Consider the following 72089-nt stretch of genomic DNA (forward strand, 5'->3'; position numbering starts at 1 on the left):
GTGTCACATTTTTTTTTATATTTGTCACTTGGTATCAGTAGTTTAAAAAAAAAAAAAAAAGAACAATTAAAATAATAAAATAACGATTGTGAGACCTATAGAAAACACATGATTGAAATAATTTAAAATGTTGATTTATGCATTAAACATATATTGTAAATATATGTTTTTGGCTTTCTGTTAATCTATTTCTAGCTTTAAACTCTAAATTTAACAATCAGTGGATAATTTTATGATTTTTTTTGTTAGACATTTAGAGCTTTTAAGTTTAAATTAACATTTCGTAATTGGTTAAATATCTAAATCATCATTTATTGTAAGTTAATCTAATAATTTCAGCAGAGACCAACATAACTAGACAGGTCTGACTGTAATAATAAAAATAATGATAATAATATAAACAAGTGTTTAGTTTGCTATGCATTAAAATAAGATAAGTTCAATTAATACCTGGTAAAATGCTCAACTGTCATAAACATTTCAATCAAAAATAAATATGCACTAAACAAACCACATAATATACAGAATGAAATCAATATTTCACAGTATTTTAGTTTTACTGGAAGTTTATTTTAGTGGAAGTCAGTAGATATTATCAGCTAATCAGAGCATTCATACAGTGCATATCAGTAGTTAACACATTAAGGCACAATCTAATGCAATTAGAGACAAAAAATAAATGGCTAGCTTTATAAAAGCCTTTTTTCTTGTTCATAATGTAATGTGGACAACAGCAAGGTGGAACTGCAAGAAAAGTGCCTGAACAAAACGTAAATAAACAGCAATCTCCAGTGGTCTTTTATCTAAACAGTTAGAGCATGTTTGTGTAAATTAAAAATAAAACCAGAAACCAATAAAGAATTGAAATAAATTCATTGAAATATAAAAACATGTGGTTTGTTGATTTTTTGTTTTAAAATGCACAATATTAAATTACAAAAAAAAAAAGTTTTTCTTTTTGCGTTCAAAAATCAATGAGAACTTTTTTATGGTATTTTTGCCATATTAAAAATAATAGAAACACCAGTCACTATTTTCATTCGGCCCTTTCAATTATTTTCAACTGTGTTTTTATGTTGAAAAATAGGACGTCTTTAAAGGGTTAGTTCTGGTTTTTTATAAAGATAGAGCAGACGGATGATCCGATGGACTCATAGAACCAGCAGGCTCAAACAACACAGTGTCACATAGAAACATAGAGGTTGTTCTGCTAAATAAAGGAGCACCAAATGCAACATGTCTGTTGTGAAATTGTAGACTGTTAACATCTGGTAACCTAGTGTTATATCCCACTGATATTAACATTTTCATGCTAAAATCAGCTAAAATGCCAGTGTAGCCCTTCTTAGCTGGATGGTTTATTTAATTTCCAAAAAGCCCCAGTAATTAATGAATTTCTGAAAAATTATTTGACATCTTTCTCCTACACGTTAGGGAAATATTACTGATAATTTCACACAGCCTCACTTCAAAAAACATGAACTACCCTTCAAGGAGCACAGAAAGGGTTGCAGAGGCTTTTGTTTAGGAATATAAACGTTTTACTACAAAACTGTACAGGTACATAAGAACCTATAAAATAAAACCTTTAAATATTTTGATCAGCTTAAAGAACAAGCACATTTTTGAAAGATTTCTTTCTCATTTTGTTAATGAAACTAAAATGAGTCAAACCAAAATTTAAATTTCTCAATTTTTCCTCATGCATTTTGAATCACAGAAAAAAAGGCTCCAGAATTGCAGAGTTTCTGCTGAATCAGCAACAACATCCTAAAAAGCCATTATTTAAATACAAACGTCACATTACTGACCTTCAATATGTGATACATTTTCTTCCTCTTAATCACTAAGTACTAAAATGTGTGTTTTAAAAAAAAAAAAAGGGTAGTTGCTGTCAAAACTTTATTATTTTTGTAAAAAATATGTAGAAAACACAAAAGTAACAATGTGTTAAAACCAAATGAAGCACCTTTTTTAATTACAAAACATCAACACAATCAGGTAAGTACTTGTAAATACTCAGGAGGTGATTGTCTAACGTCTATAAGAACTGTTGTGTCTCAAGCTTTGATACAATTTAACTCAAGTTTAGCTGCCTTATCAATATGACCCCTTGTTGCTGGGTTACTGTTGGTAATAAAACAAACAGGTTGAAATGAGGTGTCCCTGTTGTCATAGTGATGAAACAGATTCACTGTTTTGTCTCGGTCTTTCTGAGGTTCGTAGTCTGACCTCTTTGTTGTCTGACACCGCTGAGCTGTCTGGCCTTAAAAATCAAAACAATAAGTTATTAAGAAACTAATAATAAACAGGGAAACTGATATGCTTTATAAAGTGCAGGAAATATACTGTATATATACCATAAGCAGGGATGTATAAGAGGAAATAAATCTATATCTGTGTAATGAATAAATAAAATACTTACTTCTGGTTGCCTGTGGCATCCTGGGAATGTTTGTTATTCCTGTAAATGATTTCAGAACAATTAAATCAAACAGTTAGAAAAGAAATGTTTCTGAGACATTAATGAGGTAAAAGTCAACAACAATAACTCAGTTTCATAGAAGTACCTCCTCTGAAGTCCTTTTCTGAGCAGGAAGATAAAAATGACACCCATCAGCATCATCATCATCATTATGAATGAAATAATTAAAGGCCATCCTAAAGGAAGAAGATGAAAGGTGTCTCAACAACAGAACAAAGTGAAAAATGTTCATGTGAGAATCTGAACATAAACTTACTGGAGCGTCTGTCAGATGATCCAGTCTGTTTATCCAACCCTGATAAATGGGATTCAAGCATTTAAAATCAGGAAGGTCTCATCAGTTCCTACAGTGTTTAAAAGTAATCACACCCCTTGAACGTCTTCCACATTTTGTTGCACTACAACCTCAAACGTTAGTGTGTTTAAGTGTGACTTTATGTGAGCACAATATTGAGCATAATTGTGAAGTGGAAGAAAAATTAAACGTTGTTTTTTACAAATAAAATCTGAAAAGTGAAATTTACTGCATAAATATATTTACAATTATACAAAAACTTGCTTTTGCTGTGAAGGAGATGCTCATTTAAGCACAGATTCATATTATGATTTCCTGGAGCACTCTTATAAGAGATGTGTTAAAAAAATAACAGAATATGTGTTATTACATTTAAAGCACATTATGCGTTAATTTTAACACACAATGTGTTAAAATGGCATCAAAAGTATAACACACTGTATGTGTTGTATATTTCAACACATATTTGTGTTGGTTTGTGTTCTCGTTGGAGGAAGATTTTCCCGCCTTATGGGCTAAATTAACAAAGGAGACAAAGATGGAGGCTGCGTCATCTGTAACAGCCACTTCAGTAAGTACGTTTTATTTGTTTTAACGCAGTGGTAACAAGTTAGTCTTATTGGAATTTGCCGAATAAATAGTTGAAAATGTGTTATGGTATTTTTTGGTGCTACGACGGGGTAGCACTCTGAAAAGTTATGCTGGGTTTCATGTCAAATTTAGCTAGTTCATTCTCGTTGCAGGGCTTCTAAAATATCATTTCATCGGTATGGTTTGCTATAGTTGTCATTTTTTGGCCAAAGTTAATTGAAGAGGTAAGATGTTAAAATTATTTAATGTAAAAAGGAGATGGTTGAAGTTTTATATGAAACTTAAATTTTTTTTATAGATGTCTATGGCGCCTGGGAACTGACATGAGGAAATATATATGTATATATATATATAGCGTGCGCACGAAATACTAATCCGTTTTCTCGAAATACTAATTTGTTACCACGAAGTAGGCACGGTCAGGTAACAGAAGCAGGAAGGGTTAACATTATTCTTAAGATGGCTGCAGTTCAACAAATTTAGTTTGTCTTGTGTGCAATTTTTGATCATGATGGTGTTGAATTCAAAAGCTAACAAACGTAAGCATTTTTTCATGTCTGTAATCTAGACGAAAATGTTCTAATTGTATTATTTTGTTTATTCCCTTTTTCAGTTCTCATTTGACAATCTGGAGTCTGTCAAAGTCCTTGTTGCAACTTTTCAAAATGGAAAAGAGACTTCTAAAAAAATTCTTCATGTTTCAAGTATCAATAATCTCATTGAACAAAATCTTGCCCAGCAATCTGGATGTTCTTTGGACAGGATATTAAAGTATAACTCTGACTTCTTGGAGTACACTGATGTTGACACCAATGTGGAAATTAAGGACTTTGAGAGATTCCATGTGTTCCTGTCAACTAGACGGCCCCTAGTGGAAGCTTCTCTTGAGGAGATATTTATAGTTCTTAGATTCAAGATTATTGTGATGATATTAAACATACTGCAGCAATAACTATTATTTATCCTCCACAGCCCCATATTAATAGGGGAGAGGAGAGTCAGCCCTTACAGTCACTACTCATGAAGAAAGCTCCACAGATTCTTCAGGAGTACGAAACCACAGGCTTCCTGTCAATGCAGTCAAGAAAGCTTCTTGTGAAGACGTGTATTGGAGATCTAGTTGAGAGGTGTGGCTTGTAAGTATTGTTCTTTGTTGACACTTCAGAGTTGTTTTTTCACTTTACAAATCTCTTTGTGAACTGATGTAGAAAAATCTGATCATCTGTCGTATGAGTAAATTGAGTAAATGACTAAGAATAAGTGGTCTTTTCCCCCCAGTTATCCTCTTAATGGAGACAAGCTGGCCTTAGCAAAGAGCATCATTGCCACCTTCCCATGCCTGAGTGTCCAGGTGGCTGGACAAGGGGAGGGATTGGTAAGTCAACAAGTGAAACAACATATCATTTGTCTTTTGGGGCCAAAAAATAAAAGATTTAGTTGTCTTTCCTTGTATATTTCTTTTGAATTTCTGAAAAATGTTCAGCTACCGGTAATTGAAAAAACAAATTCTTCACTAGGAGCATTTCTATAATCCAGCATCTCACAGTGGGTTCCTAGAGATTAAACTGCGCAACCTTCGACGTAATCTGTCACAAGAAGACAGGCGCTACAGGAAACAAAAAGTGACCAGCGACCAAGGGGAAACACACACATTCAATGCTACTGAGACTGAAAATGACAACACCACAAATGAGTGGGTCACTTTGATCAAAAGGTTGCGGGCCTCTTCCGAAAACCTTTCAGCAATTAAGTCAGAAATGGAGAAAACATTCACCCAGCGCAGAGCCTGGATTACGAGGGAGTCACCCACGCTCGCAGAAGTATTGAGTGAATATCCACGGTTTCTGGACATGCCAAGTCTGGTAGGTTTGCTTCTTTTCCAAGTTTAGTTTTCTAAGTTTATTACTGAAACAACAATGTTCTACTTTTAGTTTTCCAAAACCGTATTTTGTTTTTCCTTGTTTTAGCTGGACTCAGAATTTGGAAGGATCACAGGTGAAAAGGCAGACCTATTCCTTCGTAAATGGGAGGCCAACATCATACCAAAACTCAAAGCCGTGGCTGCTATGGAACCAAGACTGCAGTCTTTTGAAAGAGATTGAAGACATGACCGAAGGTATTTATGTGAAACCAGGAATTAGGGAACTTTGTAAATAATTCAGGTCGTAATATTTAAAAAGAAAAAAGTTTACAAAAGCACTTTTGTTGAAAAACTTCTTAAAAGAGAATTCTTTTGAAATGCCAAGTTTTTTATGTATAATGCCAGCCATTGGCAGGAGGGTATAATGATAATTATAGAAAATGGTGGATGATGTGTATTTACAGTGGCACACAGCATAAAGTACACATTTGAGTTTTGCTTTTTTTTTCCACTTTCGGATGAGGCTTGTTACACAATGCTTGTGTTGTTAACACATCTACTACCCCCTGTTGGTGTCAGTTGTTGTAGCGCCAAGACAACAATAACGTACCTTCTTGATTTTGTGCCGGCAAGTTTTTAATTTGGTAAAAGTTCTGTTAAATATAAGATTTGTCAGAGACCCTGATCATTTCACTAACAAATTTGTTTAATTTGTGATCTTTTGTCTCTAAGCCTGGAACAAGAATAGCATCGCTGTGCAGTGATTCCTCTGCTTCATCAACGACTCATCAGCCCCAGCTGATCTGCATCGGTGACCTCCGGTCATTGAAGCAGTATGTCATTGTTGCTAAGAATGACAAAGTCACCATCCCTCTAGATGATGGTCTCACGTGTGCTGTGGACAAGCTTTTCAAACTCTACTGGGTCTGTAACTTGTCTTATCCTCCACAACTCTGCCCTGTCTTTACATTCTTTGAGTACATCTACGATCTACCGTTCTCCACACAAAGAAAGGCAAAAGTTCTGGAACTGATTGCACAACTGAAAGCTTGCAAGGAAAATGTACAGTGGTCCAAAATGTGGAGGGACTGCTTTCAAAGAGGTAAAAAACGTCATATGGCACCTCCGTGAAATACATTGCCTGTCAGATGGACAAAACATAAAAATTATATGTGGTCAAGACAGTTGTCCAAGGACATACTATAACTTAAATTAATTTTCTAAGCATTTACATAGAGCACATTTTGAGACGCGTACAAAAAATATCACTGTTGTCCAACCTGTGTACCCCGTGTGGAAGGAGTGAGCGACAGGCGCTGTATTTTTGAAAGAGTTCCTCACCATCTTCAGACGTCTCTGTGAGTCCAGGAACGGTGACCAGCAGCTCTCTGGGAGCAGCAGAGAGAACTGACACTGAACATCCAACCTCTGTGCTGCTGAAAGCTGACAGCAGAGCTGTGGTGGTGATGGTGACCGTACCGTTGCTGTTGGTAACACTGGTGGAGTTGTACTGGGAGAAGCTGATGTTATGGTGGAGAACAGTCAGTGTTACAGAGGGAGCAGGTTGACCTGTGGCTGAACAGGACACAACTGACTCTGCAGAAGAGTTTGATTTTCTGACATCAAGGATGGGTTCATGCAGCTCTGTGCAGAAAACAGATGAACATCTACTTAACATCTATATAGTGAGTTCTTGTCCATGAAAGCTAACAAACTTAGGAATGATCAACCGAAAGGCAAATGTTACACGAATAATCACTAGATGCACCATGGGTTTGTGGTTTATGCAGTATTTCCGTAGTCGTTTTATTCCAAGTCGACGAGCAAACAATACGATACATGTCACAGGCCTGCATGACTGCTTGACAGCCTGATAAAAACCATAGGACCACCCACCTACTGGTCCTTCTCAAAATATTAGCATATTGTGATAAAGTTCATTATTTTCCATAATGTCATGATGAAAATTTAACATTCATATATTTTAGATTCATTGCACACTAACTGAAATATTTCAGGTCTTTTATTGTCTTAATACAGATGATTTTGGCATACAGCTCATGAAAACCCAAAATTCCTATCTCACAAAATTAGCATATCATTAAAAGGGTCTCTAAACGAGCTATGAACCTAATCATCTGAATCAACGAGTTAACTCTAAACACCTGCAAAAGATTCCTGAGGCCTTTAAAACTCCCAGCCTGGTTCATCACTCAAAACCCCAATCATGGGTAAGACTGCCGACCTGACTGCTGTCCAGAAGGCCACTATTGACACCCTCAAGCAAGAGGGTAAGACACAGAAAGACATTTCTGAATGAATAGGCTGTTCCCAGAGTGCTGTATCAAGGCACCTCAGTGGGAAGTCTGTGGGAAGGAAAAGGTGTGGCAGAAAACGCTGCACAACGAGAAGAGGTGACCGGACCCTGAGGAAGATTGTGGAGAAGGGCCGATTCCAGACCTTGGGGGACCTGCGGAAGCAGTGGACTGAGTCTGGAGTAAAAACATTCAGAGCCACCGTGCACAGGCGTGTGCAGGAAATGGGCTACAGGTGCCGCATTCCCCAGACCTGGGCTACAGAGAAGCAGCACTGGACTGTTGCTCAGTGGTCCAAAGTACTTTTTTCGGATGAAAGCAAATTCTGCATGTCATTCGGAAATCAAGGTGCCAGAGTCTGGAGGAAGACTGGGGAGAAGGAAATGCCAAAATGCCAGAAGTCCAGTGTCAAGTACCCACAGTCAGTGATGGTCTGGGGTGCCGTGTCAGCTGCTGGTGTTGGTCCACTGTGTTTTATCAAGGGCAGGGTCAATGCAGCTAGCTATCAGGAGATTTTGGAGCACTTCATGCTTCCATCTGCTGAAAAGCTTTATGGAGATGAAGATTTCATTTGTCAGCACGACCTGGCACCTGCTCACAGTGCCAAAACCACTGGTAAATGGTTTACTGACCATGGTATCACTGTGCTCAATTGGCCTGCCAACTCTCCTGACCTGAACCCCATAGAGAATCTGTGGGATATTGTGAAGAGAACGTTGAGAGACTCAAGACCCAACACTCTGGATGAGCTAAAGGCCGCTATCGAAGCATCCTGGGCCTCCATAAGACCTCAGCAGTGCCACAGGCTGATTGCCTCCATGCTACGCCGCATTGAAGCAGTCATTTCTGCAAAAGGATTCCCGACCAAGTATTGAGTGCATAACTGTACATGATTATTTGAAGGTTGACGTTTTTTGTATTAAAAACACTTTTCTTTTATTGGTCGGATGAAATATGCTAATTTTGTGAGATAGGAATTTTGGGTTTTCATGAGCTGTATGCCAAAATCATCCGTATTAAAACAATAAAAGACCTGAAATATTTCAGTTAGTGTGCAATGAATCTAAAATATATGAATGTTAAATTTTCATCATGACATTATGGAAAATAATGAACTTTATCACAATATGCTAATATTTTGAGAAGGACCTGTACATGCTGATCTTGCCAAAGCCTACATATTTATACCCCAAATAGATTTATTCTAAGCAACTATAATTACACAAAACTCTAATTAAAAATCAATTAGAAAATAAACGAATTAGTAAACTAATAAACTGAGGCTAAACTTAACAAAAATAGACAAATAGCATCTACAATCTAGTTCTAAAATTAACCTGGTAATCCAGCTGGATTCTTACCATAAATCTTCAAACAGGTTGTCCCTGTCAGAGCTCCATCAGGGTAGATGGTGAACAAACAGAGATAACATCCTTCATCCTGCTCTGTAACACTCTTAATAACTATGGAGGACTTCTGCAGCCCAGCTTCTGTAAACTGAACCTTTTCTTTAAAGTCAGGATCCACAGTTTCACCAAAAAACTCGCTGTAGGTGCAGATGTTCCTCTCTGTTTTCTCCAAGACCTTCTGCCAGGTGACCTGTTGGACATCTTTAGTTTCCAGGAGCTGACAGCTGAGAGGAGCATCTTCTCCCTCTGCTGCTAACACAGACTTCTCTGTTTTTATTGGTTCTGCTAAACCTGCGGGAAAAAATAAAAGAATAAATGGATCTGGGTAACTTTATTTATATCATGTACCGTTCTGAGAGGGTTTTTATTTTCTCTGTGTTCTTTAGCAGGAACATCACATTCATTGAGAAACAGTCATGCTTGGCACAATTGTTTCCTTGAAAGGAAGAAGAATTTGGTTCACTTCTATTTTTGTTCCCTTCTCAAAATAAAAGCCCTCCCCTCCCTCTAATAAGGCTTTATTATAGTCTCAGTGGGACAGTTAGCTATTCAAAGTCAACATGTAGGGATTTCATAAAAACAGCTGCCAGCAAATAGAGTTATAAAAACAACCTATCAGGACATGATGAAAGTGATCTGCTCTTTATCAGGTTGTAAAACGCCACAGATTCCAAACTATCTTTTATTAAACAGGGATGGAAACGTTATATGCTGAAAACAAAGTAAACTATTGCTGCTGCCATTGGATTTTAGTGTGGTAGCAGCAGCTAGATGTTGCTGATGAAATGCATTGATAAACTGATCAACATGAAGAGAGACCACTTTTATAAAAGCAAGAGTTTGGACTGGTTTTGTCTGCAGCAGTACCAGCAAAACTCCACCTCACAAACTACCTGGAATGCTTTACTGGAAACCTGAGAGAAACAAGCCTGAACAAGGCTGGAAATCTCAATGAACTGAAACCTTTTTAAAAAGAAGCATCAGCTAATATTCCTCCACTATCATATAACCCTGATAAAGTCATTTAGGAAATTAGTAGTTAACATTTTTGCAGATTAACGTGGTTCAAGACGCTAAAAAATACATGGTGAATCTGGTGTATTTTTCTGCAGTTAAAGTTGGATTTAAATACAATTTTTACCTAATAATAATTAATAAAGACCAGATAATATTACAGACTCATGTACGATCCCAAAGCTAAAGAGGGTGTAGTATATAAAGTACACCTTGGCAGTCCTGGGTTAAAACCCATTTTTCCTTCAGAACCAAACTATTTCTTCATGACAGATTCAACAAGGTGTCAGAAACATTCCTCAGAGATTCTGGTCCATATTAACATGACAGCATCACACAGTTGCTGCAGATTTGTTGGCTGCACATCATTGATGAGAATCTCTCGTTCCACCTTATGCCCAGTAGTGCAGAGTTTGGACTGGTTTTGTCTGCAGGTGTCACGATGGGGTTTTGGGGTGGACCAGAGCGCAGACAAGAACTTGGCAGCAGCATTATGAATCGGTCTTCAGCTTTATTCAGAGATGCACTGAACTTAATCAGAGGTTGTGATCGGGAGGAACCAACAAAACACAATGACACAAAACCAACTAATATACTGAGGGATAACAAAAGGGCAGGTAATCAAAGAAACAGGGAACAGGTGAGACATGGAAGCGGGGAGGCAGAGGGAGCAGGTGAACCTAATAAAACTAAAGCATGAGGAAAGGGACTAATTAACACGACAGTGAGCAAACCTAAACGAAACTATAGACCAAGATAAATAAAGCATCAAGAATGAATCAAGAATAAACATGAACTAAAGGAAACTGAGAAAACTGAGGGAACACAACAACCTAAGAACTAGCAAAACCATAAAGAAACCCTGACTACAAAAGTAAACAAACCTAAAACCACACTGACTGAATAGACTGGAAGGGAAGCAGAGAACATGAGGACTAGAATGTAAACAAACAAAATGTAAACAATAAGTAAACACAACCTAACCAGAGGTGCTGGAGAATAAAGCTAAACTAGAGGAACTAAACAAGAAAGGACTACAAGTAGAAAGGAAACTAACACAGAGGAAATAAGACTAGTAAACAAGTAGAATATAAAAGAGAAAAAATACCAAACCATAAATAAAACACAGAGATTCTTTATACTTTAGTTGTATACATTTGTTATTTGAGCTTTCACTGCCTTCCAATCATCTTGAACCAGTCTGTATCTCCTCTGGGGCCTCATGTACTAAAGAGTGTGCAGGAGAAATTCTGACTTGCGGTCCATAAACAAAATTCAGATGTAACAAACTGTGCGTAGATATGTCAACTCCCACTTGGCCTTCATACATCCCAGTTTGCAGTAAACTGGGCGCAGCTGCACATGGTGGTTGAACCGTCTGGTTCCCGCCCGTAGTTACATATGTAAAGTAGTATAAATACACCAACCATGTGTCCAAATTACCATGGCAAAGATGCTGTGAGAGTTAAAGAACAGAACTGGTTCCTTTCAGTGGAAAAACACTAGAGAGACTATTTCTGCACACCATGACATTGCATTAGTGAGAGACATTTGCACATCACCAATAGGTTACACATATATTGAATGAAAATGCTTTCTATTCATAAAAGCATATTCACTTACAGATGGGGCCCTTGTCGCAGTTTCAGTGTGGTCCATAGCTCTGATTACAGAAATCGGCTCATTGCTGCAAATGAGAGCCACAGTTTAGGGGAACTTTCTATATCTGAGCAACAGGATGATCCGTACCTTATGGCTGGCGTGGCCCGTCTCAGGGATGACTGTTAAATACCCGACCTGTCAGTCAGCTCCCTCTGAAAAGCTTTGGTTGAAAGGGCCGCAGCATAGTGAGAACTTGAACTGGCACCAGCGAACCACGGTTCCTCCTGGTTTCTCTCGGTACCAGTGAGGCCAGCTCCATGCAGACCTCCAAGATGATTGCCCCGGGCAATCTCAACCAGCTGATAAGCCATGCATCATCATGTTCCAGCAGATCATTACGATCTCTGAAAGAAACGCTCCCCAATGACTTCTTCCATTGGTGATGTCCTCCAGCTGAGCCAAAGCTGCCATCGTTCCACAATAACACACAACTTTATGTAGCAATTTATGGACATGTGTGATTGTCTCCAGCTTGTCCACTGCAGGAATCATCAAACCTGACTTGTTAGGAATGAATCTGCTGATCTGACACAGGTTTATTTTTCAGTGAGAATAAAAGTGCCCCTGAGATGGTTCACATACATTTTATGCTCGATGCACTGATGGATTTCCACATTATTGTATATGCCGAGTTGTGCGTCAAACATTGTGCTGCAAGGTTTTTGTGCGTACATGAATCCCCTGATCTGTAACATCAACATAGGATTGTGGTCCACATGACTGCTGCTAACTGGATTTTTTCTCTTATTTGGACTCAGATTGTTGTGCCTGAAGATCCCAGTAGATTCCTTAGTTTCTGAAACCTTTAAACCAATTTATCTGGCAAACACAACTGTATCCAACCAAGCCCTTTTCACAACATCTAGATGGATACACTGGTTATCCACCATGTGATTGGCTGAGCTATCTTTTGTGTTAACAAGTTACTCAACAGAAACATCTGGACCTAATAAAGTGGTGGATGCATATCTAGGCTGTACCTTGGTGCTTAGATCCAACAACAAAACTACTTGATTGAAAAACCTTAATTATAGACCTCAGTCATCTTGTGTTCCACAACATCAGCTGCTCAGTCAGCTTTCAGTGTCTCCTTGACTCTCCTAAAGTCTCTTTGTTCAAACACCTGCTCAGTGAGCTGCAAGATATACAAATACAACAGCAATAACAGGAACTTTACCCCATGTAGTTATTGCTGGAAGCAGCTACAACAATAGTAGTATTGTGTCAACACACCAGAGAGGCAGGCTGTTATGATAGATAACAGACGTTAGTTTAAATTAATGTAGTATAAATCATTACAATGTTGTCCTTCGTTTTCTCACAGTAAATCTGGGTGAAGTTAAGTTATGTCTGACTTTATGATCAAATTTCAACTTACCTTTGTGTGTTTTTCCATCATGAAGCAATTCTGTTACTCGGCAACTCTGCCAACTGTCCAGGCTTAATGCAACATCACCCCTGGAATGTTAACTAGTAATTTTGCAAGTCAAGTCAAGTCAAGTCAAGTCTCTAAAGACAGAAAATAAGGTTCTTTTGTCAGATTAGCACCAAGTAGTCTTCCTGTAACACTTCTTTATATGGCACTGATCGTGTTCTGTGGCTATAGTGCTGCACTAATGCACCACATTAAAACTGAAAACATACTAATTTCAGTCTATTGCAATAAACATTTACATTGATTACATGAGATAACAAATGTTCTCAAGACTTGAGTCACAAACCCCAGGTATGAGTCCAAAAAGTAAGTTGCAGCTTTTATCTGGGCCCTGGTGTTTAGTTAGCTGGTACTGCAGGGCAACCAGACCCAGATCTTATTGTAACTAAAACTAGTCTTTCAGGATCAGATTCCCACCCCTGTTCCTCCAGTTTGCTTTGAAAGTTAACGAACTTCCCACTATTCTTTCTCTACGTCTTTTAATGTGAAATTATTGTGTAATCCTGTACAATAAATGTGAGTAAAACAACATCTTCCTGTGTGTCTCTTCATCTTAACATTACTTTATTAAAGTGCAAAAATAACCTTTGTCTTTATTTTCTTTTCTTATTCAGTCTTTGGACTTTCACATATTTTGTCATATTAGAACTAGGACCACCTGTCACATTTCTACTACATAATACAGGTTTGTACATCACCAAAAGTCCTATAATTTAATCAGATTTTCTTGTTTTGACCTTTATGTAGGTGTATAGATAGATTAAGATGAATCAAGGGCAGACCTGCAAGGTCATTTCATTTATATTTCAAAAGGAGCCTGGTCCAAGTATTGCATGCATATACAGAACATCACAAGGACAACATTTCTCTAAATGTCCCTTTATATAATTTTCCTCATAATTAATATTCAGTTTGCAGGGTTTTTATTAACTGAAGCTAGAATTATCAAAAAAAACAACATAAATAGTGCGTAGAAATAAGAGGTGGGTAGAGAAGCTAAATATTGTTCTCAAATACTTAAAAAATGCATTCAAAAAATTACTTTAGTAAAAAAGTATTTGATGAAAAGACAACTCAAGCACTGAGTAGCCGTAATATTGTAATTTAAGATTTATTAGAAATTATGTAGTCTGAGAGAAATATAAACTAATATTCACATTGAAGTACTTTTAAATAGCCAAATCAAACCACTATCTACAAGTAGGTATGAGTGAAACCTGCTCCAGTCTGCAGATGTACTTTAAAACTACTACAGGTCCTTCTCAAAATATTAGCATATTATGATAAAGTTAATTATTTTCCATAATGTCATGATGAAAATTTAACATTCATATATTTTAGATTCATTCCACACTAACTGAAATATTTCAGGTCTTTTATTGTCTTAATACGGATGATTTTGGCATACAGCTCATGAAAACCCAAAATTCCTATCTCACAAAATTAGCATATTTCATCCGACCAATAAAAGAAAAGTGTTTTTAATACAAAAAACGTCAACCTTCAAATAATCATGTACAGTTATGCACTCAATACTTGGTCGGGAATCCTTTAGCAGAAATGACTGCTTCAATGCGGCGTGGCATGGAGGCAATCAGCCTGTGGCACTGCTGAGGTCTTATGGAGGCCCAGGATGCTTCGATAGCGGCCTTTAGCTCATCCAGAGTGTTGGGTCTTGAGTCTCTCAACGTTCTCTTCACAATATCCCACAGATTCTCTATGGGGTTCAGGTCAGGAGAGTTGGCAGGCCAATTGAGCACAGTGATACCATGGTCAGTAAACCATTTACCAGTGGTTTTGGCACTGTGAGCAGGTGCCAGGTCGTGCTGAAAAATGAAATCTTCATCTCCATAAAGCTTTTCAGCAGATGGAAGCATGAAGTGCTCCAAAATCTCCTGATAGCTAGCTGCATTGACCCTGCCCTTGATAAAACACAGTGGACCAACACCAGCAGCTGACACGGCACCCCAGACCATCACTGACTGTGGGTACTTGACACTGGACTTCTGGCATTTTGGCATTTCCTTCTCCCCAGTCTTCCTCCAGACTCTGGCACCTTGATTTCCGAATGACATGCAGAATTTGCTTTCATCCGAAAAAAGTACTTTGGACCACTGAGCAACAGTCCAGTGCTGCTTCTCTGTAGCCCAGGTCAGGCGCTTCTGCCGCTGTTTCTGGTTCAAAAGTGGCTTGACCTGGGGAATGCGGCACCTGCTTCCGCAGGTCCCCCAAGGTCTGGAATCGGCCCTTCTCCACAATCTTCCTCAGGGTTCGGTCACCTCTTTTCGTTGTGCAGCGTTTTCTGCCACACTTTTTCCTTCCCACAGACTTCCCACTGAGGTGCCTTGATACAGCACTCTGGGAACAGCCTATTCGTTCAGAAATTTCTTTCTGTGTCTTACTCTCTTGCTTGAGGGTGTCAATAGTGGCCTTCTGGACAGCAGTCAAGTCGGCAGTCTTACCCATGATTGGGGTTTTGAGTGATGAACCAGGCTGGGAGTTTTAAAGGCCTCAGGAATCTTTTGCAGGTGTTTAGAGTTAACTCGTTGATTCAGATGATTAAGTTCATAGCTCGTTTAGAGACCCTTTTAATAATATGCTAATTTTGTGAAATAGGAATTTTGGGTTTTCATGAGCTGTATGCCAAAATCATCCGTATTAAGACAATAAAAGACCTGAAATATTTCAGTTAGTGTGCAATGAATCTAAAATATATGAATGTTAAATTTTCATCATGACATTATGGAAAATAATGAACTTTATCACAATATGCTAATATTTTGAGAAGGACCTGTATATATTAAGTGGTCCTCCACGTGTTAGACTCAGCAGATAGAAAATAGCAATAAAACGAGGCAGCTGTGGAGCCAAAAACTGCTCTCAGATGAATACTTCAAATATTATTCAAGTAGAAGTAAAAAGTATGATGAACAACTACTATTAGAAGTACATTTATTTGAAACATAATCTCCCCCCTACGAGCCCAGTCTAACTGCCAGTTTAAAGGATGGCACTGTGCCAGCTTTGTCTAGACTGAACAGAACCGCTTCATGAATTAAACTCAGAATGGTTCTGTTCAAAATCCAAAACACAGTCCTAAATGACTCCATTCAGATCGGAGCAGAGAATAAATAAATTAATTGATTCAATAAAAGACATGCTTTCAGCGTCGGGAACAATCAGAAAAGAAATCCCACTTTCCGTATAAAAAAAGCATAAACAGAGTTTATTCTCACCTTTCTGAAAGGATCCTCCACAGGTTAAAAGAAAGAAAATTAAGACTAGATTTCCTCCATGTTGCATCGTAACGTGGTTCTTCAGTCATAGCTGAAACCGGGTTTCCTTATGACTAAAACCCGCCCACTGCAATAAAAGCCGTCTTGAAACTCATAATGAATAATGCGGCGCCATGTTCTTTAAAACGATGAAGTTACGCTCGGATTTCTGTTTTATTCATTTATTTATTTCTGTAGTTAGAGCTTAAAGGGTTAAAAATAAAAGGCTTCAGGCCAAGGCACCTGCGTTGCTTAGTTTAACTCTTAACCCCATTAGGGTTGTCTACAATTGTCATTAACCAATATAATTGACAGGGACACTTAATGAACAAAGATCATCACTGATAGATGATGTCAAGTTCGACAGATTCTCCACATTTAAAAAAAATGAACTAATTATATAAGTGCAAGGACACATTTTCCAGACAATTGTTCCTTTGTACTGTTCTGGCACACAATGGCAACTATGTTAATAGAATTTTCCTATAAATACTTGTAGAATAAATGATAAATAAAGACCACCAAATGTTGTGAAAAGCAACCCAAATTTTAGCAACCTGTCTTGTTTTTTTTTAGAAAAACAAAGCTGATTAATAAAATCTGATTTTTGACAGCACACGTAAAATAATGTGCACAAAACGACATTTTGAGCAACACTCCATACCAATAGGTGGCAGTAATGCGCACCTTATGTTTCTTGCCAACTGCCAAAGAAAAGAAAACCCACGAAGAAGAACATTAGCTGCGGCAGTGTTGTCAGGTGTATGATAATTATCGTATTTGTACGACAATTTTGCTCTCTGTACGATCAATATTCCTAAAAAAAGGCCAAATGTACGATAATTTGACCATTCCGTGAATGTGTGGTTGTAATCAGTCGTCATCAGCCAATCGCCAAAGTCTGTCGGAGTTTTTTTGTGAACCCTGAAGGCATCTGTGTCCGGATTCGGAAACAGATCCTGGAAATTCCAGCCAGTCGTGCTTTTCTAAATGTGACCTACGTGTGACGTGATGCGTTGGCCTCAGAACAACGGCCATGATTGGCTGAATAGTCCATTATGCTGTGGAGGTAAATTTGTCTCAATATTATTCAATCAAACAAAAAACTAATATCAATAAAAAAATATTAAGTTGTGATCAAAAATTTCAGAGTTGTAACAACTTTTTTTTTTTTTTTTTTAAATGGAATATTTTATTTTGGGGAGAAAACATTTTTTTTGAAAAAACCTTTTTTGATTAAAATGACTCATTTTTTCTCACGAAGAGAAAAAAGTTATTTGCAAAACAAACTTTTATTTGCGCATGTCAAAAATCTTTGGTTACGACTCTCGCTCTTTTGGTTTTGACGCTCTCTGTTTTTGGTTGAACTCAACAAATTTTGAGTCCTGGAAACATGAACATCCTGGGCGGGGCCTAAAGACGAACGATGTAAGACTTTTCCCTATTGGTTAGCGCTGACTAAAGCGGCCGCTCAAACTGCAGGGCTTGCCGCGTCGCTTCAGTGAGGAGACATCAACTCTACAGAAGAAAACTGCGGTCAAAGGAGCCGACAGTCAGAAATACGCGGTTCCGCCAGCCGACACCAGCTCTCTCTTAAAGATTAGCATCGCGCATACAAGGCGCAGGGTCATCTATATTATAACCAGAATTAATATTTCATAATTTTACTGTAAAGGTTTGGAGAAATTCACAACTACCCCAAGTGTAGTATAAAACAGAATCCATGTTGGGCAGACGGCATCCCATAATCCTGTGTGCTGTCCTCACCACCCATGATACTTCCTTCCTCTGCTGTGCAGTTCCCACACCACACTGTCCTGCTGAGACACAGAGTGCTTTCCACCGTGGCCCTGCAGACATCTGTAAGCAGCTGAGGAGAGAGAACAGTCTGTTTTCATGTCCTGATGAAGAAGAACTGTTGTTGTACCTTCTTCAACAGGCGAGGGGCGTTTCCAGTCCAGGAGAGGTCAGAGGAGATCTGGATGCTCTTGCACTTTAAGTTGTCCAGACCACTTCCCACAGGACCACATCGACCTCACCAAAAAGAAGCGTTTGTGGTACTTTGTTGGGGTAGTTGTGTATTTCTCCAGAAACCTACCGTGAAATTATGAAATACTAATTCTGGTTATAATATAGATGACCCTCTAATATAATCTGAAGAGATTGTGTTGTCACCTCTCTTGGTTTTGGAGAAATAAATTCCTGAAAGTGGGACAAATGCATATAATGGTTGAGCATTTTGAGGTATTTTGACAAGATATTTCTCCAAAACTGTACAGTAAAATGTAAAATATTTATTCTTTTACATAAAACATGAATGTGAAAGTTGTAAAAATGTAATTAATATAAATTTTCTGTAGGTTACTTTTCTATTTTCCTTTTATTTTCTCAACCGTTGCCAGGATCGGGATCCTTTCTGTTCCATTACCGTAATGCACCTTGTATGCCCGACGCTAATCTTTAAGAGAGAGCTGGTGTCGGCTGGCGGGACCACGTATTTCTGACTTTCGGCTCACTTGACCACAGTTTTCTTCTGTACAGGTGATGTCTCCTCACTGAAGCGACGCGGCAAGCCCTGCAGTTTGAGCGGCCGCTTTAGTCAGCGCTAACCAATTGGGAAACGTCTTACATCGTTCGTCTTTAGGCCCCGCCCAGGATGTTCATGTTCCCAGCACTCAAAATTCGTTGAGTTCAACCAAAAACAGAGAGCGTCAAAACCAAAAGAGCGAGAGTCGTAACCAAAGATTTTTGACATGCGCAAATAAAAGTTTGTTTTGCAAATAACTTTTTTCTCTTCGTGAGAAAAAATGAGTCATTTTAATCAAAAAACGTTTTTTCAAACATTTCTTTTTCTCCCCAAAATAAAATATTCCATTTAAAAAAAAAAATCGTTACAACTCTGAAAGTTTTGATCACAACTTAATATTTTTTGAATGAGATTATTTTTTTGTTTGATTGAATAATATTGAGACAAATTTACCTCCATACTATGCCCGCCCATGATTGAGGAAATGAGGAAAAGAAAAGAAGAAGAAGCAGAGCTCGGCACTGTGGGGCTGCAGATGTTGATAAATCTATTCCGTTCTGACGCCACAAAGCTGCGAGTTCCTATTAGACGTTATTCAACACATCAACAGACTTGTTATTTTGGTTATGACGAGTGTACGATAATTTCCCTCAAAATACGATAATTTTACGTATCTAGTACGATAATCCTACATTTCTCACCTGGTAACACTGAGCTGCGGTTACTTGTGATTGTTTGCATCGAGCTTCAACAATATAAAATCTACTGAACCAGAGAGACAGAGGACGGATGAAGACCATCATAAACAACATCACGATCAATTTAAACAGCACGTCATTTATTGTAATTTGCTTTAAACTTAAAATAAACTACATGCCCTCAGAAAATGCTTCATCTGTGAGCTGTTTGCTTATTTTCATTTTAACATGAGCAAAATATACAAGTTAAAACCGTTTTTAATAACAAAACTCTCCATAGCTGCTAAACCTGAGCATAGAAATAAGACAGACAAATGTTCTAATCTTACCTTTAAAAAAGATTTCCAACAAGAAAAAGAAAAACGGGACAACAGAGTCTGACATCATAGCACCACAAATCCGCCTCGATTTGAAATGAACCGCCGTTGTAGTACGTACGCATGCGCATCTGAGCTACTTTCACTTTCTCTAATTCAAATCATTTGAAGTGTGTTCCTGCTCGTTTTTACGATGGTTGATTGTTTGCGTGGAGCTTCAACAATATAAAAACTACTGAACCAGAGAGACAGTGGGAGGATAAAGACCATCATAAACAACATGACGATCAATTTAAACAGCACGTCATTTATTGTAATTTGCTTTAAACTTACAGCTGCAACTAGGGTTGCCAACTCCTTGATAAATAAATAAGGGACACTTCCTGGTAGGGCCATCCAACCCCACTGTCTTCACCTCTACCGGCATGGTGATATTTTTTTCACCCTTTTTCTGTGTGTGAAATGACTTTGGAAACATTGGACTCGAACCCAAGTTTAATTCGATGCATGTTTTGACTGATACAAATATCCATGGAAAAACAATTATTCAGCAATTTATAAAATAATTTAATCTTTTTGCAAAATAAAATTACTAGACAAAAACAAATATCCTTCTAAAATAAATAAACCACTCTTGAAAAGACCTCCATCCTGCTTAACTTAAAACAATATAAAAAAGCATAACAGTATAATGCAAAACATTTTCATAATAGTGCATTTAGTGCAAACAAAAGGTCTGTAGAAAAGTTGTAAACATAAACACTTGTGCCTTAAAAGACCATGACTGTACAGTTGTAGTGAAAAAAATATTGAACTAGTGAAATAAAACGTGCAGTGCTTAATCATGTGGAAACAACCTATTTTTTCCATTTATATTTCATTTGAGCTCTTGCTGCTGCAAGGAGTTGTTTGTTTTTCAGGACTACAGAGTAAAACTCTGAGCAGGACATTTCATTAATTAGACTGACAATTAGCTCACTTCTCATTAATTCTGTAGAACATTTGTTCCTCACATCAGTCCACTTATTTTTCATGATGGAGAAAATATTTTCAACAAACCCACTAGAAGAAGGGATGCTGAGGACAAAGGATACAATAGCCTGGATGTTGGGGATGTCAGCTGCCTGAAGAACTTGCATCCACCTCTCTGCTCTATCTATCTATCTATCTCTGATGAGAGCACAGTTGCAAAAAAGTGGGGCACAGCTTCGTCAAAACATGTTGTTTGAGCTTTCACGGTGTCCGTAGATTTCCTGCGGCGGAAGCACGGCGGCCTGGTTACGTGCGCTAAACAAGCACGGGCCTTTTTTGTCGCGTAAGCGGCGAGGAGACGCTGGTGGTGCGTTCACACCAAACGCAATTTCTGCGAATTTTTCGCCTCATTTTTACCATGTATGAAGGGACAATTTGTATTATTTGGTTTTAATTCTTCATAAGCCTCCATTAAAATATGTTGCTCACTGGGAGTGAAGTACGGTGCTCTCACTTTATCCATTGCAGCAGTGAATCTGTGCTCGATCTCATGGCCTGTTGATGAAAGCTGCAGACGCGCATTTAGCTGGATTACTTACACCTGGCTTGACATAGCCACAACTGTTGAGCCTGGCTTGGCCTTTGAGAAACGGATAAAGCCAGGGTGCACTGATCACGCTGGATGAAGCCGGGTTTAATCTCTTTTCTTGAAATTCTTACTTCTGTTTTTTTTGTGAAACAGCCCTCTGAGACACAGAGGATGGATAAAGACCATAATAAACAACATGACGACCAATAAAAACAGCAGGTCATTTATTGTAGTTTGCTTTAAACATACAGCTGTCCCAGTAGTAGAAAAAACAAACACCTGAACATGTCATTTTATTAACCTGATATAAAAAGTCCTGGTTTACAAGTTTAGTGCAAAATACTTAGTATGATCAGAAGTAAGCAGCGACCTCCAGTGGTTATTTAATGGAAACTGTCAAAGGCATGTTTGAGTAATTTAAAAATAAAACCAGAACCCAATAAAGAATTGAAATAAATTAATAGAAATATAAAAACATGTGGTTTGTTGATTTTTGTTTTAAAATGCACAGTATTACATAACAATAAAACTTTTTCTTTTTCTGTTCAAAAATTGATGAGAACATTAAATGTGACAGAATCTTTGCCATATTTAAATTAATAGAAACACAAAATCACCAGACGCTATTTTCAATCGGCCCTTTCAATTATTTTCAACTGTGTTTTTATGTTGAAAAATAGGACGTCTTTAAAGGGTTAGTTCAGGTATTTTATCAAGATAGAGCAGACGGATGATCCGATGGGCTCAGAACCAGCAGACATTTTCCTATTGGTTAGTGCTGACTATTGTTTCCATCATTTCCCATGATTCATTGCAGGTCGAAGCGGATTGGTCAAGCCGGGGCAGCCATTGTGGACCACAGTGGCAAAAGTTGTGATTAAATTGTGAAAAAGTACACTTTCTGTGACACAAATGAACTTCTACAGAACTTCAACCAAAACCAAAAGGGCGAGAGTTGTAACCAAAGATTTTTGACATGCACAAATACAAGTTTGTTTTGCAAATAACTTTTTTCTTTTGATGAGAAATTTTTTTTAATTTTAATAAAAAAAAAGTTTTTCCAAACAATTTTTTTTTCTCCCCACAAATAAAATATTCCATTAAAAAAAATGTTTGTTACAACTCTGAAAGTTTTGATCACGACTTGATTGAGATTAGTTATTTTTTATTGAGATTAGGTTTTGGTTTGATTGAATAATATAGAGACAAATCAACCTCCATATTAAACACTAAGTACCAAGATGTTTTATTTAAAAAGGGTAGCTGCTGTCAAACTTAATTATTTTTGTAAAAAAAAAAATATGTAGAAAACACAAAAGTAACAATGTGTTAAAACCAAATGAAGCACCTTTTTTAATTACAAAACATCAACACAATCAGGTAAGTACTTGTAAATACTCAGGAGGTGATTGTCTAACGTCTATAAGAACTGTTGTGTCTCAAGCTTTGATACAATTTAACTCAAGTTTAGCTGCCTTATCAATATGACCCCTTGTTGCTGGGTTACTGTTGGTAATAAAACAAACAGGTTGAAATGAGGTGTCCCTGTTGTCATAGTGATGAAACAGATTCAATGTTTTGTCTCGGTCTTTCTGAGGTTCGTAGTCTGACCTCTTTGTTGTCTGACACCGCTGAGCTGTCTGGCCTTAAAAATCAAAACAATAAGTTATTAAGAAACTAATAATAAACAGGGAAACTGATATGCTTTATAAAGTGCAGGAAATATACTGTATATATCACATTAGCAGGGATGTAAAAGAGGAAATAAATCTATATCTGTGTAATGAATACATAAAATACTTACTTCTGGTTGCTTGTGGCATCCTGGGAATGTTTGTTATTCCTGTAAATGATTTAAGAACAATTAAATCAAACAGTTAGAAAAGAAATGTTTCTGAGACATTAATGAGGTAAAAGTCAACAACAATAACTCAGTTTCATAGAAGTACCTCCTCTGAAGTCCTTTTCTGAGCAGGAAGATAAAAATGACACCCATCATCATCATCATCATCATCATCATCAGGAATGGAATAATTAAAGGCCATCCTAAAGGAAGAAGATGAAATGTGTCTCAACAACAGAACAAAGTGAAAAATGTTCATGTGAGAATCTGAACATAAACTTACTGGAGCGTCTGTCAGATGATCCAGTCTGTTTATCCAACCCTGATAAATGGGATTCAAGCATTTAAAATCAGGAAGGTCTCATCAGTTCCTACAGTGTTTAAAAGTAATCACACCCCTTGAACGTCTTTCACATTTTGTTGCACTACAACCTCAAACGTTAGTGTGTTTAAGTGTGACTTTATGTGAGCACAATATTGAGCATAATTGTGAAGTGGAAGAAAAATTAAACGTTGTTTTTTACAAATAAAATCTGAAAAGTGAAATTTAACCACTTACTGCATAAATGTATTTACAATTATACAAAAACCTGTCAAAAAATTTAGAAAGGCGCGAGCGTCAGGCGCTGTATGTTTGAAAGAGTTCCTCACCATCTTCAGACGTCTCTGTGAGTCCAGGAACGGTGACCAGCAGCTCTCTGGGAGCAGCAGAGAGAACTGACACTGAACATCCAACCTCTGTGCTGCTGAAAGCTGACAGCAGAGCTGTGGTGGTGATGGTGACCGTACCGTTGCTGTTGGTAACACTGGTGGAGGTGTACTGGGAGAAGCTGAGGTTCTGGTGGAGAACAGTCAGTGTTACAGAGGGAGCAGGTCGACCTGTGGCTGAACAGGACACAACTGACTCTGCAGAAGAGTTTGACCTTCTGGCATCAAGGATGGGTTCATGCAGCTCTGAGCAGAAAACAGATATCGTGATGAACATTTAGTTATAAAGTTTAATTACTTTAAACTTTAAACCTTTAATACAGCTGGATTCTTACCATAAATCTTCAAACAGGTTCTCCCTGTCAGAGCTCCATCAGGGTAGATGTTGAACAAACAGAGATAACATCCTTCATCCTGCTCTGTAACACTCTTAATAACTATGGAGGACTTCTGTAGTCCAGCTTCTGTAAACTGAACCTTTTCTTTAAAGTCAGGATCCACAGTTTCACCAAAAAACTCGCTGTAGGTGCAGATGTTCTTCTCTGTGTCCTCCAAGACCTTCTGCCAGGTGACCTGTTGGACATCTTTAGTTTCCAGGAGCTGACAGCTGAGAGGAGCATCTTCTCCCTCTGCTGCTAACACAGACTTCTCTGTTTTTATTGGTTCTGCTAAACCTGCAGGATAAAATAAAAGAATAAATGGATCTGGGTAACTTTATTTATATCATGTACCGTTCTATGAGAGGGTTTTTATTTTCTCTCTGTGTTCTTTAGCAGGAACATCACATTTATTGAGAAACAGTCATGCTTGGCACAATTGTTTCCTTGAAAGGAAGAAGAATTTGGTTCACTTCTATTTTTGTTCCCTTTTCAAAATAAAAGCTCTCCCCTCCCTCTAATAAGGCTTTATTATAGTCTCAGTGGGACAGTTAGCTATTCAAAGTCAACATGTAGGGATTTCATAAAAACAGCTGCCAGCAAATAGAGTTATAAAAACAACCTATCAGGACATGATAGTCCCTCCAGCATGTCCTGGGCCGTCCCCTGGGCCTCCTCCCGGTGGGACGTGCCTGGAACACCTCCCGAGGAAGGCGTCCAGGAGGCATCCGGTATAGATGCCCGAGCCACCTCAACTGGCTCCTCTCAATGTGGAGGAGCAGCGGCTCTACTCCGAGCTCCTCCCGGATGGCCGAGCTCCTCACCCTATTTCTAAGGGAGTGCCACCCTACGGAGGAAGCTCATTTCAGCCGCTTGTATCCGGGATCCCGTTCTTTCGGTCATGAACCAAAGTTCATGGCCATAGGAGAGGGTAGGAACGTAGACCGACCAGTAAATTGAGAGCTTTGCTTTTCGGCTCAGCTCTCTCTTCACCACAATGGACCAGCACAGCGCCCCCATTACTGTGGCAGCTGCACCGATCCGTCTGTCGATCTCCCGCTCCATTCTTCCCTCACTCGTGAACAAGACCCTGAGATACTTAAACTCCTCCACTTGAGGCAGGAACTCCCCTCCAACCTGAAGAGGACAAGCCACCCTTTTCCGGTCGAGTACCATGGCCTCGGACTTGGAGGAGCTGATCCTCATCCCAGCCGCTTCACACTCGGCTGCGAACTGCCACAGCGCATGCTGTAGGTCTTGGATAGAGGGGGCCAGCAGGACCACGTCATCCGCAAAAAGAAGAGACGAAATCCACTGGTCCCCAAACCAGACCCCCTCCGGCCCTTGGCTGCGTCTAGAAATCCTGTCCATAAAAGTTATGAACAGGACCGGTGACAAAGGGCAGCCCTGCCGGAGTCCAACATGCACTGGGAACAGGTCCGACTTAGTGCCGGCAATGCGAACCAAACTCCTCCTCCGCTTGTACAGAGATCGGATGGCCCCTAATAAAGGGCCCCCGATTCCATACTCCTGGAGCACCCCCCACAGGGCATCACGAGGGATACAGTCGAATGCCTTCTCCAGGTCCACAAAACACATGTGGACCGGTTGGGCAAACTCCCATGAACCCTCCAGCACCCTGTAGAGGGTGTAGAGCTGGTCCAGTGTTCCACGGCCGGGACGAAAACCACACTGTTCCTCCTGAAGCCGAGGTTCGACTATCGGTCGGACTCTCCTCTCCAATACCCTGGCGTAGGCCTTACCAGGGTATACCAGGGTATATAAAGGGACATTCTCTAAATGTCCCTTTATATAATTTTCCTCATAATTAATATTCAGTTTGCAGGGTTTTTATTAACTGAAGCTATAATTATCAAAATAAACATAAATAATGCCTAGAAATAAGAGGTGGGGTAGAGAAGCTAAAGACTGTTTTCAAATTCTTAAAAAAATGCATTAAAAAAATACTTTAGTAAAAAAGTACTCGATGAAAATACAACTCGAGTACTGAGTAGCCATTACATTGTAAATTTAGATTTATTTATTGGAAATTATGTAGTCTGAGAGAAATATAAAATAATATTCACACTGTGGTATTTTTAAATAGCCAAATCAAACTACTACCTACAAGTAGGTATGAGTGAAACCTGCTGCAGTCTGCAGATGTACTTTAAAACTACTATAGATTAACTGGTCCTCCACGTGTTAGACTCAGCAGATAGAAAATAGCAATAAAACGAGGCAGCTGTGGAGCCAAAACCGTTTCATGAATTAAACTCAGAATGGTTCTGTTCGAAATCCAAAACACAGTCCTGATTGACTCCATTCAGATCGGAGCAGAGAATAAATAAATATTTTTTTTATTTAGAAGACATGCTTTCAGGTTCGAGAGAAATAAAAAAAACAAAATCCCACTTTCCGTATAAAAAAATCATAAACAGAGTTTATTCTCACCTTTCTGAAAGGATCCTCCACAGGTTAAAAGAAAGAAAATTAAGACTAGATTTCCTCCATGTTGCATCGTAACGTGGTTCTTCAGTCAAAGCTGAAACAGGGTTTCCAGATATAACTGATCGTAAAACCCGCCCACTGCAATAAAAGCCGTCTTGAAACTCATAATGAATAATGCGGTGACATGTTCTTTAAAATGATGAAGTTACGCTCGGATTTCTGTTTTATTCATTTATTTATTTCTGCATATTTCTTCAAGATGAAGTTAGAGCTTAAAAATAAAAGGCTTCAGGCCAAGGCACCTCAGTGTTGCTTAGTTTAACTCTTAACCCCATTAGGGTTGTCTACAATTGTCATTAACCAATATAATTGACAGGGACACTTAATGAACAAAGATCATCACTGATAGATGATGTCAAGTTCGACAGATTCTCCACATTTAAAAAAAATTAACTAATTATATAAGTGGAAGGACACATTTTCCAGACATTTGTTCCTTTGTACTGTTCTGGCACACAATGGCAACTATGTTGATAGAATTTTCCTATAAATACTTGTAGAATAAATGATAAATAAAGACCACCAAATGTTGTGAAAAGCAACCCAAATTTTAGCAACCAGTCCAGCGTGTTCTAAAAAAGCCCAACTGGGTGAAAACCTGTCCAATCTGGCAACACTGAAAAGTCTGGCATCAAGAGATCATAGCTTCATGATGAATGATTTGGAAAGATGGTATGGAGGACCAATGCTGCCATAATAAAGAATAATCAGAAACTAGAACCTTTCTGAAGAAATTTAGACGGGTCCTGCCTCTTGGTGCGTGCTTCTCGGACCAGAGCCAAACTGTGGCCGAGTTAATCTTATGCCTCCTTGCATTGCCATGGGAGGTCCCTATAAATATATCCAGTTTAGACGTGGATAATAAGAGGTGACTCTTTGCAATAGAACTGGGAGCAGTGAAGGAAGCCCATTCACTCCTCTCCCTCTGCTGCTATGGCAAGCCCCAACTAAGGAATGTTGAGGCTTTTATTTTGTAAAGATCAGTACATTATATTTTGAAAGGATAAAGTAGACCAATTTCAATCACGGAGTCCCAGCAGTAGTGTTAAGACAAATGCTGCAGTTATCGCTGTATGAAATACAAATACTTTTATTTTGTAAAGCATATCTAGGTCCTGTTTTGAAAGTCTAGCATTGTTGTCCTTTCATGTCTGGGTAATTGCTTTGCAATGCATTCAATGCCTCCTATGCATTGCTATGGCAGGCCCCAATAAATAAAAAGATTGAACTATTCATGGTCCACGGTACCATCTGTACTCCAGCTTTTAGAAAACACTGGGGTTGTTTATATTATGTATGAAAAGCGCTTTTTACATAAAGCTTAACTGACTGATTGATTGATTTCCAATTAGGGGCGAAACACCCATTATGTTGCATTCATATTTTTGTTTTTAAATGCTAAAGAAACCAATTTAATATATGTTCTGTTCTGCTGTGTAACAAGAACAAATTTACGGAGGACCAAACTTGCTATTGTCATAGTTTTAAATATTGTTTTGCCCAACATGCAGAACACAACCAGAAGACAGAATAATGTTTAACAGGTTTATTGTAACAGTAAATAATGATTGCAGGAATCCGGGACCAGGAGGACCTTGACTGTGTGAGGAAGAGGACAGGCATGGTTAGAGTCTTTCTGGATGATTCGCAGGTGTTAATCAGAGCTGTATGCTGACAGGTTGAAGGTATATAAAGCGCCAGGGGAAAAAAGGTTGCGGCGTCTAGGAGTGAGGAGTACTGCCTGCAGATAATGGACCAGAGCCAAGTTAACAATCGTGAGTAAAGTGATGTCCAGGAGATAAGTATGCCACTGATGTGGGCACTTGAGGTGGCAAACACGATGGAGGGTGAGGAGGGTTTGTTGCAGGATTTCTCAGGAGAGGAGCCAGAATGGTGCCAGCTGGAGTTTGTCTGAATAGGTTCTCTGGAATACTTGGGAGTCGGCTGGAAACCAGGTAGCAAACTGGAGGGAAATCCAGGGCGCAGCAGTCAGATATCATGATGGACATCTACCTAACATCTACATAGTGAGTATTTGTCAATGAAATCTAACAAACTTAAGAGTGATCAACCTAAAGGCAAATGTTACACAAATAATCACTAGATGCACCATGGGTTTGTGGTTAACACAGTCCAAAAGTCCAAAAATGCATTTCCATGGTGATTTTATCAAAGGTTGACCAGCATATCATAAGATACATGTCACAGGCCTGCATGACTGCTTGACAGCCTGATCAACTAACTGATAAAAACCATAGGACCACCCATGTGCATGCTGGTCTTCCCAAAGCCTGCATATTTATACCCCAAATCCCCCTGGCCTTAACTAAAAATATAATATATAAATTAAACAAATTACTAATAAATAAATGTATTCTAAACAACTATAATAAGGCAAACAAAACAAAAAAATAGACAATTAGCATCTACAATCTAGTTCTAAAATTAACCCGGTAATACAGCTGGATTCTTACCATAAATCTTCAAACAGGTTCTCCCTGTCAGAGCTCCATCAGGGTAGATGTTGAACAGAGATAACATCCTTCATCCTGCTCTGTAACACTCCTGATAACTATGGAGGACTTCTGTAGTCCAACTTCTGTAAACTGAACCTTTTCTTTAAAGTCAGGATTCACTGTTTGACCGAAATACTCGCTGTAGGAGCAGACATTCCTCTCTGTTTTCTCCAAGACCTTCTGCCAGGTGACCTGTTGGACATCTTTAGTTTATATGAGTTCACAGCTGAGAGTCTCCTAATACTGTCTCCTCTGTTTTTATTGGTTCTGTCACGCCTGCAGGAAACAATCAAAGAAAAAAAGGGATCTCCACCCAAAGGGCGAGCTGGTAAGGGATGAAGATCTACAAGGCTAATAAAGAATGTGCACCCTGACAAATAAGACCAGAACCACTCCAAGGGCATGCTCCTTACACCCACCAACTGATCTAAACAAGAGATGAAAACATCATGATCCACTGTATCAAATGCGGCTGTTAATTCTAAAAGCACAAGGATGACAGTTACCAGAACCAGTAGATAAATAAATATCATTAAATATCCTTAAAAGGATGGACTAATTTCTGTGCAAAATTTTGAAACCTGACTGAAAAAGAGGAATGACAGTAATGTGAAGAATGTTGTGTTGTTGTAGAAAGTCCATCTGTTCATTGTGAACTACTTTTTCAAGATCTTCTGAGATAAAAGGCAATTTAGCAATGGTTCTGAAATTATCCAACATTGTGGGATTCAAATTAAAGTTTTTTTAATCAATGGTTGGACCATAGCATTTTTAAATGTTGAAGGGAAGACACCAGATGTTAAGCTACTGTTGAAAACTGCCAGGACCGATGACCTTAGGCTTCATCTGGCCAACAACCTTCTGACCCCAGGATAAGGAAGTTACACAGAGCCTCAACTTTTAAATAAAATGCAACAAAGTCTCACTGGCTGGGTTTCCAACATGTCATCACATCCATTATTATGCTAAATATCTAAATGATCATCTACTGTAAAGCTGATCCCAAATCTTATGCAGAGACAATTAGATCAGATCGGTTTCTAAAAACAACAAAACCTCAAACAGTCTAAAGTGCTTTGTTTGTTACATTTTAATGTTAGATAAATACAGCAAATATATGGTAAAAATAACAGTTTAGGCATATTTTATTATACTGAAAAAGACAAATATGCAGAATATTTAGAGAATAAACAATGAAATAAATAGACAATATTTTTAATTCATTGATTATCTTAATCAGTAATGCCGATCAGAGCTTTCAGACCAGATATCAGTAGTAAACATATTAATGCAGAATATAAATCAGAGACTCAAAGTTTATCCATAAATCCATTAATCTTTGTCTCCTCAACAGAAATAATAATATATGGAAGACAGAGTTTCAAAAATGCCTAAGTGAAAATAATAATAAATGAAAGAAACACCTGTAATACATAGTAAGTAAATAATGCCTAACAAGTTAATAATAGAATAAATGATTCAGCATTTTTGTATAAGCTTGCTTACCTTAATCTATTCACTATATTTGATTTTGATCTGGATCCATTCCTGTCTCACTCTACTGCTTTCTGTCAGTAGAGCTAATAGTGCAATATCATTCATTGATTTAGCAGCACCTTAATGTTTTCCTTCATTTTCCAGCTCAGTTTATAATCCTGGGAATGTTTCTTAGTCAGATTTGCTTGATGCTAAATATTCAGTTCCTTCACCACTTTCTGAATTTAAAGTGCTTATTTTCTCTAATCATGCTTGAACTTGATTTACATGAGTTATTTAAAACAAGTTTTGCTACCTTTCTAATAACATAGAATAGTTTAACTGGTCAGGACACAGAGTCAGGCAATGTCTGGTGTTAGAGCTCGTCCTTCTCCTGGGTCACTAAAGGCAGCTTTCCTTTTTAAACTTTCCCTTCATCCTCTTGCATTTAACAGAACTTAAAGGATCCATATTTAAAGTGAGACATGAATGAAAGGATCGCATTAGGAATGAGCTGCTGTTTAACAAAGAAGAAAACTCTGGCTGCTTCCACTAATGATCACAACTTATTTCTTCTGGTTATGTCTGCTTTGCTCAGATCCTCCAGCATCAAAAAACCAAAATAGTGTCCGCCAAAGGACAAAAATGTGATTAAAGGATAAATCATGGCATACAGCATTGAAACTGAAGTACCAACCCTAAACTTTTTGACTGGTAACTGGTTAAAAGAGTAAGTATCAGGAAGTGGGTCATAATTAGGTGTTTATGTTGCAACAGTGATGGCTGGGATTCGATGTTTGGTCTTTCTTTCAGAGGATCGTAGTCTGAGATCTACATTATCCGACAGTGGTGAGGTACCTGGCCCAAAAAACAAAACAAAATGTTAGTTAGAAACTGATGAGCTTAAACAGGGGAACAGGGGAACGTGTTAGGCTTTATCAGGAACTATACTATATGTATCACATTAGCTGGGATGTAAAACAGGAAATAAATCTATATCTGTGTAACTGAGGAATGAATAAATAAAATACTTACTTCTGGTTGTCCGTGGCATCGTGGGAATTTTTCTTATTCCTGTGAACAATTTAAGAACAATTAAATCAAACAATCGGCAAAGAAATGTTTCTGAGACATCAATGTTGTGAAAGTTAACAGCAAAAACTCAGTTTCATAGAAGTACCTCCTCTGAAGTCCTTTTCTGAGCAGGAAGATAAAAATGACATCCATCATCATCATCATTATGAATGAAATAATTAAAGGCCATACTAAAGGAAGAAGATGAAATGTATCTCAACAACAGAACAAAGTGAAAAATGTTCATGTGAGAATCTGAACATAAACTTACTGGAGCGTCTGTCAGATGATCCAGTCTGTTTATCCAACCCTGATAAATGGGATTCAAGCATTTAAAATCAGGAAGGTCTCATCAGTTCCTACAGTGTTTAAAAGTAATCACACCCCTTGAACGTCTTCCACATTTTGTTGCACTACAACCTCAAACGTTAGTGTGTTTAAGTGTGACTTTATGTGAGCACAATATTGAGCATAATTGTGAAGTGGAAGAAAAATTAAACGTTGTTTTTTACAAATAAAATCTGAAAAGTGAAATTTAACCACTTACTGCATAAATGTATTTACAATTATACAAAAACCTGTCAAAAAATTTAGAAAGGCGCGAGCGTCAGGCGCTGTATGTTTGAAAGAGTTCCTCACCATCTTCAGACGTCTCTGTGAGTCCAGGAACGGTGACCAGCAGCTCTCTGGGAGCAGCAGAGAGAACTGACACTGAACATCCAACCTCTGTGCTGCTGAAAGCTGACAGCAGAGCTGTGGTGGTGATGGTGACCGTACCGTTGCTGTTGGTAACACTGGTGGAGGTGTACTGGGAGAAGCTGAGGTTCTGGTGGAGAACAGTCAGTGTTACAGAGGGAGCAGGTCGACCTGTGGCTGAACAGGACACAACTGACTCTGTGGGAGAGTTTGATCTTCTGACATCAAGGATGGGTTCATGCAGCTCTGAGTAGAGAAGAAAAAAACATGATCAACATCTAGTTATAAAATTAACCCTTTAATACAGCCAGATTCTTACCATAAACCATTAGACAGGTCCCAGCTGTCAGAGCTCCATCAGGGTAGATGTTGAACAAACAGAGATAACATCCTTCATCCTGCTCTGTAACACTCCTGATAACTATGGAGGACTTCTGCAGCCCAGCTTCTGTAAACTGAACCTTTTCTTTAAAGTCAGGATCCACAGTTTCACCAAAAAACTCGCTGTAGGTGCAGATGTTCCTCTCTGTTTTCTCCAAGACCTTCTGCCAGGTGACCTGTTGGACATCTTTAGTTTCCAGGAGCTGACAGCTGAGAGGAGCATCTTCTCCCTCTGCTGCTAACACAGACTTCTCTGTTTTTATTGGATCTGCTAAACCTGCAGGATAAAATAAAAGAATAAATGGATCTGGGTAACTTTATTTATATCATGTACCGTTCTATGAGAGGGTTTTTATTTCTCTCTGTGTTCTTTAGCAGGAACATCACATTTATTGAGAAACAGTCATGCTTGGCACAATTTTTCCTTGAAAGGTGTAATGGAAAATTCTTTTACAAGTGTTCTAAAGTGTGTGACCTTTTATTCACCTCTCTCCTCTGACCTCTGTGTTTTGTACTTAAGAGGAGGAGGCTCTAAATCCATTATCAGGAGGTTTATGGTTAACACTCCGTGAAGGGATATATTTTAAGGGAGGGTAGATGGGTGCCCTCATAAATAACGTTGTTACCTCTGACCCGGGAAGGGTCTAGGGCCATAAAACACAAACTCTTTGAAGTTGAGATAACACTCTCATTTTTGGTATAAATACTTGTGTGTGATATTTGTTCGTTGCTCTGCTCTTCTGACTTGTTCAGTGACAGAGTCTTCAAACGCTGTATGCCTTTGACTAAACTTATAAAGATAAAGTCCGGTCTTTCTCTTGTTTAATGAGTTGCCGTCTCTCCCAATTTGATAAGAAAATCAATAACAAAGGTCCACTTCTATTTTTGTTCCCTTTTCAAAATAAAAGCCCTCCCCTCCGTCTAATAAGGCTTTAAAATAGTCCCAGTGAGTTAGTTAGCTATTCAAAGTCAACATGTAGGGACTTCATAAAAACGGCTGCCAGCAAATAGAGTTATAAAAACAACCTATCAGGACATGATGAAAGTGATCTGCTCTTTATCAGGTTGTAAAACGCCACAGATTCCAAACTATCATTTATTAAACAGGGATGGAAACGTTATATGCTGAAAACAAAGTAAACTATTGCTGCTGCCATTGGATTTTAGTGTGGTAGCAGCAGCTAGATGTTGCTGATGAAATGCATTGATAAACTGATCAACATGAAGAGAGACCACTTTTATAAAAGCAAGAGTTTGGACTGGTTTTGTCTGCAGCAGTACCAGCAAAACTCCACCTCACAAACTACCTGGAATGCTTTACTGGAAACCTGAGAGAAACAAGCCTGAACAAGCCTGGAAATCTCAATGAACTGAAACCTTTTTAAAAAGAAGCATCAGCTAATATTCCTCCACTATCATATAACCCTGATAAAGTCATTTAGGAAATTAGTAGTTAACATTTTTGCAGATTAACGTGGTTCAAGACACTGGAAAATACATGGTTGCTCCTTCTTTGTTTAATAATGGAATCTAGTGTATTTTTCTGCAGTTAAAGTTAGATTTAAATACAATTTGTACCTAATAATAATTAATAAAGACCAGATAATATTACAGACTCATATAAAATCCCAGTGCTAAAGGGGTTGTAGTTTATTAAGTACACCTTGGCAGTCCTGGGTTGAAACTAGAGGCTGACATTTTTTCGGGAGTTCCACGGGTCAAATCCCGCGGGACGGGAGACAGCATCAGTAAAGATCACGTGATTGGGACGGTACAGGATGAAAAATGAACTGGAGCAGACGGGAGCGGGAGCTAACCAATAGGAGGGAAAATAAACTAGGATCAATTGTCTTTGGAAATGTAAAACTGAGACTTTGTTATAAACTTTAAGAAAAAAAAAAACTTGAATCGACGCCGCCATTGTGTAGTTTTTTTCCAAGAAGCCTAAACTATAATGCGAGTCAAACGAACTACACGACCCACAAGCCAACAGTGCTTCTGCTCGATGTTTTCCACCTGCGTTCAGGATGGAGGGAGCAAACGCAGGTGGAGAACTGGACGTGGTAAAATTGGATTTATAACGTAAAGTCAGAAATAAGGACTTATCTATTAAACTCATAGAGCTGACAGGAAAGTCGCAAATATTACCGAACTTCAGGAGAGTTGAATGTAGCGGTTTTATCACGCAGTCTGCTGCTTGTAAAACGTGTTTAGTTGTAATCAAGTTCACCAGTGATTAAGGGACACTTGTAAGACAGATTCTGGATTAAATCAACCCTGCATCTCTTCATTCATCAAACCAAAAGTACCAACATGTGTCAAGTCTCATCTGACCAACAAAATTGCTGTATGTGCACTAGAGGGTGACACGGGAGTGGATTTTCTCTCCCATCCCGCTCCCACAGAAAAATGTCTTGTCCCATCCCAATCCCAGGCCAGCATAACAAAAAAAATCTTGTCCCGTCCCACTCCTGGTAAATTGACTCCCACTCCCATCCCGCTCCCATTCAGAACAACTCCTACTCCTGTGCCACTCCCATTTTTGTTTTCTTCATTTAGTCTTTTGGTAATTTCTTTCCTTGAAGGACCAGTTAGGTCCCTGTTTTTAGCTGTAGTAAAGGCCAGTTAAAGTAAAAAGAATCTATCTTAGTTGAATAAACAAAATGTACCTAGTTGTATTTTACTTATTTATTAAGTGATCGTTTCCTTTGAACAATGACATTACTTTTATGTTTTATGTTCTTTTTATGTTTCAAGTTGCTGGAATGAAAGAAAAATTCACCTTGTAAGAGAACTGTACTTGTTGAACAAAAGGCCAAAAAGGCATTACCTTCACAATTTAGAAACTGTACCTCAATGGTTCACAGCCCTTAGTCTGATTTGAAGATAATTTTATTTAAGGCTGATTTCAAAATAAAACTCAATAAATCTCAAAACGGGTGTAGTGTTTGTTTCATTTTTGCACTTATCTGGTTTGGAAAATATCCCACAAAGTATTGTGAAATAACACAAAGACTATTGCATGGGGACACAAAAAAGAAAAAAGTCCCCCCATGTCCCCTCGTGGGCTCCGTATAGAAATGCTTCATCAAGGGAAGATATTAAATAAATATGTTGTGAAATAGAAAAAAATTGAATGTACCATTAAATGTACAATTTATTTAATACATCATTAAATATTAAGTGTACCACTAATTACGTCATGTCGTCTTTAAAATTATACTTAATTATTCAGTGGCACATTTAATTGCATAATAGTCCATTTCATGATATAATGGTACATTTATTGTTTCTAATGATGTATTAAATAAATAAATGGTAACTTTAATTTAATGGCACATTTAATGTTACACTTCTTTCATGTTACATTTACTTCACTTATGGGACATTCACAACATTTATTTATTTAATGATGATTTTATTGTATTAAATTTGTCCAGTTTGACCCTCCATTCTTGATGCCTGTATAGGAGATCATGTCAGAATTTAAATCAGGTGTTCTGGAGCAGACACACATCTAAAACCTGCAGGGAAGGGGTCCCTGAGGACCAGGGTTGTGAACCATTGAGTTACAGTTTCTAAATTGTGAAGGTAATGGCTTTTTGGCCTTTTGTTCAACAAGTACAGTTCTCTTACTAGGTGCATTTTTGTTTCGTTCCAGCAACTTGAAACATAAAAGTGATGTCATTGTTCAAAGGAAACGATCACTTAATAAATAAGTAAAATACAACTAGGTATATTTTGTTTATTCAACTAAGATAGTCATGGTCTGTTTCCTTGTTTAATATTTTATTATTTCTTCATTATTATTCTTTTTACTTTAACTGGCCTTTACTACAGCTAAAAACAGGGACCTAACTGGTCCTTCAAACAAAGAAATTGTCAAAAGACTAAATGAAGAAAACAAAAATGGGAGTGGCACAGGAGTGGGAGTCGTTCTGAATGGGAGCGGGATGGGAGTGGGAGTCAATTTACCAGGAGTGGGACGGGACAGGATTTTTTTTGTTATGCTGGCCTGGGATTGGGATGGGACAAGACATTTTTCTGTGGGAGCGGGATGGGAGAGAAAATCCACTCCCGTGTCACCCTCTAGTTGAAACCACTTTTTCCTTCAGAACCAAACTATTTCTTTATGACAGATTCAACAAGGTGTCAGAAACATTCCTCAGAGATTCTGGTCCATATTAACATGACAGCATCACACAGTTGCTGCAGATTTGTTGGCTCCACATTATTGATGAGAATCTCTCGTTCCACCTTATACCCAGTAGTGCTCTATGGGATTTAGATCTGGAGAATGAAGACCACTGGAGGTCAGTGAACTCATCATCATGCTAAATAACCGGTCTGAGATGAGTTGAGCTTTGTGGCATGGTGCATTATCCTGCTGGAAGCAGCCATCAGAAGATGGGTACACTGTGGTCATAAAGAGATGGAGACGGTCGCCACCCATGCTTAAGGCAGGCTGTGGTCTGCAAACAGCGCTCGTTTGGTGCTAGGGGTCCCACACCATTAAACCACCACCAGCCTGACCATTTGAAACAAGGCAGCATGGATCCATGCTTTTTTGGTGTTTACACCAAATTATGACCCGATCATCTGAACGCTGCACCTGAAATCAATGCTCAACAAACCAGGCTACATCTTTACAATCTGTGCTTGTGAACCTGTGTTAATTATAGCCTCAGGTTCCTGTTCTTAGCTGACAGGAGTGATGATCTGTGTGGTATTCTGCTGCTGTAGCCCATCTGCTCCAAGGTTCCAGGTGTTGTTCATTCAGAAAAGGTATTCAGCATAGTTTGGTTGTATAAATTTTTTATTTGAGCTTTCACTGCCTTCCAATCATCTTGAACCAGTCTGTATCTCCTCTGGGGCCTCATGTACTAAAGAGTGTGCAGGAGAAATTCTGACTTGCGGTCCATAAACAAAATTCAGATGTAACAAACTGTGCGTAGATATGTCACCTCCCACTTGGCCTTCATACATCCTAGTTTTCGGGAAACTGGCCTGAGCTGCACATGGTGGTTGAACCGTCTGGTCCCCGCCCGTAGTTACATATGTAAAGTAGTATAAATACACCAACCATGTGTCCAAATTACCATGGCAAAGATGCTGTGAGAGTTAAAGAACTGAACTGGTTCATTCAGTGGAAAAACACTAGAGAGACTATTTCTGCACACCATGACATTGCATTAGTGAGAGACATTTGCACATCACCAATAGGTTACACATATATTGAATGAAAATGCTTTCTATTCATAAAAGCATATTCACTTACAGATGGGGCCCTTGTCGCAGTTTCAGTGTGGTCCATAGCTCTGATTACAGAAATCGGCTCATTGCTGCAAATGAGAGCCACAGTTTAGGGGAACTTTCTATATCTGAGCAACAGGATGATCCGTACCTTATGGCTGGCGTGGCCCGTCTCAGGGATGACTGTTAAATACCCGACCTATCAGTCAGCTCCCTCTGAAAAGCTTTGGTTGAAAGGGCCGCAGCATAGTGAGAACTTGAACTGGCACCAGCGAACCACGGTTCCTCCTGGTTTCACTCGGTAACAGTGAGGCCAGCTCCATGCAGACCTCCAAGATGATTGCCCCGGGCAATCTCAACCAGCTGATAAGCCATGCATCATCATGTTCCAGCAGATCATTACGATCTCTGAAAGAAACGCTCCCCAATGACTTCTTCCATTGGTGATGTCCTCCAGCTGAGCCAAAGCTGCCATCGTTCCACAATAACACACAACTTTATGTAGCAATTTATGGACATGTGTGATTGTCTCCAGCTTGTCCACTGCAGGAATCATCAAACCTGACTTGTTAGGAATGAATCTGCTGATCTGACACAGGTTTATTTTTCAGTGAGAATAAAAGTGCCCCTGAGATGGTTCACATACATTTTATGCTCGATGCACTGATGGATTTCCACATTATTGTACATGCCGAGTTGTGCGTCAAACATTGTGCTGCAAGGTTTTTGTGCGTACATGAATCCCCTGATCTGTAACATCAACAAAGGATTGTGGTCCACATGACTGCTGCTAACTGGATTTCTTCTCTTATTTGGACTCAGATTGTTGTGCCTGAAGATCCCAGTAGATTAGTAGATTGGCTGAACTATCTTTTGTGTTAACAAGTTACTCAACAGGAACATCTGGACCTAATAAAGTGGTGGATGCATATCTAGGCTGTACCTTGGTGCTTAGATCCAACAACAAAACTACTTGATTGAAAAACCTTAATTATAGACCTCAGTCATCTTGTGTTCCACAACATCAGCTGCTCAGTCAGCTTTCAGTGTCTCCTTGACTCTCCTAAAGTCTCTTTGTTCAAACACCTGCTCAGTGAGCATCAAGATATACAAATACAACAGCAATAACAGGAATTTTACCCCATGTAGTTATTGCTGGAAGCAGCTACAACAATAGTATTATTGTGTCAACACACCAGAGAGGCAGGCTGTTATGATAGATAACAGACGTTAGTTTAAATTAATGTAGTATAAATCATTACAATGTTGTCCTTCGTTTTCTCACAGTAAATCTGGTTGAAGCTAAGCAATGTCTGACTTTATGATCAAATTTCAACTTACCTTTGTGTGTTTTTCCATCATGAAGCAATTCTGTTACTCAGCAACTCTGCCAACTGTTGAGGCTTAATGCAACAACACCCCTGGAATGTTAACTAGTAATTTTGCAAGTCAAGTCAAGTCTCTAAAGACAGACAAGTAGGTTCTTTGTCAGATTAGCACCAAGTAGTCTTCCTGTAACACTTCTTTATATGGCACTGATCGTGTTCTGTGGCTATAGTGCTGCACTAATGCACCACATTAAAACTGAAAACATACTAATTTGAGAGGTCTATTGCAATAAACATTCACACTGATTACATGAGATAACAAATGTTCTCAAGACTTGAGTCCCACACCACGAGTATAAGTCAAGTCTGGGCCCTGGTGTTGAGTTAGCTGGTACTGCAGGCCAAACAACCAGAGTCAGACTCTTATTGTGACTGAAACTAGTCTTTCAGGAACAGGTGGTTCCCCCAGTTCCTTTAGTTTGTTTAGACAGTTAACGATAAATAAAAGTTTGTTTTGCAAATAACTTTTTTCTCTTTGTGAGAAAAAATGAGTCATTTTAATCAAAAAACGTTTTTTCAAACATTTATTTTTCTCCCCAAAATAAAATATTCCATTTAAAAAAAAAAATCGTTACAACTCTGAAAGTTTTGATCACAACTTAATATTTTTTGAATGAGATTATTTTTTTGTTTGATTGAATAATATTGAGACAAATTTACCTCCATACTATGCCCGCCCATGATTGAGGAAATGAGGAAAAGAAAAGAAGAAGAAGCAGAGCTCGGCACTGTGGGGCTGCAGATGTTGATAAATCTATTCCGTTCTGACGTCACAATGCTGCGAGTTCCTATTAGACGTTATTCAACACATCAACAGACTTGTTATTTTGGTTATGACGAGTGTACGATAATTTCCCTCAAAATACGATAATTTTACGTATCTAGTACGATAATCCTACATTTCTCACCTGGTAACACTGAGCTGCGGTTACTTGTGATTGTTTGCATCGAGCTTCAACAATATAAAATCTACTGAACCAGAGAGACAGAGGACGGATGAAGACCATCATAAACAACATCACGATCAATTTAAACAGTACGTCATTTATTGTAATTTGCTTTAAACTTAAAATAAACTACATGCCCCCTCACATGAAGTACAGTAGTACTAGAATAAAATGTGGGATATGAATAGCTTTGTAAGCTGTAACAATTAAAATAAACGACATGGCCTCAGAAAATGCTTCATCTGTGAGCTGTTTGGTCACTTTCATTTTAACATGAGCAAAATATACAAGTTAAAACCGTTTTTAATAACAAAACTCTCCATAGCTGCTAAACCTGAGCATAGAAATAAGACAGACAAATATTCTAATCTTACCTTTAAAAAAGATTTCCAACAAGAAAAAGAAAAACGGGACAACAGAGTCTGACATCGTAGCACCACAAATCCGCCTCGATTTCTTCTTCTTCTTCTTCTGTGTTATTTTTTGGCAGTTGGCAAATAACTTGAAGATGTGCATTACCGCCACCGACTGGTATGGAGTGTAGTTCTTCATGGTTTTAAATCTTATTTACTATTACAACAATCAAATTTTATTTATTAATTTAGTGCTTTTGAAAAATCTAATTATAATTTGAATATGTTTGCTACCTAAACTTCTTTGCAAAGTATCTCTCAAAATAAAATTTTCTTTAATACCTACAAATTCTCTCCTTAAAATTGTTCTTTCTTGTTCATATTTCTGACACTTCAATATTACATGTTCTATTGTTTCCTCCTCTCCACAATAATCACATTTTCCTGTATTATGTTTCTTTATATTAAACAATGTAGAATTAAGTCCTGTATGTCCTATTCTTAATCTTGTAATTAATCTTTCCTCTTTTCTACTCCTTCTTCCTGTTCTTACTTCTCCTACTATCTTGTTGATTCTATAAAACCATCTTCCTTTCTTTTCTTCATCCCACCTTTTTTGCCACTCTTTCCTGATTCTCTGTTTAATTATATTTCTTGCCTCTGACCTACTAATATTAATTATAAAGCTAATGTTGTTTTGTGTTGCCTTCTTTGCCATCCTGTCCGCCTTCTCATTCCCTCCAACTCCTACATGTGCTGGTACCCATAAAAACACTAATATTAATCCCATTCTTTGTATTCTAAATAAAGTATGTTTTATTTCCAACAAAATGTCTGGTCTACCCTCTGAATGATTATGATTTAAACTTAATAATGCTGAACTTGAGTCTGAACAAATGATTGTTTTTAATGGTTTTATATCCTCCACCCACTGCACTGCTAACAATATGGCTAATAATTCTCCTGAATATATCAATAATCCATCTGTAATTCTTTTTCCTACTTTTATTTTAAATTCTGGTATTACAAATGCTACTCCTATTTTTTCATCTGTTTTTGATGCGTCTGTGTAAATCTGGACATAATGATAGTAATTGTTTATATATTCTTGTATTATACTTAAATCTAATCTACATTTCGTATCCTTTTTCTTTTCCATCAATACCATATCCACCACTGCTTCTGGTAACAGCCACGGTGGCACTACTGGCAAAGGCAACATTGAACTTATTTCTTTTTCATATATTTTAAATTCTTCTGCTATATTATTGATAATCCACCCAAAACTCTTAACTTGTTTTTTTTCTTTTTCCCAGCATGGTTTTAAAATATCACATGTTGGATGATCCAGATTATTGCTTTGTAAGTTTATCCAGTAATTTATTGCTAACTGTTTCCTTCTTAGATCTAATGGCATCTCTCCCATCTCTACCTGAAGTGCTGCTATTGGACTGGTTCTGATTGCTCCTGTACAAATTCTTAAAGCTTGATGTTGTATATTGTCTAATTTTATAAGATGAGTGTTTGCTGCTGATCCATAAATTATACTTCCATAATCAATATTTGATCTAATTAATTCTGTATAAATAATTTTTAATGATGTTCGATCTGCTCCCCAATCAGCACCAGCCATACATCTCATAATGTTTAATATTTTTTTGCATTTATCTATGATTCTTTCTATATGTACTTTCCACATAATTTTTTCATCAAACCATATACGTAAAAATTTTATATTTTTTACTTGTTCTAAAACTTGATTGTATAATTTTAGTTTGATATTTTCTCTTTTCCTTTTCTGTGTAAACACCATTGCTTTTGTTTTTTCCACTGAGAATTTAAATCCCCATTGATTTGCTCATTGTTCTATTCTAATAATCTCATCCTGTATTTTCTTTTCAATAAGTTTGATATTACGACCCCTTTTCCATATAGCTCCATCATCTGCAAATAGTGAACAACCGACTTCCTTACCAATATTTTTAAATACATCATTTATCATTATAGAAAACAATAACGGACTTATAATACTTCCTTGAGGAGTACCATTATCTATTATATATTTACCTGACAATTCTTGACCAATTTTTACTTGTATTGTTCTATTTGATAAAAAATCTTTAATCCAGTTAAACATTTTTCCAGTAATACCCATTTTATTTAATTTAATTAATAATCCTTCAACCCACATCATGTCATAAGCTTTTTCTATGTCGAAAAATACAGCTACTACATTTCTTTGTTTATTTGTGCTCTCCTAATTTCATATTCTAAACATAATGCAGTCATTTGTGCTTCTCCCTTTTCTAAACCCATTTTGATTTCTAGTAAGAAGATGACTGAATTAAAGGGTTCATTTTATAATTTGATGTTGATCATGATGTATGGAATGAATACTGATATTAAACAGGTGTATTATGGATATGCATTCAGTGGACAATATTGCACGCATGTATTAATATCATAATTGATTTATGATTTTAAATTTAATTTTCAGCCTTGGATAATCAATCTGGATCATCTGACAGAGGCTTCAGTAAGTTCATGTTCAGATTCTAACATGATGATTTTTCACTTTGTTCTGTTGCTGAGACACATTTAATTTTCTCCCTTAAGGACCACCTTCAATCATTCCAGTTGTGATAATGGCTGTGAGTTTTATCTTCCTGTTCATATAAAGATGTCAGAGAAGATACTTCTATGAAACAGAGTTGTTGTTGTTGACTTTTACCTCATTAATGTCTCAGAAACATGTATTTGCTGACTGTTTGGTTTAATTCTCCAGGATACCACAGACAATCTTTGTCAAACCTTTGGGGGACACCATATTGCAGGGTCATGATGCTGGAGGATCGGACCAAAGCAGACATAGTGAGAGGAAATAAGCTGTGACCCTTAGTGAAAGCAGCCAGACTTTTCTTCTTAGTTGAACAGCAGCTCATTCCTAATGTGATCCTTTCATTCACCTAACAGTTTAAATATGGATCCTCTTGTTAAATGCAAGAGGATAAATGTAAAGTTTAAAAAGGAAAGCTGCCTTTTCAAATTGCAGGTGTTAAAACTTATTTTGCACATGGTACTAATCATTGCTCAGGAGGGGCAAATAACACATTAGGGTGGAGTTTTGTTTAGGGGTGCACCGATTGCAGTTTTCTGGCCAATCACCGATCTCTAAAAAGCCTGACCTGCCAATACCGATTTTCTCCGTAACCGATTTTTTAAAATTGTATTTTATATTTTTAATTTATAACTGACACTGTCAGGTGTTATAAGGTCACAATTCACCTTCAATGTTCCAGTCTTATTTTATTGAAAAACATTGAACAATACCCGTGGAAGAATACGAACTTGTTTTAACTGCACATGAGGTAAGGCTCTCAAATATAAATGAGATGTTTAGAGGATTGCTATCCAAACAACTAAATTAACTAAACAAAACAAGATCTGTTCTTTTCGTCTTTCATTTTTCACATTTTAATAATAAACAAAACTTTCACAACAGGTTAGACTAAAAACCTGCCTTGGGCCTCTTTCCAAAAGGGGACAGTGGCTGATTTTCAGACCTTTGAGGAGGGGGATAAGATCTCTTTCAAAATTAAAGAAATTGGGTCTGGCCGATCGATCGTCGCATCGCTAGTTTTGTTTTCTGTCGGTTCAAGTGAAGGGCTTGGATTTTATTAACTGTGAAGTTAGATAATGTTGTATTTGTGCCTCAAATGAGCCTCACTCAAACACTCTTTTCCGAGCTTCTCTCAAAGTTTTCTGACCTCGAGAAAATATGAGAACGCTATTTCCATCAACAGATCAGACTTCAGGGTTGCAGAGGGGCTAGTACCTCCAGCAGTCATTGGGCGAAAGGCGGGACGCAGCCTGGACAGGTCACCAGTCTATCTCAGGGCAAAACGGAGACACACAGGACTGACCACCATGCACACACGTATCCTCAGGGAAATCTAGGGAGACCGCATTGTTTTAGACTGTGGGAGACACCTAGAGTATCTAGACAGAACCCACGTATGCTCAGGGAGAACATGCAACATGCATGCAGAAAAGGCGTTGCCTGGGATTTAAACCAAGGACCTTGCTGCAAAGCAGTAGTGCTACCCTTGGCACCACTGTGCAGTCCCTTTATTGATACATCTGATGAGGAATTGGATCACAGGGCATCAAGATGCATGTTAACAACAGCATTTAAATGGCTGCTTCTGTAGGATCAATATTCACTTTCGGATGCTTTGAGATTTATGAAGCAAGAGACTTAAGATTGTTTGTGGAGTAATTCCTCCAAAGGGAGGGGTTCAAGGATAGACTAATGGTTGTTGCCTGCAAAAGTGTTTCAGGTGTTTTTCACACAAATACTGCCATATTCGATAAATGTGTGGCTTCATAGTGACCTCTATATCTTTGGCAGGGTATTGTTAACAAAAGCTAAAGATGTGTTTCCTTCAAAGTTTACATGTAAACAGTTGCAAATTATCTTTACATGTAAGGTGCCAATCATCTTAAAAATGTATGCTGAGTCTGGAAAAAGCAGATTATACGGTAATTTACCAAGCTATAGTAGCTTTAAAAGCCAACATAAACCAAACTACATCAAACTTAAAATGATGATGTTTGCTTTCATTATGATGGTGACATGAATGCATTACTATTTCACTCAGGGACAAAAACAGATCATACAGTTGGTTGAATCATCTTATCGGTGTGCAGCCAGCTGACAGATCTTACTGTATAAATCTAGTTTACGGCCTGCAGAGTCTTTAGTGCCCCAGGAGAGAAAGAAGCTCCAACATGCAACACTGCCTGACTCTGTGTGTCCTGACCAGATGGATCAAAGATCAGCCAAGCAATAAAACCTGATTTAAACTGTAACAAAGTTTAATAAACAAGTAGCTGAGCTAAAATAAAGAAAAGCATTAAAACAGTTAGAATGTCTTCAGTATGATAAGCCAAATGATTTTATTACAAGATGTGAGAAAAACATAAAAATCCAACTGTAGTCATCAACTCCAGCAGTATTATAGATAACAAGCACTTTGGAAAATGAAGGAAAACAGCAAGTTGTAGCAAATGATGACTTTTGGACAATATTTTTCTCCTAGAGACAAAAAGTAATGTAAAATCATACCCTAATCAAATATAGGTTTGCTAAGTATTACCAAGAATTGATGACCTTTAGATTTTATGCAGGAGATGTTTTGGTGAAGGTAAATAAGCTGTTTAGAGCTGGCTGTCAACTATTCTAGGTTTTATAATTTATACTTCACTTTAGCTTTTATTATTTTCATGTATTTAAATGTTTTTACTGTTTTGTTGTGCTGTGAGATACTCATGTAAATGCTATATATTATATTATTATTATATTATTATTATGTCCAACTCCATGCCTTCGAAGTTCATCTTGGTAGATTACGTGCAATATGCCCACTTATTGCTTTTTTTTTTTTTTTTTATTTCAATTCTTTGAAAATCAGACCCAAAATGTATCATTTGATAGATTTGTTTCTGTCTGCTTCTTGTTAACTGTTACTGGTTTCATTCAGGCAATTTTCTTGCAGTACCTCCTTTCTGTCTTACACATTATATTATTACGTACAAGGGGAAAAAAACACTTTTACAAGCCTTTTACTTTCAGTCTCTGAATGTATGATTTATATCTTAATTAATGTGTTAACTACTGATATCTTTGTTCTAAATAAAAGCTGTGTTGAGCATTAAGAGAATCAGTGAATTTCCATTTTTGTCTATTCATTTTATCGTGTTTATTGCCTTATTTCTTTTGTAAATTTTTCATGCAGCAAATCAAAGTATGCTTAAATTGACTTGATTAATTTACCACATATTTACCGCTTCTCTGACATTAAAATGTAACAAACCAAACATTTCAGGGGTATTCAACATTTTTCAGTCTTGCCCCCCAAAACTGATGGAATTATAGATATATACATTTTTTTACATGCTGAATTCATGTTAATGTATTTAAAGACATAACTTTAAAATGAAAGTTTTTAAAAAGTCAAATCAATCAAAACTCACACTGCAGTACCTCTACTGTGTCACTAGGGGTCGCGACTCTGCTTTAGACTGTTTAAAGTTGTGTTTTTATTAGAATCAGACCAGAGGGTGTTTGTCTCTGCATAAGATATGGAACCAGCTTTACAATAGATGATCTTTTAGATATTTGTCATTACTAGTAGATTTTATGACTTGTTAGAAACCCAACTAGTGGGACGGATACTTTTTATTTAAAGTTGGAGGCTACATCAAGTCAATTATAAATCATCTGACTGAAATTGAGTTTAAAGCTAGAAATAAATCAACATAAAGCAAAATAAAAGCTGTAATTGCTAGGTATACATTAATAGACATTTTAAAATGATTTCAGTTATTTATTACATTCAATTCTAAATTCAGGAATTCATTCATTGTGATTCATTAATAAGTCAACAACTCATTTGTGTAAAGGATGCATGTATTAGATTTACAAAACACAGGTATCTGATTTAAAGACAGGACGGTAGATAAAATGGAGTTATGACGGAAATTCAATCTGAGAGATTCACCCGCACCTCCAGCTTCATCCAATGGCTCCTCCGTGCGTCTCCGCTTCAACCAATCAGCATCAAGTCCGCAGTAATCCTCAGCCAATAATCCTTCAAGGCTCTGCATTTAAAGTCCCCCATCCATGGATCTCCCTGTTCTCATCCGAGCTTCGACCCTCTCCACCGCATCGCCTCCATCCGGATTCTCAGCACCTCCATTTCCCTTATCGTCAGGCTTCCTCTCCATCACCAGTATCGGATCCCGGGGGAAGACAACTCTAATTCTAAGACGTTCATTCAAGTTTATGTCATTCTCAGCGTTTATGACTTCCTCTGGGGTCTGAGCGCCAAAGAAATAAACATCCGTTGTGTAACTTCTCTAATCGCATGTTTGTGTTTCTTATTGTGTCGCTACAGGATTGAAATGAGTTTCAGATTCTGGCGTGAGATTAAGATTAATAGATAAGAAAACAACATTAAAATACAATCCCATTCAAAAAATTTGAATATGCATTCCAATGAGGCTCGTTTGTCATGTTAAAATTACCTTTCTAAACTAACAACCTCTAAGCAGGTACTAAACATACTTTATATTAACCCCACATTTCTCCATTAAAAATGTTTGTTTTCATTAGCTGTAAGCGATAAATCATAATTATCAGAAATATGGGCTTTAAAACATCAGTCTGTGTAAATAGTCTATATAAAGTGTTTTCTTAGTGAGTTAAAATAGTGAATAAAATGAACTTTTCAGTAATATTCTAATTTATTGAATATGACCGTATGTTCAATGACCCTCCTTTGGGTCAGTCAGCCGGATTAAATTAAAGACTGTAGACAGATCTTGTAAATTCTTCATAAAACTAATAAGTCTTCATTACTTTGTGTTTTTATTGCATATTAAATTCTCCACGTTCCTCTAAACAGTCCTCAGCGCGAACCTTTTATAACTGAACAATATGAGTAAAATATTATATGTTTAATTGTTTTTTGAAAGATCGTATAGCTCCTGAAAAAAGAAAATGAGGTTAGACAACAAACAACAGAGAAAAAACAGACAAAGCATCAACATCCAGCTACCAGCCCAAGAACCTCTGGGTTGAGACAGTAAAGCAAGCCAAGGTACATTTATCTGAACAGAACCAGTCTCACATAGAATCATTCAAAGCGCGTTACTATCCAACTCAAGTCCTGCTTTCAGTCAGGTTAAAGTAGGATTTGTAGCAAAGTAAAAGTAAAGTGTTGCAGCATAAAGTGATCTTAGTAACCAGGTAAATTACTAAATGAATTAATAGAACATAGTATTCATGGTCTGTAGTCCTGCTTTTAGAGAAAACATTGGGGTTGTCTTGATTATGTAAGAGAAGCGCTCTTTACAACAAGATTGATAGACTGATGTCCGATTAGTGGGGAAATCCATTATGTTACATTTATATTTTTGTTTTTAAGCCCTAAAGAACCGTATTTAATACATGTTCTGTTATGCTGTGTAACAAGATCTTTATGGCGGACCAATTCTGCCATACTTAAGAATAAATTCACAATTAATTAGTTTAAAAAATGTATTACCTGCCCAATAGATAGTTTAACAAACTAATTACTGTGCCATTAAATGTAACAAAATAAATAAGAAAAGTTTTATTTAGTAACTGATCAAAATAGCAGACGTAAACAGATATTTCAATTTCAATCTTTTGCTGTTGTAATTTATCTCTGCGCCTTTTTTAAAGGTCTCTCATTTATGGCAGATGTGAGTTTATTAATTATTTTCAGTTTCTATATTATTTTAAACTTAACTCTTAATCAGGACAGAAACCATCATTGAATGACTTATTTAAAAAAAGATTAGGACTGGCCATATGTACCACACTTTAATTTGGAAATCTGAAAATATACTTAAAGCATCATTAAAAATGTTTAAAAACGCTACAATGTTCAACGTTGAAGTCTGAAAATATGTTTCCTCTGGTTAGATTAGGAAGACAGTGCGTCATTGAGTCATTTTGAAAACGGGTCCGTAAACGTGAAAACTACTCCGGCAGACTGAAGTATTTTCTCAGTTAGAGTCAACAGGATAAACCAGTGCCGTAGTAACACTGGGATAAACTATCCCAATTAACAGCGTCATCTACCACCAAGTCCGCAATGCTGCTGATTTCTTTAGCAGCAACACGACAGCAGTCAGCCGTTGACGGCGGCCAGTGTTACCAGGTGAGAAATGTAGGATTATCGTACTAGAGACGTAAAATTATCGTATTTTGAGGGAAATTATCGTACACTCGTCATAACCAAAACAACAAGTCTGTTGATGTGTTGAATAACGTCTAATAGGAACTCGCAGCATTGTGACGTCAGAACGGAATGGATTTATCAACATCTGCAGCCCCACAGTGCTGGGCTCTGCTTCTTCTTCTTTTCTTTTCCTCGTTTCCTCAATCATGGGCGGGCGCAGTGGACTATTCAGCCAATCATGGCCGTTGTTCTGAGGCCAACGCATCACGTCACACGTAGGTCACATTTAGAAAAGCACGATTGGCTGGAATTTCCAGCATCTGTTCCCGAAACTGGTCGCAGATGCCTTCAGGGTTCACAAAAAAACTCCGATAGACTTTGGCGATAGGCTGATGACAACTGATTACAACCACACATTCACGGAATGGTCAAATTATCGTACATTTGGCCTTTTTTTAGGAATATTGATCGTACATCGTACAGAGTGCAAAATTATCGTACAAATACGATAATTATCGTACACCTGGCAATGGCTATTTTCTTCTTCGTGGGTTTTAGTTTCTTTGGCGGTTGGCAAGAAACATAAGGTACACATTACTGCCACCTATTGGTATGGAGTGTTACTCAAAATTTCGTTTTGTGCACATTATTTTGCGTATGTGCTGTCAAAAATCATATTTTATTAATCAGCTTTGTTTTTCTAAAACAAAATAAACTGATTAGAATTTGAATACTTTCACTTTCTGAATCTCTCAGTAGTATGTTTGTTAAGTCAGTCAGTCAGTAATTTTCTACCGCTTATTCCATAGTGGGTCACGGGGGAGCTGGTGCCTATCTCCAGCAGTCTATTGGCGAGAGGCGGGGTACACCCTGGACAGGTCGCCAGTCCATCGCAGATGTTTGTTAAATGTTTTTTTATTCTTTCTAAATTGCTCCAACATTTCTTTCTCTCTCATTTCTCCAACATATTAAAAAAAATGGTTCTATTGTTTCACTCTCTCCACAATGTTAAAATGTTCAGTATCATGTTGATATCATAAGACAAAAAGGTAAGAAACCAAGGACTTGTATTTGGCACTTTGACACATCCGATCTATTTCTCGTTCTTGTTTCTGTCATTTAAAAATCTTCTTTAAAATCTCTATCATGGTCTCCCAAGTAGATCTAGAAAATATTATTCATGCATTCGTGTCATCCTGTTTAGAGTTTTGTAATGCCCTGTTCATAGGTCTGGACAGATCTTTAACTTCACTCCTCCAAACCATTCAGAACTCAGCAGCCAGTGAGTAAATTCTCTCATATCTCCCCAGTCTTATGCTCCTTACACTGGCTCCAAGTTAAGTTTAGAATTAGATTTAACCTACAAGGGTCTAAATAGACAGGCTTCTAACTATTATTATAGAAATTAATCCTTTATCCTTCTTCTTGTCCATGAGTATTAAATATTCTTTTGTATCTGGTAGAATCAATGGTGGTATTACTGGTAAAGATACTGTTAGATCCAAAAATTGATTGCCAGTTGTGTTCTTCTCAGTGAAATGGGTTCATGGAAATCAAATATATAAAAAAACAAAAGTGCTGGGAAAAAGAATATATGAATAAATTCACAGCTGTTAAAAAGTTTAAAGAAAAATAGAAAAATTAGAAGAAAAAAAACAAGAGCACAGAATTTAATAGAAATATCATTTTATTGCCTCACAGGGAAATTCAGGTGTACCAGCAACAAAGTGAAAGGCAAATGGAGGCATACAAATACACACAAGGTAAAAAATATAAAAACAAAAAATAAGTACAGTTTGGGAAAAACATGAGACAAAAAAGACTAACAGTGGAGAGATAAATTATAACTAGCTAAAGATTGAAACTGAGATATCAATTTTGTTTGATAGTAATCAATCAATCAATCAATAAATTAAGCTTTATGTAAAGCATGTTTCATACATAATGAAAACAACCCCAATGCTTTCTAAAAGCTGGACTACAGATGGTACCGTGGACCATGAATAGTTCAATCTAATAATCAAGCTGTTTATTTATTTCTGATTATTCTTTATTATGGCAGCATTGGTCCTCCATACTATATTTCCAAATCATTCATCATGAAGCTTTGATCCCTTGTTGTCCATTTCTCTTGATGCCAGACTTTTCAGTGTTGCCAGATTGGACAGGTTTTCACCCAGTTGGGCTTTTTTAGAACACGCTGGACTGGTTGCTAAAATTTGGGTTGCTTTTCACAACATTTGGTGGTCTTTATTTATCATTTATTCTACAAGTATTTATAGGAAAATTCTATTAACATAGTTGCCATTGTGTGCCAGAACAGTACAAAGGAACAATTGTCTGGAAAATGTGTCCTTGCACTTATATAATTAGTTCATTTTTTTTAAATGTGGAGAATCTGTCGAACTTGACATCATCTATCAGTGATGATCTTTGTTCATTAAGTGTCCCTGTCAATTATATTGGTTAATGACAATTGTAGACAACCCTAATGGGGTTAAGAGTTAAACTAAGCAACGCAGGTGCCTTGGCCTGAAGCCTTTTATTTTTAACCCTTTAAGCTCTAACTACAGAAATAAATAAATGAATAAAACAGAAATCCGAGCGTAACTTCATCGTTTTAAAGAACATGGCGCCGCATTATTCATTATGAGTTTCAAGACGGCTTTTATTGCAGTGGGCGGGTTTTACAGTCATAAGGAAACCCGGTTTCAGCTATGACTGAAGGACCACGTTACGATGCTACTTGGAGGAAATCTAGTCTTAATTTTCTTTCTTGTAACACGTGGAGGATCCTTTCAGAAAGGTGAGAATAAACTCTGTTTAGGCTTTTTTTATACGAAAAGTGGGATTTCTTTTCTGATTGTTCCCGACGCTGAAAGCATGTCTTTTATTGAATCAATTAATTTATTTATTCTCTGCTCCGATCTGAATGGAGTCATTTAGGACTGTGTTTTGGATTTTGAACAGAACCATTATGAGTTTAATTCATGAAGCGGTTCTGTTCAGTCTAGACAAAGCTGGCACAGTGCCATCCTTTAAACTGGCAGTTAGACTGGGCTCGTCGGGTGGAGATGATGTTTAAAGGGAGTACGTGTATTTAAAATAAATGTACTCCTAATAGTAGTTGTTCATCATACTTTTTATTTCTACTTGAATAATATTTGAAGTATTCATCTGAGAGCAGTTTTTGGCTCCACAGCTGCCTCGTTTTATTGCTATTTTCTATCTGCTGAGTCTAACACGTGGAGGACCAGTTAATATATAGTAGTTATAAAGTACATCTGCAGACTGGAGCAGGTTTCACTCATACCTACTTGTAGGTAGTGGTTTGATTTAGCTATTTAAAAATACTTCAATGTGAATATTAGTTTATATTTCTCTCAGACTACATAATTTCTAATAAATAAATCTTAAATGACAATATTATGGCTACTCAGTGCTTGAGTTGTCTTCTGTAATCAGAGCTATGGACCACACTGAAACTGCGACAAGGGCCCCATCTGTAAGTGAATATGCTTTTATGAATAGAAAGCATTTTCATTCAATATATGTGTAACCTATTGGTGATGTGCAAATGTCTCTCACTAATGCAATGTCATGGTGTGCAGAAATAGTCTCTCTAGTGTTTTTCCACTGAAAGGAACCAGTTCTGTTCTTTAACTCTCACAGCATCTTTGCCATGGTAATTTGGACACATGGTTGGTGTATTTATACTACTTTACATATGTAACTACGGGCGGGGACCAGACGGTTCAACCACCATGTGCAGCTCAGGCCAGTTTCCCGAAAACTAGGATGTATGAAGGCCGAGTGGGAGTTGACATATCTACGCACAGTTTGTTACATCTGAATTTTGTTTATGGACCGCAAGTCAGAATTTCTCCTGCACACTCTTTAGTACATGAGGCCCCAGAGGAGATACAGACTGGTTCAAGATGATTGGAAGGCAGTGAAAGCTCAAATAAAAAATTTATACAACCAAACTATGCTGAATACCTTTTCTGAATGAACAACACCTGGAACCTTGGAGCAGATGGGCTACAGCAGCAGAATACCACACAGATCATCACTCCTGTCAGCTAAGAACAGGAACCTGAGGCTATAATTAACACAGGTTCACAAGCACAGATTGTAAAGATGTAGCCTGGTTTGTTGAGCATTGATTTCAGGTGCAGCGTTCAGATGATCGGGTCATAATTTGGTGTAAACACCAAAAAAGCATGGATCCATGCTGCCTTGTTTCAAATGGTCAGGCTGGTGGTGGTTTAATGGTGTGGGACCCCTAGCACCAAACGAGCGCTGTTTGCAGACCACAGCCTGCCTTAAGCATGGGTGGCGACCGTCTCCATCTCTTTATGACCACAGTGTACCTATCTTCTGATGGCTGCTTCCAGCAGGATAATGCACCATGCCACAAAGCTCAACTCATCTCAGACCGGTTATTTAGCATGATGATGAGTTCACTGACCTCCAGTGGTCTTCATTCTCGAGATCTAAATCCCATAGAGCACTACTGGGTATAAGGTGGAACGAGAGATTCTCATCAATAATGTGGAGCCAACAAATCTGCAGCAACTGTGTGATGCTGTCATGTTAATATGGACCAGAATCTCTGAGGAATGTTTCTGACACCTTGTTGAATCTGTCATAAAGAAATAGTTTGGTTCTGAAGGAAAAATGGGTTTCAACTAGAGGGTGACACGGGAGTGGATTTTCTCTCCCATCCCGCTCCCACAGAAAAATGTCTTGTCCCATCCCAATCCCAGGCCAGCATAACGAAAAAAATCCTGTCCCGTCCCACTCTTGGTAAATTGACTCCCACTCCCATCCCGCTCCCATTCAGAACGACTCCCACTCCTGTGCCACTCCCATTTTTGTTTTCTTCATTTAGTCTTTTGACAATTTCTTTCTTTGAAGGACCAGTTAGGTCCCTGTTTTTAGCTGTAGTAAAGGCCAGTTAAAGTAAAAAGAATAATAATGAAGAAATAATAAAATATTAAACAAGGAAACAGACCATGACTATCTTAGTTGAATAAACAAAATATACCTAGTTGTATTTTACTTATTTATTAAGTGATTGTTTCCTTTGAACAATGACATTACTTTTATGTTTCAAGTTGCTGGAACGAAAGAAAAATGTACCTAGTAAGAGAACTGTACTTGTTGAACAAAAGGACAAAAAGGCATTACCTTCAAAATTTAGAAACTGTAACTCAATGGTTCACAACCCTGGTCCTCAGGGACCCCTTCTCTGCAGGTTTTAGATGTGTGTCTGATCCAGAACACCTGATTTAAATTCTGACATGACCTCCTATACAGGCATCAAGAATGGAGGGTCAAACTGGACAAATTTAATACAATAAAATCATCATTAAATAAATAAATGTTGTGAATGTCCCATAAGTGAAGTAAATGTAACATGAAAGAAATGTAACATTAAATGTGCCATTAAATTAAAGGTACCATTTATTTATTTAATACATCATTAGAAACAATAAATGTACCATTATGTCATGAAATGGACTATTATGCAATTAAATGTGCCACTGAATAATTAAGTATAATTTTAAAGACGACATGACGTAATTAGTGGTACACTTAATATTTAATGATGTATTAAATATATTGTACATTTAATGGTACATTCAATTTTTTTCTATTTCACAACATATTTATTTAATATCTTCCCTTGATGAAGCCTTTCTATATGGAGCCCACGAGGGGACATGGGGGGACTTTTTTCTTTTTTGTGTCCCCATGCAATAGTCTTTGTGTTATTTCACAATACTTTGTGGGATATTTTCCAAACCAGATAAGTGCAAAAATGAAACAAACACTACACCCGTTTTGAGATTTATTGAGTTTTATTTTGAAATCAGCCTTAAATAAAATTATCTTCAAATCAGACTAAGGGCTGTGAACCATTGAGGTACAGTTTCTAAATTGTGAAGGTAATGCCTTTTTGGCCTTTTGTTCAACAAGTACAGTTCTCTTACAAGGTGAATTTTTCTTTCATTCCAGCAACTTGAAACATAAAAGTAATGTCATTGTTCAAAGGAAACGATCACTTAATAAATAAGTAAAATACAACTATGTACATTTTGTTTATTCAACTAAGATAGATTCTTTTTACTTTAACTGGCCTTTACTACAGCTAAAAACAGGGACCTAACTGGTCCTTCAAAGAAAGAAATTGTCAAAAGACTAAATGAAGAAAACAAAAATGGGAGTGGCACAGGAGTGGGAGTAGTTCTGAATGGGAGTGGGATGGGAGTGGGAGTCAATTTACCAGGAGTGGGACGGGACAAGATTTTTTTTGTTATGCTGGCCTGGGATTGGGATGGGACAAGACATTTTTCTGTGGGAGCGGGATGGGAGAGAAAATCCACTCCCGTGTCACCCTCTAGTTCACATGCAGCAATTTTGTTGGTCAGATGAGACTTGACACATGTTGGTACTTTTGGTTTGATGAAGAGATGCAGGGTTGATTTAATCCAGAATCTGTCTTACAAGTGTCCCTTAATCACTGGTGAACTTGATTACAACTAAACACGTTTTACAAGCAGCAGACTGCGTGTTAAAACCGCTACATTCAACTCTCCTGAAGTTCGGTAATATTTGCGACTTTCCTGTCAGCTCTATGAGTTTAATAGATAAGTCCTTATTTCTGACTTTACGTTACAAATCCAATTTTACCACGTCCAGTTCTCCACCTGCGTTTGCTCCCTCCATCCTGAACGCAGGTGGAAAACATCGAGCAGAAGCACTGTTGGCTTGTGGGTCGTGTAGTTCGTTTGACTCGCATTATAGTTTAGGCTTCTTGGAAAAAAACTACACAATGGCGGCGTCGATTCAAGTTTTTTTTTCTTAAAGTTTATAACAAAGTCTCAGTTTTACATTTCCAAAGACAATTGATCCTAGTTTATTTTCCCTCCTATTGGTTAGCTCCCGCTCCCGTCTGCTCCAGTTCATTTTTCATCCTGTACCGTCCCAATCACGTGATCTTTACTGATGCTGTCTCCCGTCCCGCGGGATTTGACCCGTGGAACTCCCGAAAAAATGTCAGCCTCTAGTTTCAACCCAGGACTGCCAAGGTGTACTTAATAAACTACAACCCCTTTAGCACTGGGATTTTATATGAGTCTGTAATATTATCTGGTCTTTATTAATTATTATTAGGTACAAATTGTATTTAAATCTAACTTTAACTGCAGAAAAATACACTAGATTCCATTATTAAACAAAGAAGGAGCAACCATGTATTTTCCAGCGTCTTGAACCACGTTAATCTGCAAAAATGTTAACTACTAATTTCCTAAATGACTTTATCAGGGTTATATGATAGTGGAGGAATATTAGCTGATGCTTCTTTTTAAAAAGGTTTCAGTTCATTGAGATTTCCAGGCTTGTTCAGGCTTGTTTCTCTCAGGTTTCCAGTAAAGCATTCCAGGTAGTTTGTGAGGTGGAGTTTTGCTGGTACTGCTGCAGACAAAACCAGTCCAAACTCTTGCTTTTATAAAAGTGGTCTCTCTTCATGTTGATCAGTTTATCAATGCATTTCATCAGCAACATCTAGCTGCTGCTACCACACTAAAATCCAATGGCAGCAGCAATAGTTTACTTTGTTTTCAGCATATAACGTTTCCATCCCTGTTTAATAAATGATAGTTTGGAATCTGTGGCGTTTTACAACCTGATAAAGAGCAGATCACTTTCATCATGTCCTGATAGGTTGTTTTTATAACTCTATTTGCTGGCAGCTGTTTTTATGAAGTCCCTACATGTTGACTTTGAATAGCTAACTAACTCACTGGGACTATTTTAAAGCCTTATTAGATGGAGGGGAGGGCTTTTATTTTGAAAAGGGAACAAAAATAGAAGTGGACCAAATTCTTTTTCCTTTGTTATTGATTTTCTTATCAAATTGGGAGAGACGGCAATTCATTAAACAAGAGAAAGACCGGACTTTATCTTTATAAGTTTAGTCAAAGGCATACAGCGTTTGAAGACTCTGTCACTGAACAAGTCAGAAGAGCAGAGCAACGAACAAATATCACACACAAGTATTTATACCAAAAATGAGAGTGTTATCTCAACTTCAAAGAGTTTGTGTTTTATGGCCCTAGACCCTTCCCGGGTCAGAGGTAACAACGTTATTTATGAGGGCACCCATCTACCCTCCCTTAAAATATATCCCTTCACGGAGTGTTAACCATAAACCTCCTGATAATGGATTTAGAGCCTCCTCCTCTTAAGTACAAAACACAGAGGTCAGAGGAGAGAGGTGAATAAAAGGTCACACACTTTAGAACACTTGTAAAAGAATTTTCCATTACACCTTTCAAGGAAAAATTGTGCCAAGCATGACTGTTTCTCAATAAATGTGATGTTCCTGCTAAAGAACACAGAGAGAAATAAAAACCCTCTCATAGAACTATACATGATATAAATGAAGTTACCCAGATCCATTTATTCTTTTATTTTATCCTGCAGGTTTAGCAGAACCAATAAAAACAGAGAAGTCTGTGTTAGCAGCAGAGGGAGAAGATGCTCCTCTCAGCTGTCAGCTCCTGGAAACTAAAAATGTCCAACAGGTCACCTGGCAGAAGATCTTGGAGAACACAGAGAGGAACATCTGCACCTACAGCGAGTTTTTTGGTGAAACTGTGGATCCTGACTTTAAAGAAAAGGTTCAGTTTACAGAAGTTGGACTGCAGAAGTCGTCCATAGTTATTAAGAGTGTTACAGAGCAGGATGAAGGATGTTATCTCTGTTTGTTCACCATCTACCCTGATGGAGCTCTGACAGCTGGGACCTGTCTAATGGTTTATGGTAAGAATCCAGCTGTATTACCGGGTTAATTTTAGAACTAAATTGTAGATGCTATTTGTCTCTTTTTGTTAAGTTTAGCTTTAGTTTATTAGTTTACTAATTTGTTTATTTTCTAATTGATTTTTAATTAGAGTTTTTGTGTAATTATAGTTGCTTAGAATAAATCTATTTGGGGTATAAATATGTAGGCTTTTTGCAAGATCAGCATGCAGGTGGGTGGTCCTATGGTTTTTATCAGGCTGTCAAGCAGTCATGGAGGCCTGTGACATGTATCGTATTGTTTGCTCGTCGACTTGGAATAAAACGACTACGGAAATACTGCGTAAACCACAAACCCATGGTGCATCTAGTGATTATTCGTGTAACATTTGCCTTTTGGTTGATCATTCCTAAGTTTCTTGGTTTTCAAGGACAAGAACTCACTATATAGATGTTAAGTAGATGTTCATCTGTTTTCTGCACAGAGCTGCATGAACCCATCCTTGATGTCAGAAAATCAAACTCTCCTGCAGAGTCAGTTGTGTCCTGTTCAGCCACAGGTCGACCTGCTCCCTCTGTAACACTGACTGTTCTCCACCAGAACCTCAGCTTCTCCCAGTACAACTCCACCAGTGTGACCAACAGCAACGGTACGGTCACCATCACCACCACAGCTCTGCTGTCAGCTTTCAGCAGCACAGAGGTTGGATGTTCAGTGTCAGTTCTCTCTGCTGCTCCCAGAGAGCTGCTGGTCACCGTTCCTGGACTCACAGAGACGTCTGAAGATGGTGAGGAACTCTTTCAAACAATCACATTTATTGAGAGAAGATCCGTTTGGGGTTCTGTTTGTTTTCTTTGACAGGTTTAGATGAACACTCTGGATTAATCATTGATAAGAGGCAAGAGTCTAAATATCTGAGTAAGTTCCTCCTCTTGTGATGCTGCCTGATTTCTGTTTGCTTTGATGATCCATTAAACATTTTTATTCTTTTTCTCAAAGTTTTCAACTCAATCCTGGTTGTAGTTTTTCTAATTCTGGCCTGCTTCGATAGCGGCCTTTAGCTCATCCAGAGTGTTGGGTCTTGAGTCTCTCAACGTTCTCTTCACAATATCACACAGATTCTCAATGGGGTTCAGGTAAGGAAAGTTGGCAGGCCAATTGAGCACAGTGATACCATGGTCAGTAAACCATTTATCAGTGGTTTTGGCACTGTGAGCAGGTGCCAGGTCATGCTGAAAAATGAAATCTTCATCTCCATAAAGCTTTTCAGCAGATGGAAGCATGAAGTGCTCCAAAATCTCCTGATAGCTAGCTGCATTGACCCTGCCCTTGATAAAACACAGTGGACCAACACCAGCAGCTGACACGGCACCCCAGACCATCACTGACTGTGGGTACTTGACACTGGACTTCTGGCATTTTGGCATTTCCTTCTCCCCAGTCTTCCTCCAGACTCTGGCACCTTGATTTCTGAATGACATGCAGAATTTGCTTTCATCCGAAAAAAGTACTTTGGACCACTGAGCAACAGTCCAGTGCTGCTTCTCTGTAGTCCAGGTCTGGGGAATGCGGCACCTGTAGCCCATTTCCTGCACACGCCTGTGCACGGTGGCTCTGGATGTTTCTACTCCAAACTCAGTCCACTGCTTTCGCAGGTCCCCCAAGGTCTGGAATCGGCCCTTCTCCACAATCTTCCTCAGGGTCCGGTCACCTCTTCTCGTTGTGCAGCGTTTTCTGCCACACTTTTTCCTTCCCACAGACTTCCCACTGAGGTGCCTTGATACAGCACTCTGGGAACAGCCTATTTGTTCAGAAATTTCTTTCTGTGTCTTACCCTCTTGCTTGAGGGTGTCAATAGTGGCCTTCTGGACAGCAGTCAGGTCGGCAGTCTTACCCATGATTGGGGTTTTGAGTGATGAACCAGGCTGGGAGTTTTAAAGGCCTCAGGAATCTTTTGCAGGTGTTTAGAGTTAACTCGTTGATTCAGATGATTAGGTTCATAGCTCGTTTAGAGACCCTTTTAATGATATGCTAATTTTGTGAGATAGGAATTTTGGGTTTTCATGAGCTGTATGCCAAAATCATCCGTATTAAGACAATAAAAGACCTGAAATATTTCAGTTAGTGTGCAATGAATCTAAAATATATGAATGTTCAATTTTCATTATGACATTATGGAAAATAATGAACTTTATCACAATATGCTAATATTTTGAGAAGGACCTGTATATTTATGCAGTAAATTTCACTTTTCAGATTTTATTTGTAAAAAACAACGTTTAATTTTTCTTCCACTTCACAATTATGCTCAATATTGTGCTCACATAAAGTCACACTTAAACTCACTAACGTTTGAGGTTGTAGTGCAACAAAATGTGGAAGACGTTCAAGGGGTGTGATTACTTCTAAACACTGTAGGAACTGATGAGACCTTCCTGATTTTAAATGCTTGAATCCCATTTATCAGGGTTGGATAAACAGACTGGATCATCTGACAGACGCTCCAGCAAGTTTATGTTCAGATTCTCACATGAACATTTTTCACTTTGTTCTGTTGTTGAGACACATTTCATCTTCTTCCTTTAGGATGGCCTTTAATTATTCCATTCATAATGATGATGATGATGATGATGGGTGTCATTTTTATCTTCCTGCTCAGAAAAGGACTTCAGAGGAGGTACTTCTATGAAACTGAGTTATTGTTGTTGACTTTTACCTCATTAATGTCAGAAACATTTCTTTTGTAACTGTTTTTAATTGTTCTTAAATCATTTACAGGAATAATAAACATTCCCAGGATGCCACAGGCAACCAGAAGTAAGTATTTTATTTATTCATTACACAGATATAGATTTATTTCCTCTTTTACATCCCTGCTAATGTGATATATACAGTATATTTCCTGCACTTTATAAAGCATATCAGTTTCCCTGTTTATTATTAGTTTCTTAATAACTTATTGTTTTGATTTTCAAGGCCAGACAGCTCAGCGGTGTCAGACAACAAAGATCTCAGACTACGAACCTCAGAAAGACAAAAATAAAACAGTGAATCTGTTTCATCACTATGACAACAGGGACACCTCATTTCAACCTGTTTGTTTTATTACCAACAGTAACCCAGCAACAAGGGGTCATATTGATAAGGCACATTTTTACTTTTGTGTGTTTTCTACATTCTTTAATGGCTGCATTATTGTTTTTGCAAGATTAGTTCTTTTTTTTTTTTTAAACATAAAAACTTAGTAAATTTTATCATGTCGCTGATTATAAAACTTTGAGAAACACATTAAATTATCATCTTTCTAATATTAATTTTGTTGAGGTACTTGGCAAAAATTGGCAAAGTTCTCCCATAGCAAAATCCTTAACATTACCACTGTAATTTTGAATTTTAAGGAAATGTAGCACATATCATAAGCCAGTAACTTGCTACTCATAGTCCTATTTAATTGTTCCTTATTTGTTTTGTTTTTTCATTATCTCATTGTATCACTCTGTCCTTTAATGTTTAATCTATAGAAACAACAATTCTGGCACGAACCAACTCAAATCTATAGTAAAATCTTCTTCAATACATTAAATTGATTCCTGTTAAATCACAAGTCATTTCTTTTCACCTGTCAGTCTGATATTAATCATTAAATCAAACCTTATTCTCTGTTTTTCATTTTTCCTCCTGGTTTGTTACACCTCTCACTTTGTGACTTTTATATTGTTCGACATAATAAAATTACAAAATCTTATATTACATTAAATACACATTTACATACTAAATAAGTAAGGATAAAGCATAGACTGTCATATTGTGTTGTTCCACCATTAAGGTTAATTAAACAGTTTGAGCCTGATCCAAGAATTTGTTCCACCCACAAGATTTTTATAAAAGTTGATGCTTACTCTGGTGTTTTTAAAATCTAAAAACACGAAATATGCCAAAAATAAGGAATATCTTGATAAAGATGAATTTCTGATTCCATACATTTAGAGAATTTCTTTCCATCAAATTTCTAAACGATGTGTTAGAAATTTATGGAAGTAAAATAGTCTAATTAGAATCAGACATTTTTTAGACATTGAATTTATAACACTGAATTTGTATCCTGTGCAATTATGTATGTGAATTTGTTTTGTACTTAAAGTTTGCCTGCAGAAATTCACCCGCAATTTTCTTTGTATTTACACAAAAGTCTCCCTGCATCAGGCAGTTAACATTTAAGCTACAACTAGAAAAGCAAAAAAATAAATAAAACCTGGATTCTCACTTCAATTATGGGCATTCTATCAAGTGTCTTGCCCATATTTGACGGTAATTTAGACTCCAAGGTAACTACAGACCACTCCGCTCACTTGCATTCAAACTATTCAGTTATTCAATCATGAATCTGGACTTTGTGAGCACCAAGAGGCCTACAACCCCAAGGAGTTCCTAAAAATCTGTCATTGTTTTGTGAATAAATTGTCAAAAATAAAGAGAAAAGGGAAGAAAACTGTTGAATAAACAAATGTTAGTGACAAATAAACCCACATGTATGACAGACGGATTCAACATTCAGACAAACTCATGGACAGACATATAGACAGACATATGCTGGCATTTGACATTCATACTTTCCTTTATACATCATATATTTTGCTCCCCACATTTGTGTCTGTTTCTGTGTGTCTGCTCGTGTACATGTGCTTTATGTGTGTGTGATACTTGTGCGTGTGTGGGTGCTCTCTGTCACACAAGCAAACTCTTTTCATCATACGCTGGTGGAAAGCAAGACACGGACTGTGTGCAGGCACACACACACACACACACAGACTTGCAACCAGAAAGTCCATCCTTCAAGCCTGCAGAGAGCCTTTTTCCCTTTTTCTAGCTTTCAGTCAGTTTCTACCAGAAACTCCTTCCCTATTTAATGTATGCTTTCATTCTAATCAAAGTGCATAAAGATTTTTACGTCTATCCCTTCAAGAATGAACAAAGATTCAAGCAGTAATTTTAACCAGTAACACGGCTATACCTATATTTGACTTGGGCATAACTCAACATTTAACCCATACTTGTAGGAACTATAAAACAAATCAAAGCAAAGCTTCTGGTGCGCACCACAAAAGCTCATTTGTTGTTTTAACACAGCAAATGAAACTTAGAAAGCATTTAAGGTCATCAAAATCAGAACATGCAGTTTTAGTCTCTCATCACTTGCAACTCGCTTCAGTTGCCACATTCATACAGATTTCAGTCTGTCATCGCATACAACTCACATAAATGCAAAACACCAACGTTCATACGTCATTCAGAGAGAGAGAGAGAGCGATAGATAGATAGATAGATAGATAGATAGATAGATAGATAGATAGATAATCTGCATTTTCTTTAAAATCTGCGTGAAGATCTATATAAATTAAATCAAGCGATTTTGTTTTCATTGGTTGCTCACACTAAATATTTTTTTACAGTCAGTCCTATTATTCTTTTATTAACATAAAACAATTTAAACAATGCAGAAGCATTCCTATGAACCTCTAAATATTTATAACTGTACATAACCTATGTAAAAGACCTAATGTGAATGTCTGTATTGTTCATTAATAAAAAATGTGTTTCTCCTGCATGCACTTACTTCATAATGTACCTCGCTAAGAACACGTTTGAAGCACAAGTATAGATTACCTTTCTTCGCTTACATTTTAAATCTGTACTTTTTTTACCTACACATTTGTACATGCAGGCTTCATAATACAAACTGACAAGATTAAAAATATAATTTCAAAAATGAACTTAATGACTGATAATTGCGTTACCTTCATTCTGCGTTTCTCCGTACAACTTCATACAGGTCAGCTCTGCATAAACACTCACCGGCCACTTTATTACGTACACCTTGCTAGTACCGGGTTGGACCCCCTTTTGCCTTCAGAACTGCCTCAATCCTACATGGCATAGATTCAACAAGGTACTAGAAACATTCCTCAGAGAGTTTGGTCCATATTGACATGATAGCATCATACAGATGCTGCAGATTTGTCGGCTGCATCCATGATGTGAATCTCCCGTTCCACCACATCCCAAAGGTCCTCTATTGGATTGAGATCTGGTGACTGTGGAGACCATTTGAGTCCAGTGAACTCATTGTCATGTTCAAGAAACCAGTCTGAGATGATTCGTGCTTTATGACATGGCGCGTTATCCTGCTGGAAGTAACCATCAGAAGATGGGTACACTGTGGTCATAAAGGGATGGACATGGTCAGCAACAATACTCAGGTAGGCTGTGGCGTTGACACGATGCTCAATTGGTATTAAGGGGCCCAAAGTGTGCCATAAAAAATATCCCCCAAACCATTACACCACCACCACCAGCCTGAGTCATTTATACAAGGCACGATGGATCCATGCGTTCATGTTGTTGACGCCAAATTCTGACCTGACCATCCGAATGTCGCAGCAGAAATCAAGACTCATCAGACTAGGCGTTTTTCCAATCTTCTATTGTCCGATTTTGGTGCAATTTTGTGCAAATTGTAGCCTCAGTTTCCTGTTCTTAGCTAACAGGAGTGGCACTCGGTGTGGTCCTCTGCTGCTGTAGCCCATCCGCCTCAAGGTTTGACGTGTTGTGCATTCAGAGATGCTCTTCTACATTGTAACGAGTGGTTATTTTAGTTACTGTTGCCTTTCTATCAGCTCGAACCAGTCTGGCCATTCTCCTCTGACCTCTCGCATCAACAAGGCATTTGTTCCCACAGAACTGCTGCTCACTGGATATTTTATCTTTTTCGGACCATTCTCTGTAAACTCTAAAGATGGTAGTGCGTGAAAATCCCAGAAGATCAGCAGTTTCTGAAATACTCAGACCAGCCCGTCTGGCACCAACAACCATGCTGCGTTCAAAGTCACTTAAATCACCTTTCTTCCCCATTCTGATGCTCGGTTTGAACTGCAGCAGATTGTCTTGACCATGTCTAAATGCCTAAATGCATTGAGTTGCTGCCATGTGATTGGCTGATTAGTTGGACAGGTGTACCTAATAAAGTGGCCGGTGAGTGTATACCTCCATGAAAAACAGAGGACATAAAACCAACCAATCACTGTTTGTAAGCACGGAACGCCTACAGGTTGAGAAACGCCCACTTTCAGTCTGCAGAGAACCTCTTCTGTCCAGGGTGGATCCCGCCTCCCGCCCATAGACCACTTGAGATGGGCACCAGGTTCCCCTCCACCCACTATGGAAGAAGTGGTGGAAAATGACTGACTGACTGAAGAACCACGTTACGATGCTACTTGGAGGAAATCTATTCTTAATTTTTCTTTTTTTAACCTGTGGAGGATCCTTTCAGAAAGGTGAGAATAAACTCTGTTTATGATTTTTTATACGAAAATGGGATTTTCTTTTTAATTGTTCCCGACGCTGAAAGCATGTCTTTTATTGAATCAATTTATTTATTTATTCTCTGCTCCGATCTGAATGGAGTCATTCAGCACTGTGTTTTGGATTTCGAACAGAACCATTCTGAGTTTAATTCATGAAAGGGTTCTGTTCAGTGTGGACAAAGCTGGCACGGTGCCATCCTTTATACAACTGACGGTTACACTGGGCTCATCGGGGTGGAGATTATGTTTAAAGAGAGGACGTCTATTTGAAATAAATGTACTTCTAATAGTAGTTGGATATCATACTTTTTAATTCTACTTAATAATATTTGAAGTAACGTCAAACTGATCTGAGAGCAGTTTTGGCTCCACAGCTGCCTCGTTTTATTACTATTTTCTATCTGCTGAGTCTAACACGTGGAGGACCAGTTAATATATAGTAGTTATAAAGTACATCTGCAGACTGCAGCAGGTTTCACTCATACCTACTTGTAGGTAGTGGTTTGATTTAGCTATTTAAAAGTACAGTGTGAATATTATTTTATATCTCTCTCAGACTACATAATTTCTAAGTAATAAATCTAAATTTACAATGTTACGGCTAATCAGTGCTTGAGTTGTCTTTTCCTCAAATACTTTTTTACTAAAGAATTTTTTTTTAATGCTTTTTTCTTTTTTTAAGTACTTGAGAACAATCTTTAGCTTCTCTGCCCACCTCTTAATTCTAGGCTTTATTCATGTTCATTTGATAATTATAGCTTCAGTTAATAAAAACCCAGCAAACTTATTATTAATTATGAGAAAAATTATAAAGGTACATTTAGAGAAATGTTGTTGTTGTGCTTCTTTTGAAATATAAATGAAATGACCATGCAGGTCGGCCTTTGATTCATCTTCGATCTGGTTTCCTCTTGTTTATGTTCTTTATTCTAGTCATTGTTTACTTGTGTTCTGGTCACCTCCCTTCTCTCCATGTTCATCAAGTTAATTAGTCATTCTCCTTCTGTATTGTTTAGGTTCTCTGGTCCTCAGCTGGTTCACGTTCTCCTTATTAGCTCCTCTCCCAGTTCATTGGTTCGTTCTCCACTTCCCACAGTATTTAAGTTCTCTGGTTTTTGTTGTTCACCACCGGATTCTCTGCATTTGTTGCATTAGCTGCAACCTCCGTAGTTCTACATCTCCGTGTTTTGCCTGCACCCTGCCTATGTATGTATGTTTTGTCAACTATTATTAAAATCTTGTCGACTCACCATGCAGCTCCAAATTCTTCTGCCTGCATTTTGGTCCTGTTCAATCACAAACTATGACACACTGGGACTATTTTAAAGTCTTATTAGAGGGAGGACAAAATGAAAGATTCTTTCTTCTTTTAAGTTTAAAGATTGTGCCAAGCATGACTGTTTCTCAATAAATGTGATGTTCCTGCTAAAGAACACAGAGAAACAAAAACCCTCTCATAGAACGATACGTGATATAAATAAAGTTACCCAGATCCATTTATTCTTTTATTTTTTCCCGCAGGTTTAGCAGAACCAATAAAAACAGAGAAGTCTGTGTTAGCAGCAGAGGGAGAAGATGCTCCTCTCAGCTGTCAGCTCCTGGAAACTAAAAATGTCCAACAGGTCACCTGGCAGAAGGTCTTGGAGAAAACAGAAACAAACATCTGCTCCTACAACGAGCCTTTTGGTGAAACAGTGAATCCTGGCTTTAAAGAAAAGGTTCAGTTTACAGAAGCTGGACTGCAGAAGTCCTCCATAGTTATTAAGAGTGTTACAGAGCAGGATGAAGGATGTTATCTCTGTTTGTTCACCATCTACCCTGATGGAGCTCTGACAGGGACAACATGTTTGAAGATTTATGGTAAGAAGATGACTGAATTAAAGGGTTCATTTTATAATTTGATGTTGATCATGATGTATGGAATGAATACTGATATTAAACAGGTGTATTATGGATATGCATTCAGTGGACAATATTGCACGCATGTATTAATATCATAATTGATTTATGATTTTAAATTTAATTTTCAGCCTTGGATAATCAATCTGGATCATCTGACAGAGGCTTCAGTAAGTTCATGTTCAGATTCTAACATGATGATTTTTCACTTTGTTCTGTTGCTGAGACACATTTAATTTTCTCCCTTAAGGACCACCTTCAATCATTCCAGTTGTGATAATGGCTGTGAGTTTTATCTTCCTGTTCATATAAAGATGTCAGAGAAGGTACTTCTATGAAACAGAGTTGTTGTTGTTGACTTTTACCTCATTAATGTCTCAGAAACATGTATTTGCTGACTGTTTGGTTTAATTCTCCAGGATACCACAGACAATCTTTGTCAAACCTTTGGGGGACACCATATTGCAGGGTCATGATGCTGGAGGATCGGACCAAAGCAGACATAGTGAGAGGAAATAAGCTGTGACCCTTAGTGAAAGCAGCCAGACTTTTCTTCTTAGTTGAACAGCAGCTCATTCCTAATGTGATCCTTTCATTCACCTAACAGTTTAAATATGGATCCTCTTGTTAAATGCAAGAGGATAAATGTAAAGTTTAAAAAGGAAAGCTGCCTTTTCAAATTGCAGGTGTTAAAACTTATTTTGCACATGGTACTAATCATTGCTCAGGAGGGGCAAATAACACATTAGGGTGGAGTTTTGTTTAGGGGTGCACCGATTGCAGTTTTCTGGCCAATCACCGATCTCTAAAAAGCCTGACCTGCCAATACCGATTTTCTCCGTAACCGATTTTTTAAAATTGTATTTTATATTTTTAATTTATAACTGACACTGTCAGGTGTTATAAGGTCACAATTCACCTTCAATGTTCCAGTCTTATTTTATTGAAAAACATTGAACAATACCCGTGGAAGAATACGAACTTGTTTTAACTGCACATGAGGTAAGGCTCTCAAATATAAATGAGATGTTTAGAGGATTGCTATCCAAACAACTAAATTAACTAAACAAAACAAGATCTGTTCTTTTCGTCTTTCATTTTTCACATTTTAATAATAAACAAAACTTTCACAACAGGTTAGACTAAAAACCTGCCTTGGGCCTCTTTCCAAAAGGGGACAGTGGCTGATTTTCAGACCTTTGAGGAGGGGGATAAGATCTCTTTCAAAATTAAAGAAATTGGGTCTGGCCGATCGATCGTCGCACCGCTAGTTTTGTTTTCTGTCGGTTCAAGTGAAGGGCTTGGATTTTATTAACTGTGAAGTTAGATAATGTTGTATTTGTGCCTCAAATGAGCCTCACTCAAACACTCTTTTCCGAGCTTCTCTCAAAGTTTTCTGACCTCGAGAAAATATGAGAACGCTATTTCCATCAACAGATCAGACTTCAGGGTTGCAGAGGGGCTAGTACCTCCAGCAGTCATTGGGCGAAAGGCGGGACGCAGCCTGGACAGGTCACCAGTCTATCTCAGGGCAAAACGGAGACACACAGGACTGACCACCATGCACACACGTATCCTCAGGGAAATCTAGGGAGACCGCATTGTTTTAGACTGTGGGAGACACCTAGAGTATCTAGACAGAACCCACGTATGCTCAGGGAGAACATGCAACATGCATGCAGAAAAGGCGTTGCCTGGGATTTAAACCAAGGACCTTGCTGCAAAGCAGTAGTGCTACCCTTGGCACCACTGTGCAGTCCCTTTATTGATACATCTGATGAGGAATTGGATCACAGGGCATCAAGATGCATGTTAACAACAGCATTTAAATGGCTGCTTCTGTAGGATCAATATTCACTTTCGGATGCTTTGAGATTTATGAAGCAAGAGACTTAAGATTGTTTGTGGAGTAATTCCTCCAAAGGGAGGGGTTCAAGGATAGACTAATGGTTGTTGCCTGCAAAAGTGTTTCAGGTGTTTTTCACACAAATACTGCCATATTCGATAAATGTGTGGCTTCATAGTGACCTCTATATCTTTGGCAGGGTATTGTTAACAAAAGCTAAAGATGTGTTTCCTTCAAAGTTTACATGTAAACAGTTGCAAATTATCTTTACATGTAAGGTGCCAATCATCTTAAAAATGTATGCTGAGTCTGGAAAAAGCAGATTATACGGTAATTTACCAAGCTATAGTAGCTTTAAAAGCCAACATAAACCAAACTACATCAAACTTAAAATGATGATGTTTGCTTTCATTATGATGGTGACATGAATGCATTACTATTTCACTCAGGGACAAAAACAGATCATACAGTTGGTTGAATCATCTTATCGGTGTGCAGCCAGCTGACAGATCTTACTGTATAAATCTAGTTTACGGCCTGCAGAGTCTTTAGTGCCCCAGGAGAGAAAGAAGCTCCAACATGCAACACTGCCTGACTCTGTGTGTCCTGACCATATGGATCAAAGATCAGCCAAGCAATAAAACCTGATTTAAACTGTAACAAAGTTTAATAAACAAGTAGCTGAGCTAAAATAAAGAAAAGCATTAAAACAGTTAGAATGTCTTCAGTATGATAAGCCAAATGATTTTATTACAAGATGTGAGAAAAACATAAAAATCCAACTGTAGTCATCAACTCCAGCAGTATTATAGATAACAAGCACTTTGGAAAATGAAGGAAAACAGCAAGTTGTAGCAAATGATGACTTTTGGACAATATTTTTCTCCTAGAGACAAAAAGTAATGTAAAATCATACCCTAATCAAATATAGGTTTGCTAAGTATTACCAAGAATTGATGACCTTTAGATTTTATGCAGGAGATGTTTTGGTGAAGGTAAATAAGCTGTTTAGAGCTGGCTGTCAACTATTCTAGGTTTTATAATTTATACTTCACTTTAGCTTTTATTATTTTCATGTATTTAAATGTTTTTACTGTTTTGTTGTGCTGTGAGATACTCATGTAAATGCTATATATTATATTATTATTATATTATTATTATGTCCAACTCCATGCCTTCGAAGTTCATCTTGGTAGATTACGTGCAATATGCCCACTTATTGCTTTTTTTTTTTTTTTTTATTTCAATTCTTTGAAAATCAGACCCAAAATGTATCATTTGATAGATTTGTTTCTGTCTGCTTCTTGTTAACTGTTACTGGTTTCATTCAGGCAATTTTCTTGCAGTACCTCCTTTCTGTCTTACACATTATATTATTACGTACAAGGGGAAAAAAACACTTTTACAAGCCTTTTACTTTCAGTCTCTGAATGTATGATTTATATCTTAATTAATGTGTTAACTACTGATATCTTTGTTCTAAATAAAAGCTGTGTTGATCATTAAGAGAATCAGTGAATTTCCATTTTTGTCTATTCATTTTATCGTGTTTATTGCCTTATTTCTTTTGTAAATTTTTCATGCAGCAAATCAAAGTATGCTTAAATTGACTTGATTAATTTACCACATATTTACCGTTTCTCTGACATTAAAATGTAACAAACCAAACATTTCAGGGGTATTCAACATTTTTCAGTCTTGCCCCCCAAAACTGATGGAATTATAGATATATAAATTTTTTTACATGCTGAATTCATGTTAATGTATTTAAAGACATAACTTTAAAATGAAAGTATTTAAAAAGTCAAATCAATCAAAACTCACACTGCAGTACCTCTACTGTGTCACTAGGGGTCGCGACTCTGCTTTAGACTGTTTAAAGTTGTGTTTTTATTAGAATCAGACCAGAGGGTGTTTGTCTCTGCATAAGATATGGAACCAGCTTTACAATAGATGATCTTTTAGATATTTGTCATTACTAGTAGATTTTATGACTTGTTAGAAACCCAACTAGTGGGACGGATACTTTTTATTTAAAGTTGGAGGCTACATCAAGTCAATTATAAATCATCTGACTGAAATTGAGTTTAAAGCTAGAAATAAATCAACATAAAGCAAAATAAAAGCTGTAATTGCTAGGTATACATTAATAGACATTTTAAAATGATTTCAGTTATTTATTACATTCAATTCTAAATTCAGGAATTCATTCATTGTGATTCATTAATAAGTCAACAACTCATTTGTGTAAAGGATGCATGTATTAGATTTACAAAACACAGGTATCTGATTTAAAGACAGGACGGTAGATAAAATGGAGTTATGACGGAAATTCAATCTGAGAGATTCACCCGCACCTCCAGCTTCATCCAATGGCTCCTCCGTGCGTCTCCGCTTCAACCAATCAGCATCAAGTCCGCAGTAAT

At 37.6% G+C, this 72089-nt stretch overlaps 3 protein-coding genes across 6 annotated transcripts; 1 reads left to right on the plus strand and 2 right to left on the minus strand.

Moving 5' to 3' along the window:
• Positions 1-548: 548 nt before the first annotated feature.
• LOC124861185 (OX-2 membrane glycoprotein-like) lies at positions 549-26894 on the minus strand. The gene is made up of 7 exons (XM_047354709.1): positions 26828-26894; positions 24332-24670; positions 23940-24242; positions 23572-23610; positions 23395-23491; positions 2426-2464; positions 549-2266 (listed from the first exon to the last, which is right to left on the minus strand). Exons 1-7 carry the CDS (start codon positions 26892-26894, stop codon positions 2173-2175), a joined length of 978 nt encoding a protein of 325 aa, XP_047210665.1. The 3' UTR covers positions 549-2172.
• Positions 26895-30472: 3578 nt separating this feature from the next.
• Positions 30473-41107, minus strand: LOC124861282 (OX-2 membrane glycoprotein-like). 4 transcript variants are annotated; one of them, XM_047354862.1, is made up of 7 exons: positions 40990-41107; positions 32966-33304; positions 32590-32892; positions 32222-32260; positions 32057-32074; positions 31912-31950; positions 30473-31734 (listed from the first exon to the last, which is right to left on the minus strand). In XM_047354862.1, exons 1-7 carry the CDS (start codon positions 41042-41044, stop codon positions 31640-31642), a joined length of 888 nt encoding a protein of 295 aa, XP_047210818.1. In that variant the 5' UTR covers positions 41045-41107; the 3' UTR covers positions 30473-31639. The 4 variants fall into 4 exon arrangements, with proteins under 4 accessions (XP_047210818.1, XP_047210820.1, XP_047210819.1 ...); XM_047354864.1 differs by having other exon boundaries at positions 30473-31739; XM_047354863.1 differs by having other exon boundaries at positions 32057-32141.
• An 11151-nt stretch (positions 41108-52258) lies between these two features.
• LOC124861186 (OX-2 membrane glycoprotein-like) lies at positions 52259-61600 on the plus strand. The gene is made up of 7 exons (XM_047354710.1): positions 52259-52548; positions 58239-58577; positions 59042-59344; positions 61025-61063; positions 61144-61234; positions 61336-61374; positions 61534-61600. The coding sequence occupies exons 1-7, from the start codon at positions 52482-52484 to the stop codon at positions 61598-61600; spliced, it is 945 nt and encodes a 314-aa protein (XP_047210666.1). The 5' UTR covers positions 52259-52481.
• The last annotated feature ends 10489 nt before the right edge of the window (positions 61601-72089 follow it).

This window comes from Girardinichthys multiradiatus, chromosome 24, assembly GCF_021462225.1.
Source record: "Girardinichthys multiradiatus isolate DD_20200921_A chromosome 24, DD_fGirMul_XY1, whole genome shotgun sequence".
Classification (NCBI taxonomy): domain Eukaryota; kingdom Metazoa; phylum Chordata; class Actinopteri; order Cyprinodontiformes; family Goodeidae; genus Girardinichthys; species Girardinichthys multiradiatus.

Bases quoted from the DNA above. Each gene is read 5' to 3' on its own strand.
- LOC124861185 (XM_047354709.1), bottom strand. From the start codon at position 26,894: ATGCAACATGGAGGAAATCTAGTCTTAATTTTCTTTCTTTTAACCTGT. The intron at 23,611-23,939 runs GTGAGGAACTCT...CCCATTTATCAG, and splicing joins CACAGAGACGTCTGAAGATG to GGTTGGATAAACAGACTGGA. The intron at 2,465-23,394 runs GTACTTCTATGA...AATCATTTACAG, and splicing joins AGAAAAGGACTTCAGAGGAG to GAATAACAAACATTCCCAGG.
- LOC124861282 (XM_047354860.1), bottom strand. From the start codon at position 41,044: ATGTCAGACTCTGTTGTCCCGTTTTTCTTTTTCTTGTTGGAAATCTTT. The intron at 32,261-32,589 runs GTGAGGAACTCT...CCCATTTATCAG, and splicing joins CACAGAGACGTCTGAAGATG to GGTTGGATAAACAGACTGGA. The intron at 31,951-32,056 runs GTACTTCTATGA...AATTGTTCACAG, and splicing joins AGAAAAGGACTTCAGAGGAG to GAATAAGAAAAATTCCCACG.
- LOC124861186 (XM_047354710.1), top strand. From the start codon at position 52,482: ATGCTACTTGGAGGAAATCTAGTCTTAATTTTCTTTCTTGTAACACGT. The intron at 52,549-58,238 runs GTGAGAATAAAC...TTTATCCTGCAG, and splicing joins TGGAGGATCCTTTCAGAAAG to GTTTAGCAGAACCAATAAAA. The intron at 58,578-59,041 runs GTAAGAATCCAG...TTTTCTGCACAG, and splicing joins GACCTGTCTAATGGTTTATG to AGCTGCATGAACCCATCCTT.